General features: G+C 38.5%; 1 protein-coding gene and 1 pseudogene across 1 annotated transcript; both read left to right on the forward strand.

Moving 5' to 3' along the window:
* The first annotated feature begins 11,953 nt into the window (after window positions 1-11,953).
* Window positions 11,954-59,881, forward strand: LOC144336905 (uncharacterized). The gene is made up of 6 exons (XM_077978615.1): window positions 11,954-12,097; window positions 30,629-30,755; window positions 31,645-31,740; window positions 57,508-58,697; window positions 59,034-59,484; window positions 59,880-59,881. Coding segments are annotated over exons 1-6 (1,869 nt in total). The 5' UTR covers window positions 11,954-12,094.
* Window positions 46,860-49,301, forward strand: LOC144336767 (NADH-ubiquinone oxidoreductase chain 4 pseudogene; annotated as a pseudogene).
* Window positions 59,882-72,089: the final 12,208 nt, after the last annotated feature.

Here is a 72,089-nt window from a genome sequence, read left to right on the forward strand (position 1 = left end):
AAAGTATAAACAGGAAGAGTATTTGAACAGACACACAAAATTACTATTTTGTAGAGGAATGCATAAAAATTACAATGAAAGACAAAATAACTTCACACCCATTAGAATAGCCACTAACGATTTTTTAAGAAAACCAAATCTGTTGATGATGCTATGAAAATGAAACCTATGTTAATTGTTGGCGGAAAAGAAAGATGCAGGCATTATTTTAAAATGTTACAAATGTTCCTCAGATAATTAAACATAAAATTATAACCAATTATAGCAATCTTATTTATAAATTTATTTCCAAAGTATGCAACACAGAACCTGGAAGAGATATTTAAATGTTTATGCTTATTGTACCAGAATTCACAAAAGTCAAAAGGCTGAAACAACTTAGATGTCCCTTGATTTATAAATACATCAAAAAAAAATTTAACATATACAGACATGGAATATTATTCAGGCTTTTTTTTTTTTTTTTTTTTTGAGACGGAGTCTTGCTCTGTCTCCCAGGCTGGAGTGCAGTGGCCGGATCTCAGCTCACTGTAAGCTCTGCCTCCCGGGTTTACGCCATTCTCCTGCTTCAGCCTCCCCAGTAGCTGGGACTACAGGCGCCTGCCACCTCACCCGGCTAGTTTTTTCTATTTTTTAGTAGAGACGGGGTTTCACGGTGTTAGCCAGGATGGTCTCGATCTCCTGACCTCGTGATCCACCCGTCTCGGCTTCCCAAAGTGCTGGGATTACAGGCTTGAGCCACCGCGCCCGGCCTATTCAGGCTTAAAAAAGAAAATCTTGTCACATTTTAAGGTAAATTTTGAAAATATTATGTAACGTGAAATAAACCAGTAACAAATTGATAGATACTACATGATTCCATTTACATGAGACAAGTTAAATAGTCAGACTCATAAAAACAGAAAGTGGAAAGGTGTTTGCCAAGGGCTGGAGAGATGGTAAAATGGGCAGTTGTTACTTAGTGGGTATTGAGTTTTAGTTTTAAAAGATGTAGAACCTCTAGAAGCCTTTCGCATAACCAGGTGAATATACTTTAACATGCCTGAAATCCACAGCTTTTTTTTGACAGAGGGTCTCACTCTGTCACCCAAGCTGGTGTGCAGTGGCAAAATTATGGCTCACTTCAGCCTCAAACTCCCAGGATAAAGTGCTCCTTGTCCCTTGATCTCCCAGGTTGCTGGAACCACAGGTGCACACCATCATGGCTTGTTATTTTAAAGATTTTTGTGTAGAGCAGGTCTTTACATGTTTCCTCAGCTTGTCTCAAATGTTTGGGCTCAAGTGATCCAGCTGTTTTGACCTCTGAAGTTTCTGGGATTACAGAGGTGAGCCACTACCATGCCTGGCCATAAAATGTACACTTAAATAGATTTTTAAATAATCAATTTTATGTTATCTGTTTTTAAAAAAATTATTTTAGAAGGAAAACTAAATGTAGAATTATAAATATTTTCTAAAATTACCTTCAAATCACAAAAGTGTTTCACACAAAGGAAATATATATTCATTATTAAACACAGGGTGAAAATAAGATTATTTTCACAACTGCTCAGACAAGGTAAAACCACCACTGAAAATCAACTAAGAAAGAATATATACGAGATAAGCCATAATCATAATTGGGGTCATATTTATAGATAAAAACAGAAACATATAATTTTTTTTTTTTTTTTTTTTTTTTTGAGACGGAGTCTTGCTCTGTCGCCCAGGCTGGAGTGTAGTGGCCGGATCTCAGCTCACCGCAAGCTCCGCCTCCCAGGTTTACCCCATTCTCCTGCCTCAGCCTCCCGAGTAGCTAGGACTACAGGCACCTGCCACCTCGCCCGCCTAGTTTTTTGTATTTTTAGTAGAGATGGGGTTTCACCATGTTAGCCAGGATGGTCTCGATCTCCTGACCTTGTGATCCGCCCGTCTCGGCCTCCCAAAGTGCTGGGATTACAGGCTTGAGCCACCGCGCCCGGCCTCAGAAACATATAATCTGATGGTGATAGACATATGGCTTATTTATTTATTTATTTATTTATTTATTTTTTTGAGACGGAGTCTTGCTCTGTCCCCCAGGCTGGAGTGCAGTGGCCGGATCTCAGCTCACTGCAAGCTCCTCCTCTCGGGTTCACACCATTCTCCTGCCTCAGCCTCCCGAGTAGCTGGGACTACAGGCACCCGCCACTTCGCCCGGCTAGTTTTTTGTATTTTTTAGTAGAGACGGGGTTTCACCGTGTTAGCCAGAATGGTCTCGATCTCCTGACCTCATGATCTGCCCGTCTCGGCCTCCCAAAGTACTGGGATTACAAGCTTGAACCACCGCGCCCGGCCTAATTTATTTCTTAACTAAACCCTACATTGACTTAAAGTGCACAAACAGAATTGCAAATTGTCTAGAATTACAATATGTAAGTAAAACAAAAAAACACAATATACTGATATTAAGAAACTGACACTAAAAAGCACACCTATAGAACTGCAAAATAATAATAAAAGTAATGTTTACTCATAAGATCTGGTATACAACATTGATGTACCATTAAAAAAACTGTCTAGATAACTACAATATTTGACTGTATCTGTGTACTCATGGAAGGCAGGTATTTTGAATCATCGACATGCACTGCATGGCAGTAAAATTTAAGAGAAATTGCAATATAATCATAAATAGAAGATTCTAATGATAAGCTTTTAATAAATAAGCATTAAAGAAAACTAGAGGTAAATTTCATAAATGTCATGTTTATATATGCTATTCTTACACAATATATGCTACATATATTCTTAAAGAATCTATGCTATTCTTACACAAAATGAAACTGCTGTAATTTAACTTTAGAAGCAAAGAATAGTCTTACCGGGGCTGGGCGCGGTGGCTCAAGCCTATAATCCCAGCACTTTGGGAGTCCAAGACGGGTGGACCACGAGGTCAGGAGATTGAGACCATCCTGGCTAACACAGTGAAACCCCGTCTCTACTAAAAAGTACGAAAAACTAGCCCGGCGAAGTGGTGGGCGCCTGTAGTCCCAGCTACTTGGAAGGCTGAGCCAGGAGAATGGCGTAAACCCGGGAGGTGGAGCTTGCAGTGAGCTGAGATCCCGCCAGTGCACTCCAGCCTGGCAACAGAGCCAGACTCCGTGTCAAAAAAAAAAAAAAAAAAAAAAAAGAATAGTCTTACCTTGCTAAATAAATTAAAAAAAAATCTTGCAGAATGTAATTAAAGCCTCTGATATATAAAACAAATATCTGGGAAGAACTTACTTTATTATTTAAATATAAGCTGAAGAAAGTGAATGGAAATCATATAATTCCTTTCTGTCTGCAGCAAACTTAAATGTATAACTAAATATTTTAGTAAATATGGAATGCCTACTAATTATCTAATTTACTTCAGGTATAACACGTAAATTCTAACATGTCCTAAATGTCTGAATCTAAAATAACAGAGAAATTTGAAATAGAAAATAGAAAGTAAAAATGTATAGGGAGAGCAACATCAGTAAAATAATAATAATAATAATAGAAAAGGTGACCTATTTTCTTTTTTTATTTCTGAGATGGAGTCTCTCTCTGTCGCCCAGGCTGGAGTGCAGTGGCGCAATCTTGGCTCACTATAACCTCCGCCTCCTGGGTTCAAGGAATTCTTCTGCCTCAGCCTCCCGAGTAGCTGGGATTACAGGTGTCCACCACCATGTCCAGCTAATTTTTGTATTTTTAGCAGAGACGGGGTTTCACCATGTTGGCCAGGATGGTCTCGATCTCCTGGCCTTGTGATCCACCCACCTTGGCCTCCCAAAGTGCTGGGATTATAGGCATGAGCCACCATGCCCGGCCAGGTGACCTATTTTTTTATCCCCTGATAGCAAAAAACTTGTGAGCCATCCCTGACAAAAATGTCTTTATGAAAGATCCAGGCAACCTGGCTCATACCTGTAATGATAGCTACATAATACATTGAGGTTGAAGAATTTCTTCAGGCCAGAATTTCAAGACCAGCCTGTATTATGTAAAAAGACTTCATCTCTCAAACAAGTACCTTCAAAAGAGCTTTGAGATCCAGGGATGGAGTTGTGAAACCCTCCTAAAGCCCAAGATTGAGGAACGTTCTTTTTAGGAGACAGGCTTCTATTAAGGTGGCAAACTACGGAACCTCTGTTCTTGGCTATAGACCAAAAAATAACCAACCCAACTTGCTCCCACTGAGAATTCTGAACTTACCCTATAACCATTCCAAACTCCTCCCAGTCAAAACCTGGGAGAGCTTCTGCTCTTCCAGAGGCCTGGAGGAAAACACCCATTTGTAGCCATACAGTTTAACATTTTACTTCTAGCTCCAAGCCACAGTTCATGGCCAATTTTGCTGAAGTAGAATCCCACACAGTGACCTGGGAAGATGCTCTCTGGTACTCAGTGAAGGGCATCCTCATCCACATCGTGACGTAAGGCCCACCATATGCAGACCTGACTGCAACAACTTCCCCTAGTGTCTGCTCTGCAGATGAATGTCCTGAAGGATATTCAGTCTGTCCAATAATAAAATGGGAATTACAATTACCCAAGCCTTTTGTAACAAGCCAACTAAAGGTAAATCCTCTATAGACGCAGCAGCCTTGTGACCAATCTACCACCTCTGCCTATTACAAATGAAGAGGAGGTCACCCTATAAATATGGGATCTTTGCCTCTTGTTACCAGTTTATATAAACTTGAAGAGGTTTTCGTTCAATGAAATTTTCAAAAACCAATGCAAAGCAAAACTATATTGTGCCCATTGTCAATGTTTCCATTTTAACATAACCCTGGAAGTATGTAGCAGAAGAGTTAGGCAAAAATACATTGTTTAAAGCCATTGAAATTGAAGACAAGTAAGTAAAGAGTTGCTGTTTGCAGATCATATCATATTATATATTTTTAAAAAACCATAAACGGTAAATTTAAGGCCAGGCATGGTGGCTCATGTCCGTAATCCCAACACTTGGGGAGGCCAAGGCAGGCAGATCACTAGAGGTTAGGAATTCGGAACCAGCCTGGCCAATATGGTAAAACTTTGTTTCTACTGAAAACAGAAAAATTAGCCATGCATGGTGGCGGGCGCCTACAGTTCCAGCTACTCAAGAGTCTGAGGCAGGAGAATCACTTGAACCTGGGAGGCAGAGGTTGCAGGGAGGCAGAGGTTGCAGTGAGCCAAGATCATGCCACTGCACTCCAGCTTGGGCAACAGAGTAAGACTCCATCTCAAAGAAAAAGAATATATTTTAGCCTAAAATATTAACTCCATGCTTCAGAAAGATAAATTTTCTTGTTTCACCTAAGTTGTACCTTAAGAAATGCAATGAGATAGACAACAACATAAAAATAGTGGGGGACTTTTATACGTTACTTACAGCATTACACAGGTCATCATGAGAGAAAGTGAAACAAACAAACAAAAATCAATGGGCTTAAACTATAACTTAGAACAAATGGACTTAACAGATCTTTACAGAATATTCTACCCAGCAACTACAGAATATATATTTTTTTCATCAGCACATAAAACATTCTTCAAGATAGACCATACGATAGGTCACAAGACAAGTCTGAATTTTTTTTTTTTTTTTTTTTTGTAACAGCGTCTCACTCCGTCACTAAGGCTGGAGTGCAATGGTGCAATTTTAGCTCACAGCAACCTCTGCCTCCCAGGTTCAAGGGATTCTGCTGCCTCAGCCTTCCAAGTAGCTGGGATTACAGGCACATGCCGCCATGCGTGCCTGCTTTGTATTTTTAGTAGAGATGGGGTTTCACCATATTGGCCAGGCTGGTTTTGAACTTCTGACCTCAGGTTATCTGCCTGCCTTGGCCTCCCAAAGTACTGGGATTAAAGCGTGAACCACCATGCCCAGCCCCTGAATAAATTTAACAATATCAAAATTTTATCAAGTACTGTCTTAGACCGCAGTGGAATAAAATTAGAAATGAATTCCAATAGGAACACTCAAAACCATACAAATACATGAAAATTAAATAACCTGCTCCTGAATGACTGTTGCATCCACAATGAAATCAAGATGGAAATTAAATAACTCTTTAAACAGAATAATAGTGACACAACATATTAAAACCTCTGGGATACAGCAAAAGCGGTGCTAAGAGGAAAGTACATAGCATTAAATACACACATCAAAAAGTTCAAAACACCACAATAAACAACCTAAGATTACACCTCAAGGAACAAGAGAAACAAGAACAAACCAAACCCAGCAGAAAAAAAAAAAAAAAAAAAATCAGAGCAGAACTAAATAAAATTGAAACTTAAAAAATATAAAAGATAAATAAAACAATAAACTAGTTATTTGAAAAGATAAACCAAATTGATAGACTATTGGTGAGATTAACCCAGAAAAGCAGAAGGAAGATCCAAATATGCTCAATAAGAAATAAAAGATCATTCTGAGTTTTTGGCCAGGCGCGATGGCTCAAGCCTGTAATCCCAGCACTTTGGGAGGCCGAGACGGGCAGATAATGAGGTCAGAAGTTTGAGACCATCCTGGCTAACACGGTGAAATCCCATCTCTACTAAAATATACAAAAAACTAGCCAGGTGTGGTGGCCAGCGCCTCTAGTCCCAGCTACTCGGGAGGCTGAGGCAGGAGAATTTTGTAAACCCGGGAGGCGGAGCTTGCAGTGAGCCAAGATCCGGTCACTGCACTCCAGCCTGGGCGACAGAGTGAGACTCCATCTCAAAAAAAAAAAATAAAAAGAAAGAAAGAAAAGATCATTCAAAGCTACTATGAATACCTTTACATGCTCAAACTAGAAAATCTAGAGGAATTCCATAAATTCCTGGAAATATACAACCCTCCTAAATTAAACCAGGAAGAAATAAAAACTCTGAACAGACCAATAACAAGTAGCAAGATTAAACTAGTAATAAAAAATTGCCGCTGGGTGCAGTGGCTCATGCCTGTAATCCTAGCACTTTGGTAGGATGAGGCGGGTGGATCACTTGAAGTCAGTCTGCTAGGGATGCAGAGATGATTTAACATAGGTAAGTCAATACATGTTATCCACCAAATAAACAGAATTAAAACCAAAAATTATATGATTATCTCAAAATACACAGAAAAATCATTTGGCAAAATCCAGCATCCCTTTATGATTAAAATCCTCAGCAAAATTGGGATAGAGGGAACATATTGTAAGGTCATAAAAGCCATCTATGACAGGCCAGGTGTGGTGGCTCACACCTGTAATTCCAATACTTTGAGAGGCAGAGGTGGGCGGATCAACTGAGGTCAGGAGTTTGAGATCAGCCTGGCCAACATGGTGAAACCTCATCTGTACAAAAATACAAAAATTAGCCAGGAATGATGGCGGGTGCCTGTGGTCCCAGCTACTGGGGAGGCTGAGTCCCAGAGGTGGAAATTGCAGTGAGCGGAGATTGTGCCGTTGCACTCCAGCCTGGGCGACAGAGCAAGACTCCGTATGGAAAAAAAAAAAAAAAAAAAAAAAAAACTATCTATGATAAACAGCCAACATTACACTGAACGGGAAAAAGTTGGAAGGATTTTTTCTGAGAACACAGGACAATAATGCCCACTCTTACCACTTCTATTCAACATAGTAATGGAAGTCTTAGCCAGAGCAATCAGAGTAAAGCAAAAAATAAACAGCATCTAAATTGGTAAAGAGGAAGTCAAACTGTCACTGCTTATCAATGGTATAATTGTATAGCTGGGAAACCCTAAACACTCATCTAAAAAGCTTTTAGGGCTGGGTGCAGCGACTCAAGCCTGTAATCCCACCAATTGGGGAGGTGGAGGCAGGAGGATCACCTGAGGTCAGGAGTCCAAGACCAGCCTGGCCAACGTGGTAAAACCCCGTCTCTACCAATAATACAAAAATTAGCCAGGCGCGGTGGCAAGTGGGTGTAATCCCAGCTACTAGGGAGGCTGAGACAGGAGAATCACTTGAACCCAGGAGGTAGAGGTTGCAGTGAGCTGAGATCATGCTACTGCACTCCAGCCTGGGCGACAGAGTAAGACCTTGTCTCAAAAAGAAAAAAAAAAAAAAAAAGAAAAGAAAAAAAAGCTTTTTGATCTGATACGTAAATTCAGTAAAATTTCAGGATACAAAATCAATGTGCACAGATTAGTGGCACTGGTGTACACTAACAGTGACCAAACTAGGAATTAAATTAAGAACTCAACTCATTTAAAAATAGCTGCAAAAAAAATAATAATTAGGAATATGTCTAACCAAGGTGGTGAAAGATCTCTACAAGAAAAATTACAAAATGTTGCTAAAAGAAATCACAGACAATGGAAACAAATGGAAACATATTTCATGCTTATGGATGGGTAGCAATCCTATTGCAACAATGATAAACCAACCAAAAGCAATCTGCAAATTCAATGTAATTTCCATCAAAATAGCATTATTATTCTTCACAGAACTAAAAAAAATCCTAAAATTTATATAAAATAAAAAGAGAGCCTCCATAGTTAAAGCAAGAAAAAAAAAAAACCCAAAAAAACCAAAAACACACACACAAAAATCTGAAGGCATCACATTATCTGACTTCAAACTATACTACAAGGGTATAGTTACCAAAACAGCATTGTATGGGTATAAAAATAGACATTTAGACCAATGAAACAGAATAGCGAAACCAGAAATAAACCCAAATACTTACAGCCAACTGATCTTTGACAAAGTAAACAAAGATATAAAGTGGGGAAATAACACCCTATTCAATAAATGGTGCTGGCATAATTGGGAAGCCACATATTGAAGAATAAAACTGGGTCTTCGGCTGGGCACAGAGGGTCATACCTGTTATCCCAGCCTTTAGGGAGATTGAGGTGGGTGGATCACGAGGTCAGGAGTTCAAGACCAGCCTGGCCAAGATGGTGAAACCCCGTCTCTACTAAAAATACAAAACAAATTTAGCTGGGTATGGTGGCGGGTGCCTGTAATCCCAGCTACTCGGGAGGCTGAGGCAGAGAATTGCTTGAACCTGGGGGGCAGAGCTGAGATCACGCCACTGCACTCCAGCCTGGGCGACACAGCGAGACTCCGTCTCAAAAAAAAAAAAAAAAAAAAAATGGATCTGCATCTCTCACCTTATAAAAAAATTAACTCAAGATGGATCAAATACTTTAATCTAAGACCTGAAACTACCCGAATTCTAAAGCCTTGGAAAAACTCTTCTAGACATTGACTTGGGCAAAGAGTGCATGACCAAGAACCCCAAAGCAAATGCAACAAAAACAAAGACAGATGTGACTTAAACAATCCTCAAAAGAAAATATACAAATGGCCAACAACAACAAAAAATACTGAACATCACTGATGATTAATGATCAGGGAAATGCAAATCAAAACCACAATGTGATACCACCTTACTCTTGCAAGAATGATCATAATTGGCTGGTCATGGTGGCTGATGCCTGTAATCCCAGCACTTTGGGAGACCAAGACTGGTGGATCACCTGAGGTCAGGAGTTCCAGAGGAGCCTGGCCAACATGGTAAAACCCCGCCTCTACTAAAAACACAAAAATTAGCAGGGTGCGATGGCTTATGTCTGTAATCCCTGCTGCTCCGGAGGCTGAGGCTGGAGAATCGCTTGAACCCGGGAGGCGGAGGTTGCAGTGAGCCGAGATCGCACCACTGCACTCCAGTCTGGGCCAGAGAGCGAGACTCCATCTCAAAAACAAACAAACAAACATACAAACAGAAAAGACCATAATTAAAACATCAAAAAATGGACCAGGCACGGGTGGCTCATGCCTGTAATCACAGCAAACTCCCTCTCGGAAAAAAAAAAAAAAAAAAAAGAAGAAAAGAAAAGAAAAGAAGGGATAAAACCCCAAATGTTGTGTGCCCTCACTTATGAGTGGGAGCTAAGCTATGAAGATGCAAAGGCATAAAAATTATATAATGGGGCCAGGCGCGGTGGCTCACGCTTGTAATCCCAGCACTCTGGGAGGCTGAGGCAGGCAATCACCTGAGGTCGGGAGTTCAAGACCAGCCTGACCAACATGGAAAAACCCTGTCTCTACTAAAAATACAAAATTAGCCGGGCATGGTGGCGCATGCCTGTAATCCCAGCTACTCGGGAAGACTGAGGCAGGAGAATCGCTAGAACCTGGGAGGCGGAGGTTGCGGTGAGCCGAGATCGCGCCATTGTACTCTAGCCTGGGCAACAAGAGCGAAACTTCGTCTCAAAAAAAAAAAAAATTAAAAAATTAAAAATTAAAAAGAATTATATAATGGACTCTGGACATACAGCGGGAAGGGTGGGAGAGGGAGTGAGGGATGAGAGACTACATATTGGATACAGTGCACACTGCTTGGGCGATTGGTGCACCTAAATCTCAGAAATCACCACAAAAGAACTTATCCATGTAACCAAACACTACCTGTACCCCAAAACTACTGAAATATAACAATTTAAGACAAAAATAAAACCCCCCAAACCCCATAAGTTGAAGTTTATATGCTTTGGCTTTTTTTTCCAGAAATGGTCTCACTCTGTCACCCAGAATGGAGAGCAGTGGCTTGATCAGGGCTCACTGCAGCCACAACCTCCTGGGCTCAGGCAGTCCTCCTACTTCAGTCCCTGAATAACTTGTACTACAGGTTCAGGCCACCATGCTAAATTAGCTGGGCATGGTGGTGGGCGCTTGTAATCCCAGCTACTCGGGAGGCTGAGGCGGAAGAATCGCTCGAACCCAGGAAGGCGGAGGTTGCAGTGAGCTGAGATCAAGTCATTGCATTCTGGCCTGGCTGGCAGAGCAACATTTGTCTAAAAACAAAAAAAGATAAAAATAAAGATTGTTTCAAGTTAAAAAAAAAAAATCTAATAAAATAAAATAGAAAAAGTTAAATAACTATAAGAGATTATAAGGCCGGGCGCCATGGCTCATGCTTGTAATCCCAGCACTTTGGGAGGCTGAGGTGGGCGGATTGCCTGAGGTCAGGAGTTTGAGACCAGCCTGGCCTCAACATGGTGAAACCCTGTCTCTACTAAAAAAACAAAAATTAGCCAGGCGTGGTGTCAAGCGCCTGTAATCCCAGCTTCTGGGGAGGCTGGGGCAGGAGAATTACTTGCACCCGGGAGGTGGAGCTTTCGGTGAGCTGAGATCGCGCCACTGCACTCCAGCCTGGGCGGCAGAGGGAGACTGTCACAAACAAACAAACAAACAAACAAACAAAAAAGAGATTATGAAATTTATGTGAAAGTTAGAGTGTTCAAAAATGACAAATTTGATGGATTTATTTATAAGATTTTACTAAAATTAGGTTTAGGTTTTTTTTTTGTTTTATTTTTTGAGATGGCGTTTCACTCTTGTTGCCCAGGCTGGAGTGCAATGGCCCGATCTCAGCTCACTACAACCTCCACCTCCTGGGTTCAAATGATTCTCCTGCCTCAGACTCCTGAGTAGCTGGGATTACAGGCGCCCATCACCACACCTGACTAATTTTTGTATTTTTAGTGGAGAAGGGGTTTCACTACGCCGACCAGGCTGGTCTTGAACTTCTGACCTCAGGTGATCTACCCGCCTCGGCCACCCAAACTGATGCCATTAAAGGAGTAAGCCATCACGCCCGGTCTTCAGTATTGATAATACACTATTACTAAAGTAAAAATTGATTTACTGTTGAACAAAAATTTTATGTATTATTAACATGGCAGTAAACTATATTTGTTCACATTTTGAATACATTTAAAAAGAGAGTAAAGAAGAGAAAGAATTTTCCCATGCTCTGGGGTGGGCCCGGCTCAGCTCAGGGAGGAAGCCCTGCCTGGAAAGGCTGCAGCCTTTTGTTATCAGAAGCATCTGATAACATCTTCTGTCACTCAGGGCCTGAAGGGGCGGGGCCTTAAACATCATCCAATCAGGGACGCTGGGCTGGGACCGTCCAATCAGGCATGCAGCTGGAGCAGACAGGGCGACTTCCGGGATGTGGTCGGACCTTTGGCTCTCGCCGCAGCCGGAGGTCAAGGTGTGGTGCTTGCTGCTGTGTGTCTTCTCCTCCTAGAGGCCCAGCTTCTGTGGTCCTGTGACCTGCAGGTATTGGGAGATCCACAGCTAAGTCGCCAGGACCCCCTGGAAGCCTAGACATGGTGAGTGTGCCGGGTCCGACATCCGGAGAGAGTGGCCGGGGCTGGTTGGAACCGGCTGTGGCGGGACTCAGGCCTCCCCGCAGTGAGCTCCACAATCTGTGCCCGAAGTTCTCCTTGCCTAGCTCCACCTCAGTCCGCTTCAGCCATAAGATGGCGGCTGCGCTGACCCCCGGCCCCCGGGCGTCCTGTCTCTAACCTGCGCTATAACTGTGCCCTGGCCTGGAGACCTCTTGGGGCAGCTCTGCACCCGCAGCGCGGAGTGTCTCACATACGTGCAGGGACCATGGGAGGGTCGTCAGAGGAGAATCCTGACTCCGCGTGTGGGTTCATGAATGGGAAGAGGTTTGGTCCGTGAGGTTCCCAGCTCCTGTTTCCTCTTATTAAAAATTTACGGAAGTCAGCGCACAAATATAAAATAATTTATCCAAAGAGTGGTTCCAAAATTGTAGAGCACCCAGCTGTGGGTTGTAGTTTATGGTCTATTGAAGGGATTTGACGGAAGAGTTTTATAAGGCGCATAATGAAGAAAACCAAATTCAATAATTGGTTAGGTATAGTTAGGTAGTTTCTTAGTTTGTACTATCAAGATGGAAATTTCTTGATTATGTTGTCAGAGATTAATTGGCAGTTTATAGTTTCTTAAGCCTGAATTTTTTTCCCCAATATAGTAATTTACAAAAAGTGCATTTGAATTAGTTTGTTTTTTTGAGACAAAGTCTCACTCTGTCGCCCAGGCTGGAGCGCAGTGGCACCGTCTGGGCTCACTGCAATCTCCGCCTACCAGGTTCACGTGGTTCTCCTGATTTAGCCTCCCAAGTAGCTGGGATTACAGGCATGCGCCACCACGCCCCCTTAACTTTTTTTTTTTTTTTTTTTTTTTTTGAGAAGGAATCTGGCTCTGTGGCCCAGGCTGGAGTGCAGTGGCGCCATCTCGGCTCACTGCAAGCTACGCCTCCCGGGTTCACGCCAGTCTCCAGACTCAGCCTCCTGAGTAGCTGGGACTACAGGCACCCGGCATCACGCCCGGCTAATTTTTCTATTTTTAATAGAGACAGGGTTTCACTGTGTTAGCCAGGATGGTCTCGATCTCCTGACCTCGTGTTTCACCCGCCTCGGCCTCCCAAAGTGCTGGGATTACAGGTGTAAGCCACCGCGCCTGGCCGGATTAGGTTTTTTAAAAGTAGAATTTAGGAACTAGAACCTCTTCAGTCTAACTGCCTATTTGCACACCCCACAAGGAACTGCTGTTTCCTTGCATTTTTCACATGTGTCCCAAGCAGGGCCTCAAGTCTATCCCCCATCCCCTATTTCTCCAGCCTGACTCTGGCTTGCAGTAAAATACTTAATTTCCTCTTCCTTCTGACATTCCCAAATGCCAGTTTCCCCTCCCTTATTCATATTATCAACTATTTGTCCTTTAGTGTACTTTTTGATACCTGTTTTAATCATTTTTTTGACAAAGCATTTGATGGCACATTTAAAAAAAATTGTTTTCTGTTTGTAAATATTTTTTCTTCTGTTTTCCCTAGACACAGATATCAGAATGTTTTGGGGGTCAAGGTTTCCCTTTGGAAACTTTATAGGGAGATGTGTCCTCAGCTACCCTTCAATTTTTTTCTTGGACCTGAGATTCAGTACTGTCTGGGGAAAAACCAGGATACCCGCCATGGCTATGTCTGCGAGAGTGTCTAGTGAATATCAGTTCCTGGGTCATTTTCTCCCCTAAGACAACCTGAGGTATGGAGTGGAGCCTCTCAAGAGAGCAGGTGAATGCCCTTTGACTGAGAGGCATCTTCTGGTGCGCTGTTTTTTTGGAAAGCTACCCCCTTGAGATACTAATATTGTCTTTACCCAACCCAGCTTCCATTTCTTGGAGACGCGTTGCTGTTCAGACAATCAGATGCTGGTAGTGAAGGGGAAACCAAAATAATTTTTGCCCCTGGATTCTCTTAGGGGACAGAAAAATAGTGATAGAAAAATGGTAAAAAGTTTGTGAAATAAAATAGCACTCCAAAGACAAAGAAAAAAAACTGATCCCAGTGAGATGGTGCAAGAAGTTGCAAAGTGAAATATACCTGGGGCACTCACTGGGACAGAGTTTGTTCAGAGTCTCCTGAGAGAATGATTATTGAGCACTTAAGTGAACAGGATGGGGTGGGAGAATCTCTAAAGTAATTGGATGGCCTGACTTGACACACGAGTCAGACATATCTGTACCTTGAAATGATTAAGTGATTTCTTCACTTATTTTGACCAGGTTTTTGTGTGTGTGTGTGTGTGTGTGTGTGTGTGTTTTTTTTTTTTTTTTTTTTTTTGACAGTGTTTTCCTCTGTCGCCCAGGCTGTAGTGCAGTGGTGCAATCTCTGCAGTGCTACTTTTTGTATTTTTAGTAGAGATGGGGGTTTGCCATATTGGCCAGGCTGTTTGAGCTCAAAATTCTGACCTCAAGTAATCTGCCCACCTTGGCCTCCCAAAGTGCTGGGATTGCAGGTGTGAGCCACTGTGTCCGGCTGACCTCAGTTTTTTAACTGTAAATTGCATTTTATTAGTAGGGTTTGAAAGGTAAGAAAATATTTACAAAGGGCATAAAAAAGGTGAGTTTCAGAAAATAATACCTAATTATATATTTGTTGAAAATTCTCATTCACCTTTTTCTCAGAGTGAATTTAGAAGTTTTCTCAGGTTTGTTTTGTTTTGTTTTGTTTTGTTTTTTGTTGAGACAGAGTGTCACTCTGTCACCCAGGCTGGAGTGCAGTGGTGGGATCTCAGCTCACTGCAAACTCTGCCTCCCAGGTTCATGCCGTTCTCCTGCTTCACTCTCCCGAGTTGCTGGGACTACAGGTGCCCACCACCATGCCCAGCTAATTTTTTTGTATTTTTAGCAGACACGGGGTTTCACCTTGTTAGCCAGGGTGCTCTCGATCTCCTGACCTCATGATCCGCCTGCCTTGGCCCCCCAAAGTGCTGGGATTACAGGTGTAAGCCACTGTGCCCAGCCTTCTGGTGTGTTTTTTATGGCTGAATGATTTCAAACAGAATTCCATCTAGCTTTTAGAATGTTAGCTACTGAGAAAAAAAAAATAAGAAAAATTGTTCTTCCATTTCGGCTGTAGAGAATTAATATATTTCCACAAGCAAATGTGGTAGATAATTGGGGAGTTACATAGATTTGTGAAAACATCAGTTTCTTTTTTTGCAGGGTGAATTTGCTAAAGTAAATATCTTTGTTCTATATCCTGTTATTTCGATTTCTGAGTTTAATGCTAAATTTTATGTGATGAAACTTGGTACCTCGTAGAAGTGTTCCCATATAACTAATTGTTTACCACATGATTTTTAATACAAAAAGTAAAATAATACTTTATTGTCCAAAAGAAATAAATACCTTTCTTTCTCTTACTGAGGTACAAAATACTAGCACCTTAAAATTTTCTTATATGTTTTTGGATCATTTTGCTGGATTCTTTCAAACAGTTTCAAAAACTAAGTGAATGACTCTGACATGGTAATTAAAGCTTGAGCCCAATGACTGCAAACTGAGGTTAATTTTGAGCCAGCAAAAGGAGGTTATTAAAGACCCAGTTAGTTCCTTCTGGAAAGCCTTTCCTGCAGATGTCCCAGCCTGCTCACCCCAGCGGTGGAAAAAGCCTCCATAGTGAGAGAAGCTACAGAGCCCTGCAAAGCTGGGGCCCCACAGGCAGATGCAGTTAAGGTTAAGATAGAAAGGGTTGGGGAATGTCTTACTGAAGATAAAATTGTTACTGTTTTGAGGCAGTTTTGAGAGGTTTTAAACCAGTTACATGTATGTTAAAAAAAAAAAAATTGAATTCCAAAGGAGTATTGCAACAGGAGGAAGTACCAACTATAAGATCTTTAAGGATTGCAAAGATTAGGCAGAAAAGGGCTTTTTTTCCTAAGGATAAAAAAATAAGTTTAGAAAAAAGGTGAGGGGAATGTTTAAATGAAGGTTGAAATAATCAGGTTTTAGATCAGAGAATGTTTTACCCTGAAGTCAGTGTGTTCTTAGGAGGGATATAAAATGAGGTTGTGTGGTGGCTCAGACTGAGCATAGCTCAGAGTTCGGGAGCCTGTGGGAAGAAAATAAACTTAAGTGAATTTTGATTAAGAAGTATTTTATGTTGACCACTGAAGACAAATTCAGCTGCTTTTTTAATGAGAAAAAGAAGAAAATATGCGAGTGTTTTCCTGGCTGTGTATTGGGTAAGTAAAGAGAGAACCATCTAAGTCATAATGGGAAGGGTGTGTCTTTTCATAAAGTGTTCCTGGAGAACACAGAGGATAGAGAATTTTATTAATCACAGCTGTTTATTGTCTATGTGCTTCATCTTTTCCCACCTCTTTTCTTGGTTCTATACTTCCATTTGGCTTTTTGGGAGTTGTATATTATATTTGAAACCAGTAAATATAACTACAGTGTTCTGCTGAGTTCTGTGAGTAACTCTATCGGGTTACTGAATTTCAAAAAGGTTATGGGAGTCCCCAACTTTTAAACAGTAGGTCAGAAGCATAGATGAGCCCATGGAGTTTGTGACTGGCATCTGCAGTGAGGACAATGTTGTGGGACTGAGCCCTGAATCAGGGTCTATGCTGACTCTGGGTGGTGTCAGAATTCAAGTGTTAGACAATGAGTTGATGTTGGAGAGTTGTTGGTGTTCATCAAACTCTGCAGATTTGGTGCCAGAAGAAAAATAGCACAGACTTCTGGCCTGGAATGAAACTCTAGGTGTCTGGGAATGGGAGGCTCTGCTCTCCTCTACACAGGCTGTGACACTGCCCCTTGTTCTTTGATTTCAGATCTCCTCCCAGGGTGACAGAGGACTGAAAACTTAGAGATCTGATGACAAACCCCTTTTTGCGAAAGCTGCCAGCAGAGGATTTCCACCCACTCACAAACACTAGACATTGATGTGTCCACACCCCTCTCAGGACAAGGCACCACCCTCAGGAATTTTACCACAGCATTTTTGACCCTAGTGGTTTTTTTGGCCAAAAACCTACAAAAGTATCTACAAGTCTCCTGGCATATCTCTGTTTTCAGACACTGAATCTGCAGTAGCGACCTGTTTCTCCACCAGCCTAGGGTTGTCGACCACGTGTTCATAATCTTATCTCCCTGCACAGCCCCACCTGAGCCACTATCTATTGCGCAGACCAGTCTGTCCACCTGCATTGCACTCTCTCTAACCCAGGGACTTTTTTTTCTTTTAACTTTTATTTTTGGTTGGTTCAGGGGTACACATGCAGGTTTGTTTTACAGCTAAAATTGTGTCATGGAAGTTTGGTGTGCAGATTATTTTGTCACTGCAGTACTAATCATAGCACTAAAAAGGTACTTTTTCTGACCCTTTTAGTTCTGCCACCCTCCATCCTCAACTAGGCCTCAGTGTCTTTTTTTCTCCTCTGTGTTCATTTGTTCTTGTTATTAAGCTCTTACTTATAAATAATAGCATGCATTTGGTTTTCTGTTTCTGCATCAGTTTTCTAAGAATAGTGATCTCCAGCTTCATTCCATGTTGCTGCAAAGGACATAATCTTTTTGTTTTGTTTTGTTTTTTTGTTTTGTTTTATGGCCACACAGGATTTCATGATTTCATGATGTTTATGTACCATTATTTGTTTGTTTGTTTTGAGATGGAGTCTCGCTATGTCACTCATGCTGGAGTACAGTGGCATGATCTCAGTTCACTGCAACCTCCACCTCCCAGGTTCAAGCAGTTCTTCTGCCACTGCCTCCCGAGTAACAAGGATTACAGGTGTGTGCCACAACACCCAGCTAATTTTTGTATTTTTAGTATAGATGGGGTTTTACCATGTAGGCCAGGCTGATCTCAAACTCCTGACTTCCGATGATCCGTCGCCTTGGCCTCCCAAAGTGTTGGGATTACAAGTGTGAGCCATTGCACCTGGCCCATATTTTGTTTTTATTAAGTTTTTTGTGTTTTGTTATATTTGGAGACAGGGTCTCACTCTTTTTCTCAGGCTGGAGTGCAGTGGTGTGGTCTTGGCTCACTAAAACCTCAACTTCTCAGGCTCAAGCTATCCGCTTCTACCTAAGCTTCCCAAGTAGCTAAGAATAAAGGCTTGTGCCACCATGCCTAGCTAATTTTTCTTTTTGTATTTTTTTTTTTTTTTTTTTTTATAGATGGGATTTTGCCATGTTGTCCATGCCGGTCTCAAACTCCTGAGCTCAGGCAATCCACCTGGCTCGGCCCCCAAAGTGCTGGATTACAGGCATGTGCCATCATATAACCATACCATATTTTGTTTATCCAGTCTACCAGTGATAGGCATTTAGGCTGATTCCATGTCTTTGCTATTGTGAATAGTGCTGCAATGAACGTGATTGTGCATGTGTCTTTGTGATAGAATCATCTGTATATTTTTAGGTATATACCCAATTGTGAGGTTACTGGGTCAAATGGTAATTTTGTTTTTAGTTTAGTGAGGAATCACCACACTGCTTTTCACAATGGTTGAATTATGATAATGGCCATTCTCACTGGTTTGAGATGATTTCTTGTTGTGGTTTTCTTTTGCATTTCTGTAATGATTAGTGATGAGCATTTTTTTATATGCTTGTTAGCCACATGTTTGTCTTCTTTTGAAGACAAGCATCTTCTTAATGTTTTTATCTTTTAAGTGAGGTTTTTTTTTTTCTTGTAAACTTGTTTTAGTTCCTAATGAATTCTGGATAGCAGACCTTTGTCAGAAGCATAGTTTGCAAGTATTTTCTATTATTCTGTAGGTTGTCACTTTACTGTGTTGATCCTTTCCTTCGCTGTGAAAAAGATCATTAGTTTAATTAGGTCCCATTTGTCAATTTTTGCTTTTGTTGCAATTACTTTTGATATCTTCATTATCTTTGCCAGTTTCTATGTCTAGAATGGCACTTCTTACCTTCCAGGGTTTCTTTTTTTATATACATAATTTTTCAGATTAACATTTAAGTCTTTCATTTACCTTGAGTTGATTTTTTTATGTGGTGTTATAAAAGGATCCAATTTCAATCTGCTACATAGTGGTAGCTGGTTGTTCCAGTACCATTTATTAAATAGGAAGTTCTTCCCCCATTCCTGTTGTCACCTTTGTTGAAGATCAGATGGTTTTAGGTGTGTGGCATTATTTCTGGGCTCCCTATTCTGTTGCATTGGTCTATGAGTTTGTTTTTGTACCAGTACCATGTTGCTTGGTTTACTGTAGCCCTGTTGTATAGTTTGAAGTCAGGTAATGTAATGCCTCCAACTTTGTTGTTTTTGCTTACGATTGCCTTGGCTATTCAGGCTCTTTTTTGGTTCCGTGTGAATTTTAAAATTGTTTTTTTAGTTCTGTTAAAAAATATTTTGGTGGTTTGATTAAATTAGCATTACATCTGTAAATGTATTTCAGCAGTATGACCGTTTTATGATAGTGATCTTTTTTATTCATGAGCATAAAGTGGTTTTCCATTTGTTTGTATCATCTCTGGCTTCTTTAAGCATTGTTTTGTAATTCTTGTCATAGAGATCTTTTCCCTTTCTGGTTATCTGTATTTCTAGATATGTTATTCTTTTCTGTGGCAGTTGTGAATGGGGTTGTGTTTTCCATTCAGATTTGGCCTAGATGTTTTTGATATATAGGGTTGCTACTAATTTTTGTACATTTCTTTTGTATCCTGAGACTTTATTCAAGTTGTCAGTTTAAAGAGCTTTTCTGCTTAGAGTATATGGGTTTCCAGATGTAGAATCATGTTGTTTGCAAATAGGGATAGTTTGACTTTCTCTCTTTTTGTTTGGATGCCTTTTATTTTTATCTTTTGCCTGATTGCTGTGGGTAAGACTTCCAATTTTATGTTGAATAGGAGTGTTGAGAGAAGACGTCCTTGTCTTGTGCCAGTTATCAAGAAGGAATGCTTCCAGGTTTTGTCCATTCAGTATGTTGGCTGTGAGTTTGTCATAGATAACTTACTATTTTGACGTATGTACCTTCAATGCCTAGTTTGTTGAGGGTTTTTAACGTGAAAAATGTTAAATTTTATTGAAAGCCTTTTGTGCATCTATTGAGATAGTCTTGTGGTTTCTCTCTTTAATTCTGTTTATGTGATGAATCACATTTATTGATTTGTGTATGTTGAACAAACCTTGAATCCCCAAAATAAACCGTAGTTTATCACAGCGGGTTAGCTTTTTGATAAGCTGCTGGATTTGGTTTGCCAGTAGTTTGTTGACGATTTCTTTTTTTTTTTCTTTTTTTGAGATGGAGTCTTGCTGTGTCACCCAGGCTGGAGTGCAGTGGTGTGATCTTGGCTCATTGCAACTTCTGCCTCCCAGGTTCAAGTGATTCCCCTGTCTCAGCCTCTTGAGTAGCTGGGCTTACAGTCGTGTGGTACCATACCCGGCTAATTTTTTTGTGTTTTTAGAAGTGATGGGGTTTAATCGTGTTGGCCAGGCTGGTCTTGAACTATTGACCTCAGATAATCAGCCCATCTTGGGCTCCCAAAGTGCTGGGATTACAGGTGTGAGCCACCAGGCCCAGCCGTTTGTTGAAGATTTTGGCATCAATGTTCATCAAGGATATTGGCCTGAAGTTGCCTTTTTTTTTGTTTTTGTTTTTTCTGTTAGGTTTTGGTATCAGAATGATGCTGTTCTTACACAATGAGTTGGAGAGGAGTTTCTTCTTTTTAATTTTTTGATTTTGTTTTAGTAGAAATAATTTAATCTTTTGAAATTGTTTTAGTAGAAATAATATCAGCTTCTATTTGTACATCTGGTAGAATTCAGCTGTGAATATGTCTGGTCCTGAGCTTCATTTCATCGGTAGGTTATTTATTACTCTTTCAGTTTTTTGAGCTTATCTATCTATTTAGGGCTTTGATGTTTTTGTGTGTATTCAGTCTTGGGAGGATGTATTTGTTCCAGAATTTTTTCATTTCTTCTAGAGTTTTGTTTTGTTTTTTTATGTGCATAGTATGTTCATACAGACTTCAGTATATATATATATTTTTTTTATTTTATATTTGCTTATGTGCATAGTATATTCATAGACTTCAGTATATTTTTGTGGGGTCAGTGGTAATGTATCTTTTTCTCATTTCTAATTGTGTTTATTTGTATCTTCATTAATATAGCTAGTAGTTTATTTACCTTTTAAAAAAAAAATAGATTGAATGCCTGGATTTCTTGATATTTTGTAGTTTTTCATGTCTAAATCTCCTTCAGTTCAGATCTGATTTTGGTTATTTCTTGTCTTTTGCTAGCTTAGCGGCTGATTTGCTTTTGTTGCTCTCAGTCTTTTTTTTATGTTGTCAGGTTGTTAAACTGAGATCTAACTTTTTGGTGTGAGGATTTAATGCTATAAATTTTTCTTGTAATACTGCCTTAGCTGTATTGCAGGGATTCTGGTATGTTGTATTTTTGTTCTTATTTGTTTCAAAAGACTTCTTGGTTTCTGCTTTAATTTCATTATTTACCAAAAGGTTATTCAAGTGTAGGCCATTTAATTTTTATTTAATTGTATGGTTTCCAGTTGTTTTATTGGTATTGAATTATATTTTTCTTAAGCTATAGTCTGTGTGTGTGGTTTGCATCATTTTGGGATTTTTGAATTTGCTGAGAATGGTTTTATTTCTGATTGTGTGGTCAATTTTAGAGTATGTGGCACGTGGTAATGAGAAGAATGTGTATTATGGTATTTTTAGATGAAGAGTTCTGTAGATGTCTATTAGGACTATTTGGTCAAGTGTTGAGTTCAGGTCCTAATATTGTTGTTAATTTTTTTCTACAGTGATCTGTCCGTTAGTGCCTGTGAGATGTAGTCTCTGATTATTACTGTGTCAGATTCTAAGTCTCTTCATAGGTCTCTAAGAACTTGCTTTATTCATGTGGACCCATGGATTTTTTTATAACACCTTTCTCTCTTCTGCTTTCCCCCCCATAAACGTCCTTTCAAGTGCACACAGTGTGCAAAATTCAGATGTCCAAGAGTTCAAGAACTTGTCCAGAGACCTGGCTGTTTTAAGAGAAAATATAAATTTGCAACAAGAGGCTTTATTCTCATATGTGAAAATAAGGGAGGATAACTTGCTGATTTTTAAAAAAAGGTTTAGATTATGTGTATATATTTCTTCTGCTTTTTGAAATATATGTAAATCATATTAACAATGAAACAAACCTTTTGTCATTCTTTTTGACTCAGAATTGTCTTTATTTGGGACCTGAGATTCATTGCTTTCTTTTTGTCTTGGCAAAAGATTATTTTTTTTTTATCTTTAGTCTTTAAACTAGACACAGATTTGTTCAGAGTAAACTTCATTTCAAGAGCATTAAAAAGTTGAGCATGAAGATCAGAATAAATTTAGCAATACAGAATAATATAGACTAAAAGATACTGAGTAAGTTCTTTGGCAGAAACCTGATTATCCAAGATGATTATTTGCAGGCTGACATACTTACACTGCAAAAGCCAGAAGAGTTCAGTGTATAAACTGAACAGTGGAGTCTGTTGTACTTGGGTTACTTCAGTACAGTTAGTGCAGTTATGTGTAGTGTTTGTAGACAACTTGCATTCATGTAAATTAAACAGTATTTTCTACGATAGTATGAATATAAGGCCACAATGTTTACTTTGAATTCCTTAGTTATTTTAATATTGTTATTCATACTTTTGAAATACAGTGTTTTAACTGAATTATAGTTCAGATAATTTTTTAAAATCTTACATACCTTATGACAAGTACATAAAATTAGTCATATATGTATATCTGATATCCAAAGAAATTTACCATTAAATTGTTACAGTAGATATTAGTCTGACATGCTTATTAATTTATCCAATAGTAATAATTATAGGTAAGCATAATTTTAGTGTCATATTTTACCGAATTAGTATGCTGCTATTACGGAACAAATAAACACAGGTGATATGGCTACCCAAAAACCATAATAGCTCTCCAGTTAGCTATGTTGCAAGCTCTAATATATTCTACTATATTAACACAGATTTCAATGTTTTCTAAAATAGTGCTGGTGGAAGCTGTCAGATATATTCCAATATAGATCTCACATTCAATGGTTAGGAAATAAGAGAGCAGCAGAGATGGAAGATAAATCTTTTAAAATTCTGCTGAGAACTGGGCATGGTGGCTCATGCCTCTAATCCCAGGACTTTGGGAGGCCAAGGTGGGTGAATCACCTGAGGTCAGGAGTTTGAGACCAGCCTGGACAACATAGTGAAAACTTGTCTCTACCAAAAATACAAAATTAGCTGGGTGTGGTGGCACATGCCTGTAGTCCCAGCTATTTGTGAGGCTCAGACAGGAGAATCACTTGAACCCAGGAGGCAAAGTTTGAGGTGAGCCAAGATCACACCATTACACTCCAACCTGGGCAACAAGAATGAAACTCCATCTCAAAAAAAAAAAAAAAAAAAAAAAAATTCTGCTGAGAATATGCCCCCTTTATTCAATAATGCTCATGTTTCTCTTGCTGAGAGTAGCTATGCACTTCGGGTGTTTGGAGAGAAATTCTTCTTAGGGAGGTATTTTCTGGCTGACTTGATCAATTTTATATCCAATCTCAGTTTTTTCTTAAGACATTTTAACTTTTTTCTCTCAATATAATTTTTCTCAGAACAAGAGCTGTTTTTCTCTCGAACGCATTGCGTGTCTGTTTCAGAAACCCTATTAGTATCCAATGGTATCTGTGAAAGATGTGGGCTGTCACAGTGAGAACTCTGAGAGCTATCTCTATCTGGAGTCATGGTAAAACCCAGCAGTATTTTTTCATGTCACCATTATAAATAAAAACTCAGGCTGAAACACTGCTCCTTTTTCTATTATTGTGAAGGTGCAATTCTACCCAGGAGGTCTGCAGACTCTCCTCCTGCTGCTCAGGCTTCACTCTCTGATGTGGCACCGGAGTGCTGCTGTGGCAATTGGGATTCAACTAAGATGTGAGTTTCCAACTGTGAGCCCTGTGCTGTGGGCCGTGCCTCAGTGGCAGATGGTAGGGGTCAAGAGAATACACTAGCCACCAGGAGAGGGAAACAGGAGTGCTCAAGCCCAATGCTCGGGAAGTAGAGAGCTATTACTTTAAAATTTAAATAGCCAAAAAGATAGCACCCGAATCAACAATTTTTGTAGAAGAGTCAAAGCCTACCTTCACCAGACACTGGGGTTCAAGTTGCACAACTACTTCCAGTCATGAAGATGTGAAAAGTTTATTTTTTCATTGATTATAACCATTTAGCATACATGGATGGCCTTCCCAACTACCAGGTGAATTTAGGATGAACTATGTGTGACATGGTGCTGTAAATTCTACTTGTAGATGAATTATGGTGATTGTCTTTCTGTCTTTGCAATCTCTTGAGCAAATTGACTGTAATGCATGTCACATTCACATGTAATCGTATCATAAAACAGTTTTCTTTCTGTTCTGTTATTGTGGAGTTCCTTTGGGGCTAAAGAAAATTTTGCTTTTAATTATATTTTCCAAACCCAGTCTAGAATTACCAGACATAATGTAAACACATAAGGTACCAACTAAGCTTTACTCTAGATGGGCCTTTTTGGCTTCCAGTCAATTCACAATTGTGCAGTGAAGTGCATGCTGTCCCCTAAATATGCAGGTGGAATTGTGTCTCTGCCTACTTGGTATCTATCATCCTCTACAGTCACTTTTAGAGAGGCTAGACCAGATGTCTACAAACTTCGTAGGTCAGATATTAACCATTTTACCTCTTCTGATGACTTGTGTCTTCAGACTTGAAACTGATTCAGTGACCATCTGTCACCGAAACCCAATCAGTAAAATATGTGCATTGAGTAGACCTGTAGACATGAGAATCTCCATTTCTCCCTCCTTCCTCATGCTAAAATGCCCACAAATGTTCAGGTAACATTTACCTTGAATATTGCTGCTACTTTACCCATGGAGGGCCTGAATTTGCAGCTCCAAATTCTAAATCTAGGTCTTGAGAATTGAGACGGAAAAAACAAGTTTTTATCTGAGGAATGCAAGTCCTTTTAGGTATCAAACTCAGAGAGACATTAAAATGAGAGCACAGTCATGTTTCTCTCCCTTTGTTTTCAGCTATATATCTCTTGAAACTGTTCACTGTTGCCACAAGTAGCTATAAATTAAACTAATTCCACACTGGACACTACATTCCATATCCTTAACCTTGATGTATATCCAATCAATTATTAAAGTTATTTCTTTACAGAAATAAGAATTTCTCACAACCAATTTTGCATCAGTGAGCACTCACTGTTCCTTTTTTTTTTTTTTTTTTTTTTTGCCTTTACAAATCCACTTGTAAGTGCTGCTAATCAAAGTGTAGGTTCCAGGCAACTTGAATATTTTGTCTCAAGTTAAAATCCTTAAGCTTGACCCAAATAAACTGTCTGCTTTTGTTCATGTCGTGTCAGCTTTTTAAAGGTTAACTATTATTTAGAATGTTCTAGAGCAGCCTCTATGAGGGAATCTCTCCTTTGATTTCACTTTACTTGCTGTAACACCCAAAAATGCAGAGTGAGGTTGATTTCACCTAGAATTTGCAAATAAGGTCTGGCTGACCTCTGCCTGGGATTTACAAGGCAGGGCCGGACTTTGGATTTAGAATTTATAGAAAACCAACAGGAGGCATTTTCTGCATTGTGAGATATCAACATAGACATTTTTAATTCCTCTTTTGAGAGTGTGGCTTTTTGACCTTTTCACATCTTTTTCATTAACTTGCCATAGTTATGTGAGAGGCTCCAGGGGTAAATAGAATCTGATGGCAGAATCTGTAAGTGTAAACAAGCATCTTAAGGCCACAAAGTATCCAGAGCCACGACCACAACTATACCTACCTGTAAAATGTGATACTGGAGTAAAGTATTCTTGTCCTTCTACTTACCCAACAGCTAGCAAATCAGGACAGCTAGCAAATCAGGATGGATGACCCAGGTTGTGGAGTTCAACCAAGGCAGTTCCATTTTTTATTTAGAATCATCCTAAGTCTTCTCTGCCTGGCTTATCAGTGGACCATCAGCCCCAGGTCACTGGGAACCCTCTCACAATCACCTGTGAATCTTTGAGACATTTGAGAATGTCCAGAACAGAATTGTGTCAGGCTGACAAGAGTGATTAATTCTGCTTCTGTGTGAGAGAAATGAGTTATCCTGTGTTTGTTTTGCCCCTTACACAAGAAGTATCTTTGATTGGTACCCAGATGAGAGTTTTTCCAGTTCCTTGGTACTTGGGTAAAAAATCAGGAGGTCTGGAGGCTCAAATAGATAAACTAATTGCTTTCATTTCATATAGTCATTAAAAAAAATAGATGAAGCAGGCCAGGTGCAGTGGCTCATACCTGTAACCCCAGCACTTTGGGAAGCCAAGATGGGTGGATCATCTGAGATCAGGAGTTTGAGACTAGCCTGGCCAACATGGTGAAATCCTATCTCTACTAAAAAAACCAAAAGTAGCTGGGTGTGGTGGCTTATGCCTGTAGGCTTGGCTACTTGCAAGGCTGAGGCAGGAGAATCTCTTGAACCTGGGAAGTGGAGGCTGCAGTAAGCCGAGATCCCATCTTTGCACTCCAGCCTGGGCAACAAAGTGAGACTTCATCTCAAAAAACAGAAAAAGAAAAGAAAAATAGATGAAGCAGTCATAGTTCCTACCATCCTGGCAGTTTTAGCCTAGACTAGCAACTGGAAATATGGTTGAAATATACATCAGATGGTGGGTACAGCAAATAGACGTGTGCAAAAAATTGGGGCTTTATTTGGGCCACTTTCTTTATACTGTGGCTTCTGATGTCTACACCTGAACTTAGAAGAGTCGTCATTATTATTTGTATTTATTTTAGCCTGCTAAGAATACTTTTCTTTTTTTTTATTTGAGACAGAGTCTCGCTCTGTCGCCCAGGCTGGAGTCCAGTGGCGCGATCTTGGCTCACGGCAAACTCCTCCTCCCGAGTTCATGCTATTCTCCTGCCTCAGGTTTCTGAGTCGCTGGGACCACAGGCGCCTGCCACCACGCCCAGCTAATTTTTTTTTTTTTTTTTTTTTTTGTATTTTTAGTAGAGACAGGTTTCACCGTGTTAGTCAGGATGGTCTCGATTTCCTGACCTTGTGATCCACCCACCTCAGCCTCCCAAAGTGCTGGGATTCTAGGCGTGAGCCACCGCACCTGGCCAGAATACTTACTTTTCTTCTAAAAAAGTTATTCTAGATAACCTTAAGGGATTTTTAAAAATTGCTTATTAGCATATAATATAAAATTTGCAGGGCAGTGGCAAAAAAGATTAAAATTATACAAACTCAGACTTAGGTTTACTTAAGTAAGCTTTAAAAAAATGAACTGACAATACCCCCCAGTGGCACAGAGAACTTAATTGTACATCGGCTGTACACTCTGCCCCAGCCCTGTGCATATTCACCCTTTTTAGAGTCCTTATTTATGTTTGGCTCTACCCTGGCGTCTTGCCTCACAGAACTGATTAGAAGAGATCAGAGTTTTGGGTCATGAATCCTGTTGCCTTTTTAGAGCTGCTGCTCAACATTTTCTGCAACCCAACAGATAAATGGGAAATATAAAGTATGTATTATAGGATCTTACTTTTCAAATTTTTTATTAAACCCAGTGCTTGCAGAAACATTATTTAGCAACTTGTTTTCTGTTCCTGCAGATCTAGTAGTTGATTCACAAGTCCCAAGAAAGTAAGTATAAACACAATAAAAATTTATCTAAATTGCATTAAACTCTTTCCATCTGTATCTCTTTCATCTGTCTATATTTACCTTTTATTCTTTGCATTTTTTGAAAAAATCAATGACAGATCAACAGAAATAGAAATAAAAATGCTGGGTCCTTTAAAGCCTTGGAATTATTGAACACGTAGTATCGACTCACAGGGTGTTATTAGGATTAAACCACATAATGTGCTATCACAGTGCTCTGTAACATCCTATTGAGCACATAGTACCTGCTTAATAAACATTGCATTAGTACATGTGCACATGTTGTTTTCCAAATGCAGACTTACTCAGAAATTGCTACCTTCTGTTTTCTCTGTAAACTTTAGAGTCAGCAAAGAGTATAATACTTTAGAATGAAGAATGATTGTCTTCATTTGTACCAGAAGTATTTGTGTTGTGACAAGAGTGCTGGGTTATCAGCCCAGGCTTCTAATGAGTGTCACCTGGCCATTTTGCAGAACTCTCTTTACTTGTGCCCTGTCCATGGATTCTGTTTATTGTTCTGGTGGAAGCCACCATGTTGTTTTAATTAAGTGGTTCATGTGACTCTAAGGTGAGGTCAGAATCAAGTATGAGGAATTCAAAATACATTCATGAGAGTTAAGTTCCATCTTTGCATTAAAGGGTGGTTCAAGAACCCGTTCTGTTTGGATTTGGTAGGGACAGGACAGCGTGGCCCATATTTCCAGTACTGTAGTGGAAATTGCTGGTGCCTGTGTCAGGGGATGGCTCCTGAGGACAAAATAAAAGTGCATTTTTATCTCTGTGGAGCTACTCATTGTTTCTCAATCTCTTCTCCTATAAAGGACAGAAATGGGTGGAGTTTCTCTGTCTTGGTTCTTCTGCCTGTGGATGTGGTGACAGCAGGTAGACCTGTGGTGCTGACACTTTTAAAGGCATGTTCTCAAGATGCAGGTATAATTTGCCCAGAGAATTTTATCTGAGAAATAATCCTAGAGAAGGAGGAGAAAGAGGAAAAAATGGCCTTTTTTTTTTTTTTTTTTTTCAGCTAAATATGTCTCAGATCAAGATCTGTGTCCACTCTGCTTCCTCCAGGAAACAAGTTTGGTACTTGCAAACCTGTACTTCTCTACTTGTGTTTTTCCTCCCTAATGAGTTTGTCTTAACTACTTTAAAAAATTCTTACAATAATCAAAGTCTCTGAAAAATATATTTTTCTATATACCAGAGCCTTCTCTACATTATGGCTTCTTATATGCCATGCAGAAATCTCACTATGAATTTATAATCTGCAATATTAAAAATGTCCCTTTGTGGCTGTTGAACATGGGAAGGTGTAGATACTCCAAATTCCTGTTGGGGAAAACCTGGGGTTTTTAGTGAAGACAGAGAACATGTAATGTTGAGGTTTCATCTGTGTTCTTTATTATGTCTATGCAGTACAGGATTAAGAAAATACCCATTGAAGCAGTATGGTATTTATTACCCAGAAAATTATAAAAAATTTGATAGGCGATAACTGCTCTTTACAGTGCTAAAGAAAGACTATTTAAAATCACTATTAAAAATTACAGAACATGGGAGATACCTGTATCTTGAACTTTCCATAAAACTAATGTTTCCTTATGGTTAAATTCAGACTATAATTTACCTTTCAGGGGGCAGTATCTCAGCAGTAATGCTGTGTCCTTCTGGGTGCATCAGGACATTATAAAAGTTTGTTCTAGTGTAGTTGATGTTAATAAATCACTTAGTTGATAAGCTCTCTGATACATGTTTTACTATAGAATTAATTATTTTTCTCTTCATTGTTAAGTATCTTTATGCAGCTGATGGGAACAAACCACCACATTTAATCTGGCAGCTGCCCTTCTTTCTTAGGTTTCCTTTGCATTTGTCTGTTTTTGGAAAATGAAGGCTCTCATCTTTATTTACAAACCAGAAAAACACAGGGTCATTCAATTACTGGATATTTGACAAAATAGTCTTTTTGGGCCAAAAACATTGGCATACTGATGAGCTTGTTAAAAATTCAGCAACTCAGACTTTATCCCTGATCTTCTGAAAAAAAAAAAAAAAAATCTGCATTAACAGGATCTCCAGCTTATTGTACACATTAAAATTTGAGTGATAGCTTCTAACTCAACATGTCTATTCCATCTGAATAATATACAAAAGTATGTCCATCTGAAAAATACACACAATTAATTCTTTTTTTTTTTTTTTTTTGAGATAGAGTTTCACTCTTGTTGTCCAGGCTGGGGGGCAATGGTGCGATCTCAGCTCACCGCAACCTCCGCCTCCTGGATTCAAACGATTTTCCTGCCTCAGCCTCCCAAGTAGCTAGAATTACAAGCACAAAGCACCATGCCCAGCTAATTTTGTGTTTTTAGTAGGGACGGGGTTTCTCCATGTTGGTCAGACTGGTCTCAAACTCCCGACCTCAGGTGATCTGCCCGCCTCTGCCTCCCAAAGTGCTGGGATTACAGGCATGAGCTACCATGCCCGGCACACGATTAATTCTGTATGATGTAAATGTAGCACTCAAAATTGTACATGTTAGTGTTTATGCCCTCAATTTTATACTTTATTATCCAGAAAAATACTATATATACACTGGTGTTATGGATCTTATAACACTTTGTTTTCTCAGAGTTAGAGAATACATTAGAGAATATTTCTAGTTGAAAACTATTTTATTGAATTATTTCAGTCACTCTTAGAAGTCAGAACCAGCTCTGTTTACTCTCTCCATTTTACGTTGAGTCAAAGTAAAAATTATGCCCATGACCACTTGGTAAATAAATGTGTTTGTGTGTGTTTTCCAGGGATCATTGACATTTCGGGATGTGGCCATAGAATTCTCTGTGGAGGAGTGGCAATGCCTGGACACTGCACAGCGGAATTTATATAGGAATGTGATGTTAGAGAACTACAGAAACCTGGTCTTCCTGGGTGAGAATAACTTTAATACGCAATTCCTAGTATACGCTATAGGTTTCATTTTGCTGCGGACTTTATTGGCCTGAACAAAGGAGGTTGAATGCAGGAATAAAGACAAAGACGGCACCAGGGGACTCCTTGCTTCTAGTGAACAAGGGCCGTGAACTTCTATAGCTCTTCATATTTATTGAGTAAAGGAGATAGGGAGAAGGGGGAGGTTGTGGTCAGCTGCTTGACTTAGTGACTGTATTCTTTGAACAGTACTCTCCAGATGTTCCAGTAGTTAACCTCAAGGAGCATGGCACCAGGGAGTGACTGTCCTCAGTGTACCTTCTGGCTGCATGAGCAGAAGCAAGTTTGCCCACATTCTGCATTCATGATAAACAATTTGCCGTTTGATTCATTCAAGTCCAGTGGAATGCTGAGTTGGTCACAGCCCTCAGGCTTTCGACTCCCAACAGCATTGCTCTTTTGTATAATTTCTTTTTGGTAATTTATGCTTCAGATTTCTGTTTTCAAGAAAATCACAGGGAGTTTTCCATAGAGAAAAAAATTTCAAGATGTTTCATCTTGACCTGAACTCACCACATTCTTGAGCTCCTCTCTGTCCTTCACTTTAGATTAATGGTAATTTCAAAATTTTACTGGCATAAAATATTATTGCTCACACTTTAAAATCTAATTACCACCACCAATTTTTAATTCAGTAGTACCAGGTGATAAAAGTAAGAACCCACAAAATTAGAGTATTTTCTAAATATTTAGAAATTTCTGTTGTAATTTAGTATTTTGGGATAAATGTATTAGAACATTGTGTTAAATCCTCTTTACTGAGCACATTATTAAGTTGTTAATTGGAGAATATGAGCAAGAGGCATGTTACTTATTTTTAATAAAACAGGTATTGCTGTCCCTAAGCCAGACCTGATCATTTTTCTGGAGCAAGGAAAAGAGCCCTGGAATATGAAGAGACATGAGATGGCGGAAGAACCCCCAGGTAGGTGAGAGTGAATACAACAGACAACGTGGATGACAGGTCCAAAGTCAAGAAGAAAGCAAGTCCCTAAAGTGATATGGGAAGCAGTGTTCCAAAAGAAATAGTTTCTGGAAAGCCTAATTTTTATTTTTATTTTTAAATTTTCTCTCACACAGGGGCATCTTCTCTCTTTTGCTTTTAAAATATCAAAGAATTCTTCTTTCCCTTCAGTAATCTTCCTTCAAGTTTACAGTGACAGCCAAAGTACTGTTCATGGCATACAAGAGAGTGTGCAATCTGAGTGTTTTCGTTTTTGTTTTTGTGGACACACAGATGTTTGCATAATTTTAAGACACTCCACGTTAGACTATCTTTTAAGTTCTCTTTTTCCATCATCTCTGAAATGTGTGAGAGTAGTGATTTCTGTATTATTGGGTGTTTTTTGTTCATTTTTCTGCACATTTCATCCGGTTTTTATTATAGTCTTGAAATATAGTTTGAAATTATAAAGTATGGTGTCCTTCTGCTTTTTTCTTTTTCTTCAAGATTGCTTTAGCTATTCACAGTTTCTTGTAGTTTCATGTAAATTTTATGATTGTATTTTTCATTACTGTGAAAAAAAAACACTGGAATATTGATAGAAAGTGTATTGAATCTAGAGATCACTTTGGATAATATAGTGTTTTAGCGTTTATTCTTTGAATCGATAGAGAAAATGTATTTAAATTTATTTGTGTTTTCTTATTTTTCATTGATAAATCTTTCACTTGAAAAGTTTTTCAGTTCCTCGGTTAAATTTGTCCTCAGATATTTATTATTTTAGTGCTATTTTAAATAAGATTGTTTTCTTCCTCTATTTTATCAGATAGTTTAAGTGTATGGAATCATAACTTGTATGTTAATTTTATATTTTGCTAATTTACTGAGTGTATTTGTTAGTTTTAAAAGGTTTTAATGTACTATTTATGGTTTTATTATAGAGAGCATTGCATGATCTACAAGCAGCAATGTTTTACTTGTCTTCAATTTCAATGACTTTAAAAATTTTTTGACTAATTTTTCTTCCACATACATCAAGTGCTGTGTTAAAATAGAAGCTTTGACGATGGGCACAATATACTTTTGCTTGGTGTCTCAATTTGAAGGAGCAAACACCTCAAAGTTTTGATAAACTGGTTTCAGAGGGTAAAAATCTTCCTTTCTTGGGCCCCCAGGGTGATAGAATGCCCTCTGGGTTTGTAGTAGAGCGGGGTTGTAGCTTGGTCACAAAGCTGCTGGCTCTGCACTAGGGTCAGCTTATCATAAAGGACTTGGGTAGTTGTAATTCCCATTTTACTTTTGGACACAGTAAATATCCTTCAGGACTTTGCTCAGTAGGATAGATGCTAGGGCAGGTTTCTGCAGTCAGGTCTGCATATGGTGGGCTTTATATTAGGATGTGGATTAGTATGGCTTGTACTGAGTACCAGAGAGGATTTCTGAGGTCACTGTGGGTTTCTACATAGGCAGAACTGGCGATGAACTGTGGCTTAGGAAGCTGGAACTGAGTCATGGAACTGTTATTGGGACCAAGGTCTGCAGGCCTGCCAGCTTGGCTCTAAATGGGTATCTCTCCAGGCTTCTGGAAGACCAAGACCTCTCACAGACTGTGGCTGGGAGAAGTTTGGGATGCTTACAGAGTAAGTACAAAATTCTCAGTGGGATGGAGTTGGGTGGGACATTTTCTGGTCTGTAGTCAAGAGCAGGGGTCCTGTAGTTTGCCACCTAAATGAAAGCTTGCCTTCTGAAAAGGGTGCTCCTCAATCTTGGGCTCAGCAAAGTTTCACAATTCCCTCCCTGGATCTCAAAGCTCTCTTAAAGGCACTTATTTCCGAGATGGGGTCTCACTGCATAACCCAGGTTGGTCGTAATATTTTGGCCTGAAGCAATTCTCCAACCTTACTGTACCATGTAGCTGTCATTACAGATACTAACCATGATGCCTGATTCTCTCATTAACACATTTTTGTCATGGATGACTGACAAACTTACTTGCTGTTGGGGGTTAAGCAAATAGGGCACCTTTTTCTTTTTATCTGCTTCTAAGAGTGTAAATGCTTTCTATCTATCTCTTACAATCTTTGTCTTTTTGTGGCTGACATTTCATTTTGCATAACGTTATCAAGATTTATCTTTATAATTGGTAGACTGTTTTCTGCTTTTTGAAAACTGAGTGATATTCCAGTATTTTTATATTTCAAATTGTATTTACTGAATGATTTGGTGACGGAAATTTGCATTGCCTTTACCTGTTAGCTTACAGTAATAATTATTGCTATGTAAATGACTCCTCATATGACCATACATGTTAAAGTATATATATATGGGTTGCATTCTATTTCATTAGTTTAATTTTCATCCTTATACCAGATTGTTTTAATTCTGTAGCTTTGTAATGTCTTTTGAAATCAGGAACTTTAATGCCTGCAGCATTCCTTTATTATTATTATTATTATTTTAAGATTGATGGGAACTCTTTTGCCTTTGGGGTTCGATATACTTTTGGGGTTGCTGTTTCTGTTTCTTCAAAAATACAATGAGAAATTTGAAAAACATTTCATTAAATTTGTAGATTACATTGACCAGGATTGACCAGGATGAACATCTTTACAATATTAACTATTACAACCTTTACATAAGAGCGTGCTCGAGTGTTTTGTTAAATTCCTATGTGTGTGTATATATATATATGGTTTTTTTTTTTTTTTTTGAGACGGAGTCTTGCTCTATCTCCAGGCTGGAGTGCAGTGGCACGATCTCGGCTCACTGCAACCTCTGCCTCCTGGGTTCAACCGATTCCTTTGCCTCAGCCTCCTGAGTAGCTGGGACTACAGATGTGTGCCACCAAGCCTGGCTAGTTTTTCACATTTTAGTAGAGACAGGGTTTCACTGTGTTGGTCAGAATGGTCTTGATCTCCTGACCTCGTGATCCACCTGCCTCGGCCTCCCAAAGTGCTGGGATAACAGACGTGAGCCACCATGCCTCACGTTTTTTTTTTTTTTTCCAGTTTCTGTCTATTATTGTTGTATACTTGCATTTGAGTTTAGTCATATAAAATAATTCATAAAATTTGTTTTAAAAAATTTGGTAAGACTTCTTTTTTGGCCTAAGAGGTGGTCTATCAAGAAATATGTTGTATGAGCTATTGAGAAGGGTGTGTATCCTGATGTTGAGGAGTGCTCTCTATACCTCTGTCAGAAATATTTGTTTTATACCACCTTTAAGTAGTCTGTTTCCTTATTAATATTCTGTTTTGATTTTTTTTAAATTATACTTTAAATTCTGGGGTACATGTGCAGAGCGTACAGGTTTGTTACATAGGTATGCACGTGCTCTGGTGGTTTGCTGTACCTATCAACCTGTTATCTACATTAGGTATTTTTCCTAATGTTATTCATCCACTAGCCTCCCACTCCACCACAGGCCCCGGTGTGTGATGTTCCCCTTCCTGTGTCCCTGTGTTGTCGTTGTTCAACTCCCACTTATGAGTGAGAACATGCTGTGTTTGGTTTTCTGTTCTTGTGTTAGTTTGCTGAGAATGATGGTTTCCAGCTTTATCCATGTCTCTGCAAAGGACATGAACTCATCCTTTTTTATGGCTGCATACTGTTACGTGGTGTGTATGTGCCACATTTTCTTTATCCAGTCTATTACTAATGGGCATTTGGGTGGGTTCCAAATCTTTGCTATTGTGAATAGTGCTGCAATAAATGTATGTGTGCATGTGTCTTTATAGTAGAATGATTTATAATTTTTTGGGTACCCAGTAATAGAATTGCTAAGTCAAATGGTATTTCTAGTTCTGGATCCTTGAGGAATTGCCACATTGTCTTCCACAATCGCCGAACTAATTTACACTCCAACCAACAGTGTAAAAGCATTCGTACTTCTCCACATCTTCTCGAGCATCTGTTATTTCCTGACATTTTAGTGATCACCATTCTAACTGGGATGAAATGGTATCTCATTGTGGTTTTCATTTGCATTTCTCTAATGACCCGTGATGATGAGCTTTTTTTCATGTTTGTTGGCCACATAAATATCTTTTTTTGAGAAGTATCTGTTCATATCCTTTGCCCACTTTTTGATTTTTTTTTTTTCTTGTAAATTTGTTTAAGTTCTTTATAGATCCTGGATATTAGCCCTTTGTCAGATGGATATATTGGAAAATTTTTCTCCCATTCTGTAGGTTGCCTGTTCAATCTGATAGTTTCTTTTGCTGTGCAGAAGCTCTTTAGTTTAATTAGGTCCCATTTGTCAATTTGGCTTTTGTTGCCATTGCTTTTGGTGTTTTAGTTATGAAGTCTTTGCCCATGCCTGTGTCCTGAATGGCGTTGTCTAGGTTTTCTTTTAGGGTTTTTATGGTTTGAGGTGTTACATTTAAGTCTGTAATCCATCTTGAGTTAATTTTTCTATAAGGTATAAGGAAGGGGTCCAGTTTCAGGTTTCTGAATATGGCTAGCCAGTTTTTTCAACACGATTTATTAAATAGGGAATTCTTTCCCCATTGCTTGTTTTTTTCAGGTTTGTCAAAGATCAGATGGTTGTAGATGTGTGATGTTATTTCTGAGGCCTCTGTTCTGTTGCATTGATCTGTATATCTGTTTTGATACCAGTACCATACTGTTTTGGTTACTGTAGCCTTGTAATATAGTTTGAAGTCAGGTAGCATGATGCCTCCAGCTTTGTTCTTTTTGCTTAGGATTGTCTTGGCTATATGAGCTTTTTTTCTGGTTCCATATTAAATTCAGTTTTTTCAAAATCTGTGAAGAAAGTTAGTGGTAGCTTGATGGGGATAGCATTGAATCTAGAAATCACTTTGGGCAGTATGGCCATTTTCACGACATCAGTTCTTCCTATCCATGAGCATGGAATGGTCTTCCATTTGTTTGTGTCCTCTCTTACTTTCTTGAGCAGTGGTTTGTAGTTGTCCCTGAAGAGGTCCTTCACATCCCTTGGTAGTTGTATTTCTAGGTATTTTATTCTCTTTGTAGCAATTGTGAATGGGAGCTCAGTCATGATTTGTCTCTCTCTCTATTATTGGTGTATAGGAATGCTTGTGATTTTTGCACATTGATTTTATATCCTGAGAGTTTGCTGAAGTTGCTTATCAGCTTAAAGAGATTTTGGGCTGAGACAATGGGGTTTTCTAAATATACAATCATGTCATTTGCAAACAGAGAGAATTTGGCTTCCTCTTTTCCTATTTGAATACCCATTATTTCTTTTTCTTGCCTGATTGCCCTCATGAGAACTTCTAATACTATGCTGAATGGGAGTGGTGAGATTTAATTTAACATCCAAGTTAAATTAATCCTCCTCACCACGGATACCCCCCTCACTTAGGTGTCCCTTGTTCACCATCCTCCATGAAATCAATATCCCGCACAAGAGTGCTACTCTCCTCGCTCCGGGCCCATAAATCGTGGGGGTAGCTATAATGAACTGTATCCGGCATCTGGTTCTTTTTTTTTTTTTTTTTTTTTTTTTGAGACGGAGTCTCACGCTGTTGCCCAGGCTGGAGTGCAGTGGCGCGATCTCGGCTCACTGCAAGCTCCGCCTCCCGGGTTCCCGCCATTCTCCTGCCTCAGCCTCCTGAGTAGCTGGGACTACAGGCGCCCGCCACCGCGCCCGGCTAATTTTTTGTATTTTTAGTAGAGACGGGGTTTCACTTTGGTCTCGATCTCCTGACCTTGTGATCCGCCCGCCTCGGCCTCCCAAAGTGCTGGGATTACAGGCTTGAGCCACCGCGCCCGGCCGGCATCTGGTTCTTTACCTCAGGGCCATATAACTAAGATCGCCCACACGTTCCCCTTAAATAAGACATCTCGATGGATCACGGGTCTATCACCCTATTAACCAGTCACGGGAGCTCTCCATGCATTTGGTATCTTTTATCTCTGGTCTGCACGCGACCCCATCGCAGAAAGCTGGTCCCGCCACAACACGTCCTGCAGAACCTGTCTTTGATTCCTAGTCCATGCCATTATTAATCGCACCTACGTTCAATATCCTAGCCCCACATAAGTTTTACAAGGTGTTATTTAATTCATGCTTGTAGGACATACCAATAATTACCATGTAATCCATTTTCAATCACACTGCAAATAACGCAGGAAACTATCAACAACCCCCCCCCACCCCCATCTCTGACTTCTTCTCCAAAAATTTACTCTTGCCAAACCCCAAAAACAAAAGCTTTCACACACCTAGCCAGAGATCGCGTTTTCATCTTTTAGGTGTGCACAACTTCAACTGCCATTTCCTCAACTAACACAAAATTACTTCACTTTACCCCTCTTAACTTCATCCCACTCCTTCTCTTTCCTACTTCCTTGCTCTCATGCACTTGTTCACTACTAAATATGGGCCCTCATTGTCACAACCCGAAAGACAGCACCTCACAACTATACTTCTCTCCGTGCTTATGTAGCTTAATTCACCTAAAGCAAGACACTGAAAATGTCTAGACGGACTTGCACACCCCATGAGCAAATAGGTTTGGTCCTGGCGTTTCTATTAGCTCTTAGCAAGATTACACATGCAAGCATCCCTGCCCCAGTGAAGACACCCGAGAAATCACTACGATCATATGGAGTAAGTATCAAGCACGCACAATGCAGCTCAAGACACTTTGCTCAGCCACACCCCCACGGGAGACAGCAGTGACAAACCTTTAGCAATAAATGAAAGTTTAACTAAGCTATGCTACAATCTAGGGTTGGTCAATTTCGTGCCAGCCACCGCGGCCATACGATTAACCCAAGCTAATAAAAACCGGCATAAAGGGTGTTTTAGATCTAGTCAAATAAAGCTAAACTCCATCTAAATTGTAAAACCTTAGCTGATGTAAAATAAACTACAAAAGTGGCTTTAAAATTTCTGAACACACAATAGCTAAGACTCAAACTGGGATTAGAGACCCCACTATGCTTAGCCCTAAACTTCAATAGTTAGAACAACAAAAGATTTATGGGTAGAGGTGACAAGCCTACCAAGCCTGGTGATAGCTGGTTATCCAAGATAGAATTTTAGTTCAACCTTAAGTTTACCTGTAGAACTACCCAATCCCCCTGTAAACTTAATTGTTAGTCTAAAGAGGGACAGCTCTTCAGACATCAGGAAAAAACCTTGTATAGAGAGTAAAAAATCTGACCTCCATAGTTGGCCCAAAAGCAGCCATCAATTAAGAAAGCGTTCAAGCTCCACATCAATTATATAAAAATTCCAAACACACCACTAAACTCCTTATTCCACATTGGATTAATCTATCATTTCATAGAAGCAACAATGCTAATATAAGTAACATGAACATTTTCTCCACCGCATAAGCCTAAATCAGACCGAAAAACTTCACCGATGCTTAACAGCCTAACACTAACAAACAGAAACAAGTCAGTATTACTCACACTGTTAACCCGACACAGGCATGCTTTAAGGAAAGGTTAAAAAAAGTAAAAGGAACTCAGCAAACTTAACCCCGCCTGTTTACCAAAAACATCACCTCTAGCATTACCAGTATTAGAGGCACTGCCTGCCCGGTGACACATACTCAACGGCCGTGGTACCCTGACCGTGCAAAGGTAGCATAATCACTTGTTCCTTAAATGGGGACTCACATGAATGGCATCACGAGGGTTCAACTGTCTCTTACTTTCAACCAGTGAAATTGACCTATCCGTGAAGAGGCGGACATGAAACAATAAGACGAGAAGACCCTATGGAGCTTTAATTTATTAATGCAATCAAAACTATACAAATCCACGGACCCTTACACCACCACACCTGCATTAAAAATTTTGGTTGGGGTGACCTCGGAGCATAACTAAACCTCCGAACAGCCTACGCTAAGACTACACAAGCCAAAGCGAACCAGCACCTGTAATTGACCCAATGACTTGACCAACGGAACAAGTTACCCTAGGGATAACAGCACAATCCTATTCCAGAGTCCATATCGACAATAGGGTTTACGACCTCGATGTTGGATCAGGACATCCTAATGGTACAGCAGCTATCAAGGGTTCGTTTGTTCAACGATTAAAGTCCTACGTGATCTGAGTTCAGACCGGAGTAATCCAGGTTGGTTTCTATCTATTCTATATTTCTCCCTGTATTAAAGGACAAGAGAAATAAGGCCCACTTCATAAAGTGCCCTCATTCCATAGATGACCTAATCTCAATCTAACAAAATAACACCAACCCAACCCAAAAACAGGGTTTGTTAAGATGGCAGAGCCCGGCAATTGCATAAAACTTAAAACTTTACAATCAGAGGTTCAACTCCTCTTCTTAACACCATGTCAACAACAAATCTCCTACTCCTTATTATATCCGTAATGGCCGCCATAGCATTCCTCACACTCATTGAACGAAAATTACTGGGCCACATACAACTACGCAAAGGACCAAACACCATTGGCCCCTACGGGTTGCTACAACCTTTCGCTGACGCCATAAAACTATTCACGGAAGAACCCTTAAAACCCTTAAAACGGTAACATTCTCTACATTACCGCACCAGCCTTGGCCTTTTCCATTGCTCTTCTCCTATGAACTCCCCTTCCCATACCCCATCCACTAATTAACTTCAATCTAGGACTTTTATTTATTCTAGCCACATCTAGTCTAACTGTCTACTCCATTTTATGATCAGGATGGGCATCAAACTCAAACTATGCACTAATCGGAGCACTATGAGCTGTCGCCCAAACAATCTCATATGAAGTCACTCTTGATATTATTCTCTTATCAGTCTTACTAATAAGCGGCTCATTTAATCTTCTCATACTTATCACAACACAAGAACACCTCTGACTCCTCCTACCATCATGACCCCTAGCCATAAAATGATTCACCTCCACATTAGCTGAAACAAACCGAGCTCCTTTCGACCTCATAGAAGGCAAATCGGAACTAGTCTCAGGCTTTAACATTGAATATGCCGCAGGCCCATTCACCCTGTTCTTCATGGCTGAGTACATAAATATCATTATAATAAATGCCCTAATAACCACAATCTTCGTAGGCACATTATACTCTATTAATTCCCCAGAACTATTTACAACGTGCTTTACCACCAAAACACTTCTTCTAACCTCATTATTTTTATGAATCCGAACGGCATATCCTCGATTCCGCCATGATCAACTTACACACTTACTATGAAAAAATTTCCTCCCACTTACACTCGCTCTTCTCATATGCTATATCTCAACACCTGTTGCAATCTCCAGTATTCCTCCGCAAACCTAGAAATATGTCTGACAAAAGAGTTACTTTGATAAAGTAAATGATAGAGGCCCTAATCCTCTTATTTCTAGGATTATAGGTATCAAACCTACCCCTGAGAACCCAAATTTCTCCATGCTACCTACCACACTCCATCCTAAGTAAGGTCAGCTAAATAAGCTATTGGGCCCATACCCCGAAAATGTTGGTTATACCCTTCCCGTACTAATTAACCCACTAGCCCAACTTATTGTCTACCTCACCATAATCACAGGCACTCTCATTACAACGCTAAGCTCACACTGATTCCTCGCCTGAGCAGGCCTAGAAATAAATATACTAGCTTTCATCCCAATTCTAATCAAAAAAACAAACCCCCGTTCTACAGAAGCCGCTATTAAATATTTCCTAATACAATCCACCGCATCTATAATCCTCATAATAGCAATTATCTCCAACAACCTACTCTCCAGATGCTGAACCACAACAGACAACATCAACCAACTTTCATCTCTAGCCATCACAACAGCCCTAGCCATAAAATTAGGAATAGCCCCCTTCCACTTTTGAATCCCAGAAGTCACCCAAGGGACATCTTTAATTTCTGGCCTGCTCCTCCTCACATGACAAAAACTAGCTCCCATCTCAATTATATACCAAATACATTCTTCAACCAATACAGATATTCTCCTGACCCTCTCTACTCTATCTGTTATAATAGGCAGCTGAGGAGGCCTTAACCAAACACAACTACGCAAAATCATGGCATATTCTTCAATTACTCACACAGGCTGAATAATAACACTAACCTACAACCCAAATATCACAATCTATTACCTAACCATATACACTATTATGACAACTACGGCATTCCTAACTCTCAACCTAAACTCAAATACCACAACTCTTATACTATCCTGCACTTGAAACAAACTAACCTGACTAATACCATTAATATCAACCACCCTCCTATCCATGGGAGGCTTACCCCCACTAATCTGTTTCCTACCCAAATGAATTACCATTCAAGAACTTACAAAAAGCAATAACTTCATCATCCCCTCCATTATAATTACCATAACCCTACTCAACTTATACTTTTATATACGCCTAATTTATACCACCTGCATAACAATATTCCCTACATCCAACAATACAAAAATAAAATGACAATTCGAAAATACAAAACCCATACTCCTCATCCCCCCACTCATTATCCTCACCACCCTCCTCTTAACAATTTCTCCACTAACCCTAGTCATCCTCTAGAAATTTAGGTGAAGTAAGACCAAGGACCTTCAAAGCCCTCAGTAAGTTAAACCACGCTTAATTTCTGAAATATATAAGGACTGCAGATTCTATTCCACATCAAATGAATGCAAATCAATTACTTTAATTAAGCTAAGCCCTTACTGGATTAATGGGACTCAAACCCATAAAATTTTAGTTAACAGCTAAATACTCTAACCACTGGCTTTAATCTACTTCTCCCGCCGCAGGGAAAAAAGGCGGGAGAAGCCCCGGCAGAAATTAACTGCTCCCTTGAATTTGCAATTCAACATGAAAATCACCTCGGAGCTGGTAAAAAGAGAACTTTAATCTCTGTCTTTAGGTTTACAGCCTAATGCTTACTCAGCCATTCTACCCCCCTCCCCCACCTATGTTCGCCTACCGTTGGCTGTTCTCAACAAACCACAAAGATATTGGAATCCTTTACCTACTGTTCGGCACATGGGCCGGGATCATAGGCACAGCTCGAAGCCTTCTTGTTCGAGCTGAACTGGGTCAACCAGGCAGCCTATTAGGCAACGACCATATCTACAATGTTATCGTTACAGCCCATGCGTTTGTCATAATTTTCTTTATAGTTATACCCATCATAATCGGAGGTTTCGGAAACTGATTAGTACCACTAATAATTGGTGCCCCCGACATGGCTTTCCCCCGCCTAAACAATATGAGTTTTTGACTTCTCCCCCCTTCCTTTCTACTGTTACTGGCATCTGCGGCAGTAGAAGCCAGTGCTGGGACAGGTTGAAGAGTTTATCCTCCTTTAGCAGGAAATTTCTCCCACCCAGGAGCTTCCGTACATCTAACTATCTTCTCACTTCACCTAGCAGGCATCTCCTCCATCCTAGGGGCTATAAACTTCATTACCACTATTATCAACATAAAACCCCCTGCAATATCTCAATATCAAACCCCCTTATTCATCTGGTCAGTGTTAATCACAGCCATCCTTTTACTCCTCTCTCTACCAGTACTAGCTGCCGGCATTACTATATTACTAACAGACCGTAATCTAAATACCACTTTCTTTGATCCTGCCGGAGGGGGGGGATCCTATCTTGTATCAACATCTATTCTGATTTTTCGGCCACCCCGAAGTCTATATCCTCATTCTACCTGGATTTGGGATAATCTCTCATATTGTGACATATTACTCCAGAAACAAAGAGCCATTTGGCTACATAAGTATAGTTTGAGCTATAATGTCAATCGGGTTTTTAGGCTTTATTGTATGAGCCCATCATATATTTGCAGTAGGAATAGGTAGACACACGAGCCTACTTCACTTCCGCCACTATAATTATTGCAATTCCCACTGGCATTAAAGTCTTCAGCTGACTTGCCACGCTTCACGGAGGCAATATCAAATGATCTCCCGCAATACTTTGAGCTCTAGGCTTTATTTTTCTCTTTACCATAGGGGGCTTAACCGGTATCGTGTTAGCAAACTCATCATTAGACATTGTACTACACGATACGTACTATGTTGTTGCACACTTTCACTATGTACTATCGATAGGAGCTGTATTTGCTATCATAGGAGGCTTCATTCATTGATTCCCCTTATTTTCAGGCTATACTCTAGACAAAACTTATGCCAAAGCCCACTTCACCATCCTATTTGTAGGTGTAAATTTAACCTTCTTCCCACAACATTTCCTCGCCTTATCCGGAATACCCCGACGCTACTCTGACTACCCCGATGCCTATACCAGATGAAATATCTCATCCATAGGCTCCTTCATTTCCCTAGTAGCAGTAATACTAATAATCTACATAACCTGAGAAGCCTTCGCCTCAAAACGTAAAGTCTCATTAATTGAAGAGCCCTCTACCAACCTAGAGTGACTGCATGGTTGCCCTCCACCCTACCATACATTTGAAGAACCAACCTACATTAAACTAAACGAAAAAGGAAAGAATTGAACCTCCTAAAACTGGTTTCAAGCCAGCCCTGTGACCTCCACAACTTTTTCAATAAGATATTAGAAAAACTATTTCATAGCTTTGTCAAAGCTAAATCATAGGTTAAACCCTATATATCTTTTTTTTTTTTTTTTTTTTTGAGACGGAGTCTTGCTCTGTCACCCAGGCTGGAGTGCAGTGGCCGGATCTCAGCTCACTGCAAGCTCCTCCTCTCGGGTTCACGCCATTCTCCTGCCTCAGCCTCCCAAGTAGCTGGGACTACAGGCACCTGCCACTTCGCCCGGCTAGTTTTTTGTATTTTTTAGTAGAGACGGGGTTTCACTGTATTAGCCAGGATGGTCTCGATCTCCTGACCTCGTGATCCGCCCATCTCGGCCTCCCAAAGTGCTGGGATTACAGGCTTGAGCCATCGTGCCCGGCCAAACCCTATATATCTTATATGGCTCACTCAGTTCAACTAGGCCTACAAGTTGCTATATCCCCTATCATAGAAGAATTAATTGCTTTTCATGACCACACTTTTATAATTGTATCCTTAATTAGCTTTCTAGTCCTATATGCCCTGTCTTCAGCTCTCAGAACAAAACTAACCAACACCAATATCACGGACGCCCAAAAAATAGAAACCATTTGAACCATCTTACCCACAATCATTTTAATCTTAATTGCTCTTCCATCCCTGCAAATCCTATATCTAACAGACGAGATCAACAACCCCTCTTTTACTATTAAATCAATTGGACACCAATGATACTGAACCTACGAATACACAGATTACGGAGGATTAATCTTTAACTCTTATATACTCCCCCCATTGTTCTTAAACCCAAGAGACCTTCGACTTCTAGAAGTTGACAACCGAGTAGTTCTCCCAATTGAAGCCCCTGTCCGAATAATAATTACATCTCAAGACGTCCTACACTCATGAACAATTCCTACTCTAGGCCTAAAAACAGATGCAGTTCCTGGACGCCTGAATCAAACCACATTCACCGCTACACGACCAGGTGTATACTACGGACAATGCTCAGAAATCTGCGGTGCTAACCACAGCTTCATACCCATTGTCACAGAATTGATTCCACTAAAAATTTTTGAGATAGGGCCTATATTTACCCTATAGACCCCCCCCCCACATCTCACTCCATAACTCTCTGCAAAATATTCTTATAATACACTGTACAGCTATCCTAGCATTAACCTTTTAAGTTAAAGATCGAGAGAAATACCCTGTCTGCAGTGAAATTCCTCAACTAGATACATCCGTATGGTTTACTATCATCATAACTATACTCCCCACACTATTTCTTATTATACAATTAAAACTACTAAACACAAACTACTACCCACCTCCCCTACAAAAGAATCCCAATACACAAACCTACAATAACCCCTGACAATTGAAATGAACGAAAATCTATTTGCCCCATTTACCTCTCCAACAATCCTAGGCCAACTTGCTGCAGTACTCATCATTTTACTCCCCGCGCTACTATTTCCAACCTCCAAACACCTTATTAATAATCGACTAATTGCCATCCAACAAAACCTAATCCAACTAACCCTAAAACAAATAATAATATCCCATAATACCAAAGGACAAACCTGGTCCCTAATACTAACATCTTTAATTATTTTTATCTCAATAACCAATCTTCTCGGACTTCTACCCTACTCATTTACACTCACCACCCAACTATCTATAAACCTAGCCATAGCAATTCCCCTATGAGCAGGGACAGTAATCATAGGCCTTCACTTCAAAACTAAAAGCTCTCTGGCCCACTTCCTACCACAAGGCACACCCACTCCCCTTATTCCTATACTAGTAATTATTGAAACAATCAGTCTATTTATGCAACCAGTTGCCCTAGCCGTACGCTTAACCGCCAGTATCACAGCTGGCCATCTACTATTGCACCTAATAGGAAGTGCTGCACTAACATTATCAACCATCAACCTCCCTATCACCTCACTAATCTATGCACTTCTAGTACTATTGACCATTCTAGAAATCGCAGTGGCCCTAATCCAAGCCTATGTCTTCACACTATTAATCATCCTTTATCTATGTGATAACACTTAATGACCCACCAATCTCATGCCTATCACATAGTTAAACCTAGCCCCTGACCACTAACAGGGGCTCTCTCAGCCCTGTTAACAACATCAGGCTTAATTATATGATTTCACTTTTACTCCACCACTCTACCAATGCTAGGCCTACTAACCAGCGTGTTAACCATATACCAATGATGGCATGACATTATTCGAGAAAGCACCTACCAAGGCCACCACACAATACCTGTCCAAAAAAGCCTTCATTATGGAATAGTCCTTTTTATCATCTCAGAAATCCTCTTCTTCACCGGTTTCTTCTGAGCATTCTACCACTCGAGCCTTGCTCCCACCCCACACCTAGGAGGACACTGACCACCAACAGGAATTACTACCCTAAATCCCCTAGAAATGCCCCTTTTAAACACCTCCGTACTACTTGCATCAGGAGTTACAATCACCTGGGCCCACCACAGCCTAATAGAAAGTAATGGAAAACAAACAATCCAAGCTTTACTCATTACAATCCTACTAGGCATCTACTTCACCCTACTACAAATTTCAGAGTACTTTGAAGCGCCCTTCACTGTTTCCGATGGTATCTATGGCTCAGCATTCTTTATCACCACAGGCTTCCATGGACTTCACGTCATCATCGGATCTACATTCCTTATTACCTGCCTTATCTGTCAACTATTATACCACTTCACATCAAACCACCATTTTGGATTCGAAGCCGCTGCTTGATATTGACACTTTGTAGATGTGGTCTGATTATTCCTTTATATCTCTATCTACTGATGAGGATCCTACTCTTTTAGTATAATTAGTACAGTTGACTTCCAATCAACTAGTTTCGATACTATTCGAAAAAGAGTAATTAACCTAGCATTAGCACTGACAATTAATACCCTACTGACCCTCCTGCTAATATTTATCATATTCTGACTACCCCAGCTGAACTCTTATGCAGTAAAAACCGATCCTTACGAATGTGGCTTTGACCTTCTAAACCCTGCCCGCATTCCCTTCTCCATAAAATTTTTCTTAGTCGCCATTACCTTCCTACTATTTGACCTAGAAATTGCCCTACTACTACCCCTACCATGAGCTCTCCAAACAACAGATCTTCCAACCATGCTTAAATCATCAGTTACACTAATTATTGTCCTAACCCTAAGCCTAGCCTACGAATGAACTCAAAAAGGACTGGATTGAACTGAATTGGTAAGTAGTTTAAACAAAACAAATGATTTCGACTCATTAGATTGTGATAACCATACTAACCAAATGCCTTTCATCTATATAAGTGTTACACTAGCATTTATAATCTCACTCCTAGGTATGTTAACCTATCGCTCACATCTAATATCCTCCCTATTATGCCTAGAAGGAATATTATCATCACTGTTTATTATAAGTACTCTTATAGCTTTAAACATGCACTCCTTACTAGCTAACATTATACCCATCGCCTTACTAGTATTTGCTGCTTGCGAAGCAGCAGTCGGTCTTGCCCTACTAATCTCAATCTCTAACACATATGGTCTAGACTATATCCACAACCTAAATTTACTTCATTGTTAAAAATAGTTATCCCCACAATTACACTACTACCAACAACGTGATTTTCCAAAAATAGCATAATCTGAATTAACCTTAGCGTACATAGCCTAACCATCAGTATTATCCCCTTATTATTTTTCAACCAAACCAGCAACAATCTCCTCAACTACTCAATCCATTTATCTTCCGACCCTCTAACGACACCTCTCCTAATATTAACTGCCTGACTCCTGCCCCTTATAATTACAGCAAGCCAATATCACTTACATAATGAATCCCCCTCACGAAAAAATTCTCTCTCTCCATGTTAATATTCCTACAAATCTCTCTAATTTTAACATTCATAGCCACAGAACTATTCATATTTTATATTCCATTCGAAACCAGTCTCATTCCTACCCTAATCATCATCATCCGATGAGGCAGCCAAGCAGAACGCCTTAACGCAGGCACATATTTCCTATTCTATACACTAACTGGCTCTCTCCCCCTACTCATTATGTTAATCTATACCTATAATAGTTTGGGTTCACTAAACATCATGCTACTCACGCTCATGCCTCAAAAACTAACAACCACTTGATCCCACAATCTTACCTGACTAGCATGCATAATAGCCTTCATAGTAAAAATACCCCTGTACGGCTTACACTTATGACTCCCGAAAGCCCATGTTGAAGCCCCCATTGGTGGATTAATAGTCCTTGCCGCAGTACTCCTAAAACTAGGTGGCTACAGCATGATACGACTCACCTCTATCCTTAACCCTACAACAGAACATATAACCTACCCCTTCCTTATACTATCCCTATGGAGCATAATCATAACAAGCTCTACCTGTCTTCGACAGACAGACCTAAAATCACTCATCGCATACTCCTCCATAAGCCACATAGCCCTAGTAATCATAGCCTCCCTCATTGAAACCCCCTGAAGCTTCATTGGTGCAACTGTTCTTGTAATCACCCACGGACTCACCTCATCCATATTATTTTGCCTAGCAAACTCAAACTATGAACGAACCCACAGCCGCATTATACTACTTTCCCGAGGACTCCAAATACTATTTCCATTAATAACCTTTTGATGATTTGCAGCAAACCTTACCAACATCGCCCTACCCCCTGCTATTAACCTAGTAGGAGAACTCCTTGTAATAATAACCTCATTCTCCTGATCATACATCACCATTACGCTTACAGGACTTAATATGCTAATTACAGCCCTCTACTCCCTCTATATATTTATCACAACACAACGAGGAATACTTACATATCACACTACTAATATAAAACCTTCCTTTACACGAGAAAACATACTAATATTCATACACCTTTCCCCTATTATACTCCTGTCCCTTAACCCTAATGTTATTCTAGTTTTCACCTCCTGTAAATATAGTTTAGCCAAAACATTAGATTGTGGATCTAACCATAGAGGCCTGCCACTTCTTATTTACCGAGAAAGCTAGCAAGGGCTGCTAACCCATGTCTCCGTTTTTAATAAATACGGCTTTCCCAACTTTTGAAGGATTACAGTTATCCATTGGCCTTAGGAACCAAAAACATCGGTGCAACTCCAAATAAAAGTAACAACCATGTACACCTCCATTACCATAACAATCCTAACCACTCTAATTCTACCAATTGCTATTACCTTTATTAATCCCAACAAAAAGCACCTATACCCATACTACGTAAAAACAACTATGATATATTCTTTCACCATTAGCCATCTCCCCATAATCTTGTATATTCTCCTGGACCAAGAAGCAATTATCTCAAACTGACATTGAATAACAATCCAAACATTAGAATTAACACTAAGCTTCAAATTTGATTACTTCTCCATAATATTTATCCCAATTGCACTATTCATTACTTGATCTATTATAGAATTCTCACTATGATATATAAGTTCAGACCCAAACATTAATCAATTCTTTAAGTACCTTCTCACATTTCTCATCACCATACTAATTTTAATCACTGCCAACAACCTCTTTCAACTTTTCATTGGCTGAGAAGGCATAGGAATTATATCCTTCTTATTAATTAGCTGATGGTACACTCGAATAGAAGCCAACACAGCAGCCACTCAGGCAATCTTATACAACCGTATTGGCGATATCGGCTTTATCCTAAGCATAACATGGTTCATCCTACATTACAACTCATGAGACTTTCAACAAATGTTTATCCTAAACCCCAACCCAAGTCTTCTCCCACTAATAGGTATTCTCCTGGCAGCAACAGGAAAATCAGCCCAATTTGGTCTTCACTCTTGACTACCTTCCACCATAGAAGGCCCAACACCAGTCTCAGCTCTACTCCACTCCAGCACGATAGTTGTCGCCGGAGTATTCCTGCTCATCCGTTCCACCCTCTAATAGAAAATAATACATTAATCCAAAGCCTTACATTGTGCCTAGGAGCCATTACCACCACATTCATAGCAGTTTGCGCCCTAACACAAAACGATATTAAAAAAATCGTAGCCTTTTCCACCTCAAGCCAACTGGGCCTCATAATAGTTACTATCGGCATCAACCAACCATACCTAGCGTTTCTACATATCTGCACCCATGCCTTCTTCAAAGCTATATTATTCATCTGCTCTGGATCCATTATTCATAGCCTAAACAACGAACAAGACATTCGAAAAATAGGAGGGTTATTTAAAACAATACCCCTTACTTCAACCTCCCTATTTATTGGCAACTTAGCACTTGCAGGCATACCCTACCTCACAGGCTTCTACTCCAAAGACCTCATCATCAAAACCGCAAACATGTCGTATACCAACGACTGAGCCCTATCTATCACTCTCATTGCCACATCCCTAACTAGTGCTTCCAGCACCCGAACTATCTTTATAACCCTAACAGGACAACCCGGCTTCCCAACCTCAATCTATATTAACGAGAACGACCCCACCTTATTAAAACCAATCAAACGCCTCACTATCGGCAATATACTAGCAGGATTTCTTATGACCAACAATATCTCCCCTACTTCACTCCCCCAACCAACAATACCTCACCATCTAAAACTCTCAGCCCTATATCTAACCACCCTGGGCTTTCTAGTAGCCCTAGACCTTGCCCTTATAACCAACAAACTTAAAATAAACATGCCATCACACACATTTAAATTCTCCAACATATTAGGATATTACCCTATCACAATTCACCATATAACCTCCTACCAAAATCTATTTATAAGCCAAAACCTATCCTTCCTCTTACTAGACTTAACCTGACTGGAAAAATCTATAACCAAAACAATTTCACATATCCACACTACCATCTCCACCATCACAACCACCCAAAAAGGCATAATCAAACTTTACTCCCTCTCCTTTCTTATTCCCCTCATTCTAACTTTATTCCTAATAACATAATCTATTACCCGAGTAATCTCAATAATAATGTACACACCAACAAACAACGTTCAACCAGTAACCACTACCAATCAACGTCCATAGTCATACAAAGCACCTGCACCAATAGAATCCCCTCGAACTAACCCCGACCCCTCACCCTCAAAAATCACCCAATCCCCCATACTATTAAAGTTAACCACCACCACTAAATCATCAAAATCTGTAACTCATAAAATTAAACCCACCTCCATCGCTAATCGTACCAGAAAACTCACAAAAACCTCAAGCCCCGATCCCCATGTTTCAGGATACTCCTTAATAGCCATCGCCATAGTATACCCAAAAACAACTATCACACCCCCCAAATAAACTAAAAACATCATTAAACCCATATACGCTCCCCCACAATTCAAAATAATCACACAACCAACTATACCACTAACAATTAATGCCAACCCTCCATAAATAGGAGAGGGTTTAGAAGAAAACCCCACAAACCCCATAACTAATGATACGTTTAACAAAAATAAAATATATGTCATTGTTCTCACGTGGACTCCAACCATGACCAATGATATGAAAAACCATCGTTGTACTTCAACTACAAAAACATTAATGACCCCAATACGCAAATCCCACCCAATCCTAAAAATAATTAACCACACCTTCATTGACCTACCCACCCCACCTAACATTTCTATATGATGAAACTTCGGCTCACTTCTTGCAACCTGCCTAATTCTACAAATTATTACAGGACTATTCCTGGCAATACACTACTCACCAGACACTTCCTCCGCCTTCTCCTCAATCGCACACATCGTCCGAGAGGTAAATAACGGCTGAATCCTTCGCTACCTCCACGCCAACTGTGCCTCCATACTCTTCATCTGCCTTTTTCTACATGTAGGCCGAGGCCTCTACTACGGCTCCTTTCTTCTCACAGAAACTTGAAACACTGGCATCACACTTCTACTCATAACCATAGCAACAGCCTTCGTGGGCTATGTACTCCCATGAGGCCAAATATCATTCTGAGGCACCACCGTAATTACAAACCTACTATCAGCAATCCCATACATCGGAACCAATCTCGTCCAATGAGTTTGAGGTGGATATTCTATTGAAAACCCCACCCTCACACGATTCTTTACCCTTCACTTTATCCTACCTTTCATTATCACAGCCTTGACTACTCTACACCTATTATTTCTACACGAAACAGGATCAAATAATCCCTGCGGAATTTCCTCTCACTCCGATAAAATCGACTTCCACCCCTACTACACAATTAAGGACATCCTAGGCCTAGCCCTCTTTTTCACAACCTTAATAACATTAGTATTATTCACGCCTGACCTTCTAAGCGATCCAAACAACTACATCCCAGCCAACCCCCTAAGCACGCCTCCACACATTAAACCAGAATGATACTTCTTATTCGCATATGCAATTCTACGATCCATTCCTAATAAACTAGGAGGGGTGTTAGCACTCCTCCTATCAATCCTTATCTTATTATTCATACCCACTCTCCACAAATCCAAACAACAAAGTATGGCATTCCGCCCACTCAGCCAGTTCCTATTTTGACTCCTAATCACAATTCTACTAACTCTTACCTGAATCGGAAGTCAACCAATAAGCCAACCCTTTATGACTACTGGACAAGTAGCATCCGTAATACATTTCACCACAATTCTAGTTTTAATACCACTTGCCTCCCTAATTGAAAACAACCTGCTCAAATGAACCTGCCCCCGTAGTATAAATAAATACACCAGTCTTGTAAACTGAAAATGGAAAACTTCTCCCTAGGGCAACTCAGAAAGAAAGTACTTAACTTCACCACCAACACCCAAAACTCGCATTCTAACTTGAACTACTTTCTGTCTTTTATGGTATGCAAGCTTTAAATGCAACTTAAGTGTTAAACATTTCAATAAACTTTTATGTAAATCGTGCATTACTGTTAGCCAACATGAATACTATATAGTACTATATATGTTTAACTGTACATAGCACATATTCTTACATACTTACTAAACACAGTCCCACAACATGCTTACAAGCAAGCACTCTAATAGATCAATCAACTGTAACACATAACAACAAGACTCAAAGCTCAAGCATCACAACCCGAATATCAACTAACCTATTGTTCATTTACAGTACATAGTACAATAAATCGTTCACCGGACATAGCACTTCCAAGTTAAATTAATCCTCCTCACCTCCTTGTCTTGTGCAGGTTTTCAAAGGGAATGCTTCTGGTTTTTGCCCATTCAGTATGATATTGTCTGTGGGTTTGTCATAAATAGCCCTTATTATTTTGAGATACGTTCCATCAATACCTAGTTTATTGAGTTTTTAGGACGAATGGGGTGTTGAAATTTATCGAAGGCCTTTTCTGCATCTATTGAGATAATCATGTGGTTTTTGTCATTGGTTCTGTTTATGTGATGGATTATGTTTATTGATTTGCCTATGTTGAACCACCCTTGCATCTCAGGGATGAAGCCAACTTGATCATGGTAGATAAGCTTTTTGATGTGCTGCTGTATTCAGTTTGCCAGTATTTTATTGAGGATTTTTACATCCATGTTCATCAGGGATATTGGCTTGAAATTTTTTTGCTGTTGTTGTGTCTCTGCCAGGTTTTTGTATTGGGATGATGCTGGCCTCATAAAATGAGTTAGGGAGGCTTCCCTCTTTTTCTATTGTTTGGAATAGTTTCAGAAAGAATAGGTCAGCTCGTCTTTGTACCTCTGGCAGAGTTCAGCTGTGAATCCATCAGGTTCTGGACATTTTCTATTGGTAGGCTAATAATTACTGCCTCAGTTTCAGAACTTGTTATTGGCCTCTTCAGGATTTATTTTATTTTTATTTTTTGGGTTTTTTTTTTTTTTTTTTTTTTTTTTTTTTTTTTTGTCGCTCTCTCCTTCTGTTCTGCTCTTAGTTATTTGTTATGTTCTGCTAGGGTTTGAATTTGTTTGTTCTTGCTTCTCTAGTTCTTTTAATTGTGATTTTAGCATGTCTATTTTAGATCTTTCTTGCTTTCTCCTGTGGGCATTTAGTGCTGTAAATTTTCCTCTAGACATTGCTTTGTCATAGTCCCAGAGATTCTGGTATTTTGTGTCTTTGTTCTCATTGGTTTCAAAGAACTTTTTAAGTTCTACTTTCATTTAATTATTGACCCTGTAGTCATTCAGGAGCAGGTTGTTCAGTTTCCATGTAGTTGTGCGATTTTTAGTGAGTTTCTTAATCCTGAGTTCTAATTTGATTGCAGTGGTCTGAGAGACTGTTATGATTTCCATTCTTTTACATTTGCTGAGGAATGTTTTGCTTCCAATTATGTGGTCAGTTTTAGAATAAGTGCGATGTGGTGCTGAGAAGAATGTGTATTCTGTTGATTTGTGGCAAAGAGTTCTGTAGATGTCTATTAGGTCTGCTTGGTCCAGAGTTGAGTTCACATCCTGAATATCCTTGTTAGTTTTCTGTCTCATTGATCAGGCTAATATTGACAGTGGGATGTTAAAGTCTCCCACTGTTATAGTGTGGGAATCTATGTCTCTTTGTAGGTCCCTAAGAACTTGCTTTATGATTCTAGGTGCTCCTGTATTGGGTGCATATATATTTAGGATAGTTATCTCTTGTTGTTGCATTGACCCCTTTACCATTATGTAATGCCCATCTTTGTCTCTTTTGATCTTTATTGGTTTAACGTCTGTTTTATCAGAGACTGGGATTGCAACCCCGGATTTTTTCTTTTTTTTCTTTCCATTTGCTTGGTAAATATTCCTCCATCCATTTATTTTGAGTCTATATGTGTCTTTGCACATATAGACTGAAATACAGCACTTAGATGGATCTTGACTCTTTATTCAATTTGCCAGTCTGTGTCTTTTAATTGGAGCATTTAGCCCTTGTATTTAAGGTTAATATTGTTATGTCATTATGATGCTAGCTGGTTATTTTGCCCATTAGCTGATGCAGTTTCTTCATAGTGTCGATGGTCTTTACAATTTGGTATGTTTTTGCAGGGGCTGGTACCAGTTGTTCCTTTGTGTGTTTAGTGCTTCCTTCAGGAGTTGTTGTAAGGCAGGCCTGGTGGTGACAAAGTCTCTCAGCATTTGCTTGTCTGTAAAGGATTTTATTTCTCCTTCACTTATGAAACTTAGTTTGACTGGATATGAAATTCTGGGTTGAAAATTCCTTTCTTTAAGAATGCTGAATATTGGCTCCCCACTCTCTTCTGGCTTGTAGGGTTTCTACAGAGAGATCCACTGTTAGTCTGATGGGCTTCCATTTGTGGATAACCCGACCTTTCTCTCTGGCTGCCCTCAACATTTTTTTCATTTCAACCTTGGTGAATCTGGCAATTATGTGCCTTGGGGTTGCTCTTCTCAAGGAGTATCTTTGTGGTGTTCTCTGTATTTCCTGAATTTGAATGTTGGCCTGTCTTGCTAGGTTGGGGACATTCTCCTGGATGATATTTTGAAGAGTGTTTTCCAACTTGATTCCATTCTCCCTGTCACTTTCAGGTACCCTAATCAAACGTAGATTTGGTCTTTTCACATAGTCCCATATTTCTTGGAGGCTTTGTTCATTTCTTTTTATTCTTTTTTCTCTAATCTTGTCTTCTTGCTTTATTTCATTCAGTTGATCTTCAATCTCTGATCTCCTTTCTTCTGCTTTATCGATTCAGCTATTGATACTTGTGCATGCTTCACGAAGTTCTCATGCTGTGTTTTTCATCTCCATCAGGTCATTTATGTTCTTCTCTAAACTGGTTTCTCCTGTTAGCAATTCGTCTAATCATGTCATAAGACTGTTTGCAAATCACTTTTATCTTGCAGCTCCCAAAATTCTCTTTTTGTCTGTAACTATTGAAATTGTGATTATAAGGCCAGGCGCGGTGGCTCAAGCCTGTAATCCCAGCACTTTGGGAGGCCGAGACGGGCGGATCACAAGGTCAGGAGATCGAGACCATCCTGGCTAACCCGGTGAAACCCCGTCTCTACTAAAAAATACAAAAAAAAAAAACTAGCCGGGCGAGGTGGCGGGCGCCTGTAGTCCCAGCTACTCGGGAGGCTGAAGCAGGAGAATGGCGTGAACCCGGGAGGCGGAGCTTGCAGTGAGCTGAAATCCGGCCACTGCACTCCAGCCTGGGTGACAGAGCGAGACTCCGTCTCAAAAAAAAAAAAAAAAAAAAAATTGTGATTATAAATATGTTTTTGTTATAAATGTATTTGTGTGTATCATAATTTGCTTTTTGAGCTTTTTTATTTTTACATAGTTTTTCTTAATTTTAGAATCTTTCAATTATTTATTTTTGTATTTTTATCACCACAATTTAGATATTTTTGTTCTTATCCTCATTTTTCTAACTTTTTATAGTCTTTTGTGTTCCTGTTTCATGCATTGTTATTCCATTTTTAAAATTAGTATATAAATTTTTAGTGGTTTCTTTCTGAAATTTTAATAATATTTTTGGTGGGATTATGTTGCCCTATTTTGTATAGATTGTATGTAATCTTTGAGATTTGGACATTTAAAAAGGTTACCTGTCACAAAATTTATTAATGTAGCTTTGTCCTGGCATAGTCAGAAAGCAATGGTCTTGACTAGAGATTGTGTGGGTCTGTCAAACATGTTCTTCAGATTTGTGTTGTCTGAAATTTTGTGCTTACTTTTAGTTTAAAGAGATTATGTTTCTCCTGAAAAGTAATTACCTGGTACACCTGTTCTCTCTCTGCAGCACTGCAGTGCTCTGCTGCAGTGTATTTACCTTTGGTCTCAGCAGACTCAAAATGAAAGTATACCATCATTTATTTCAGCAATTTATGTCATGGGAGACAGAAACCAGTGTGTGGAAAGGCCAGTAGAAGACAGAAATTAAATTGTACATTCCAATATTTTACTTTCCTTTAAAAAAAAGCCAGAAGTTACAATTTACTTCTGAAGGGACTAGGTAATACTGAGGAGCAGAAAGAGTTGTAATGGGTAAATGTAACAAACTTTTCTTTTTTTCTATGTGGTTCTTTGCATTGGGATTAATTCAGACACTGCACACACTTAACTCATGTATAAATTATCCACATATGCATTTTGGTCTGTATGTTTTCATTACATTTATATGTCTGTGAAGAATTAGGGCCTGTGTCATATTGCAATGTAATCTTACTTATGTAGTTTGAATAATTTTATAGGTTAGATTTGGAAACTGTATTTATCTATTTATGTATTTAGTCTAATAAGTGGACTAATTTGTTATTTTTATTTCTTTTCAGTTATATGTTCTCATTTTGCTCAACACCTTTGTCCAGAGCAGGGCATAGAAGATTCTCTCCGAAAAGTGATATTGAGAAGATGTGAAAAATGTGGACCTGAGAATTTACAGTTAAAAATTGGTTGTACCAATGTGGATGAGTGTAAGGTGCACAAAAAAGGTTATAATAAGCTTAACCAGAGTTTGACAACTACACAGAGCAAAGTATTTCAATGTGGCAAATATGTAAACGTCTTTCATAAATGTTCAAATTCAAAAAGACATAAGATAAGGCATACTAGAAAGAAGCTTTTGAAATGTAAGGAATATGTCAGATCATTTTGCATGCATTCACACCTATGTCAACATAAAAGAATTTATACCAGAGAGAATTCCTACAAATGTGAAGAAGATGGCAAAGCCTTTAACTGGTCCTCAACCCTTACTTATTATAAGAGAATTCATACTGGAGAGAAACCTTACAAATGTGAAGAATGTGGCAAAGCCTTTAGTAGGGCCTCAACCCTTACCAGGCATAAGGTAATTCATGCTGCAGAGAAACCCTACAAATGTGAAGAATGTGGCAAAGCTTTCAACCAGTCCTCACACCTTGTGGAACATAAGAGAATTCATACTGGAGAGAAACCCTACAAATGTGAAGAATGTGGCAAAGCTTTCAACCGGTCCTCAAGTCTTACGGAACATAAGAGAATTCATACTGGAGAGAAACCCTACAAATGTGAAGAATGTGGCAAAGCTTTCCAGCGGTCCGCAAACCTTACAGTACATAAGAGAATTCATACTGGAGAGAAACCCTACAAATGTGAAGAATGTGGCAAAGCCTATGATAGCTTCTCAACCCTTACTAAACATAAGGTAATTCATACTGGAGAGAAACCCTACAAATGTGAAGAATGTGGAAAAGCCTTCAGCTGGCCCTCAAGCCTTATTGAACATAAGAGAAGTCATGCTGGAGAGAAACCCTACAAATGTGAAGAATGTGACAAAGCTTTCAACTGGTCCTCAAAACTTAGTGAACATAAGAGAATTCATACTGGAGAGAAACCCTACAAATGTGAAGAATGTGGCAAAGCTTTCTACCGGTCCTCAAACCTTACGGAACATAAGAGAATTCATACTAGAGAGAAACCCTACAAATGTGAAGAATGTGGCAAAGCCTATGGTAACTTCTCAACCCTTACTAAACATAAGGTAATTCATACTGGAGAGAAACCTTACAAATGTGAAGAATGTGGAAAAGCCTTCAGCTGTCCCTCAAGCCTTATTGAACATAAGAGAATTCATGCTGGAGAGAAACCGTACAAATTTGAAGAATGTTGCAAAGCCTTCATCTGGTCCTGAAGACTTAGTGAACATAAGAGAATTCATACTGGAGAGAAACCCGACAAATGTGAAGAATGTGGCACAGCCTATGTTAACTTCTCAGCCCTTACTAAACATAAGATAATTCATACTGGAGAGAAACCCTACAAATGGGAAGAATGTGGCAAAGCCTTTAGTAAGGCCTCAACCCTTACTGCACACAAGACAATTCATACTGGAGAGAAACCCTACAAATGTGAAGAATGTGGCAAAGCTTTCAACCGGTCCTCAACCCTTACGGAACATAAGAGAATTCATACTGGAGAGAAACCCTACAAATGTGAAGAATGTGGCAAAGCTTTCTACCAGTCCTCAAACCTTACAGAACATAAGAGAATTCATACTGGAGAGAAACCCTACAAATGTGAAGAATGTGGCAAAGCCTATGGTAACTTCTCAACCCTTACTAAACATAAGGTAATTCATACTGGAGAGAAACCCTACAAATGTGAAGAATGTGGAAAAGCCTTCAGCTGGCCCTCAAGCCTTAGTGAACACAAGAGAATTCATGCTGGAGAGAAACCCTACAAATGTGAAGAATGTGGCAAAGCCTTTAGCTGGGTCTCAGTCTTCAATAAACATAAGAAAATTCATACTGGAAAGAAATTCTATAAATGTGAAGAATGTGGTAAAGAGTTCAACCAATCCTCACACCTTACTACTCATAAGAGAATTCATACGGGAGGAAAAACCCTACAAATGTGAAAAATGTGGCAAAGCTTTCAATTAGTTCTCAACCCTTACTGAACATAAGGCAATTTATACAGAAGGGAAACCCTACAAATGTGAAGAACGTGGCAGATTTTTTAACTCTTCCTCAATCCTTACTAAACATAAGGTAATTCATACTGGAGGGAATTCCTACAGTTGTGTGGAATGTGGCAAAGCCTTTAACCAGTCCTTAAGGCTTACCACATATAAGACAACTCATACTGGACAGAAACCATACACATGTGGGAAAGCCTCTAACAGATCCTCAATTCTTAACAGACACAGGCTAATTCATACTAGAGAGAAACTACAAACCTGAAAGATGTGACAATGCTTTTGGCAACACCTGAAACTTTTCTGAGTATAAAAGTAATCATACTGGTGAGAAATCCTAGAAATGTGAAGAATGTGACAAAGCCTTTAAATGGCTGTCACACTTGATTGTAGGTAAGATAACTCATATTGGAGAAAACTAGTGTGAACAATGTGGCAAAACATTTAACCAATGCTCATGCCTTTTTGCAAAGGAAAGCATTTATACTAGCCTGGGCAACAGAGGGAAACTCTGTCTGGAAAAAAAAAATTAATATCTTCTCACATCTTAGTCAATATCAGAGAGTTCATACTAAATAAAAGCGTTAAAAGTGCAATTGGTGTCAATAGATCTTTCAGAAAATATAAGCCCTTAAATTACAGAAGAATATTTATTTTGAGGAAACACATTACAAATATAAAGAGGATTGTAGTACCTTTACTTGTATCACAGGTTTTATTGTACACATTTTGTACTACAGGAAAACCCTGAGGTAGTTGTTCCAACTTTGCTCAACATCAGGGAATTTATATTGAAGAATAACCCTGCAAATTTAATGAATTTGGGAAAACATTTTTTAAAAAACTACAGATTATAAAACACAAAAGTTTATACTAAAATATATTTTTGCAGATACAGTAAATATTTTAAAAATTTAATCCAAAATTAAGTAAAGAGAATCCACAGTAGAAATACCTGTCTCTCAAACTTCAGACATTACACTTACTCAGATTGCTGAGTATAGGAAAAAATTCAAAACTAAAGTTGATAAAAAGAAAAATTATTTGTAAGTAGCTTTAAAAGAAGTAGATCTTTGAAGAGTTATAATTTCATTTAAAGTATACTTTTGTCCTGAAAATATAGATTTTTTTTTGCCAGACACAGTGGCTTACACCTGTAAGGCCAACACTTTGGGATGCTGAGGTGGGCAGATCACCTGAGTTGAAGACCAGCCTGGCCAACATGGTGAAATCCCATGTCTACTAAAAAGAAATACAAATATTAGCGAAGCATGGTAGTGCACACCTGTAGTCCCAGCTACTTGGGAGGCTGAGGCATGAGAATCACTTGAACCTGGGAGCCAGAAGTTGCAGTGAGCTGAGATGTTGCCACTGCATTGCAGCCTGGGTGACAGAGCGAGACTCTGTCTCAAAAGACAAAAAAAAAAACCCCAAAACAAAAACAGCTTATTTGGAAACTGAATACTGATGGAATTCAACTCTTTAATTACTTCATGCTATTTCTTCGTTTCTGTTGTTTTCACATGTAAAAGCCTGTGATCAATTCTTTCTGCATCAAAGATTTGGGAGACTTTTATTAGGTGGTCATTATTTATTACCTTTCTTATGGATGACTGAGGACATTAAAATGTAAGATGCATGATGAAAATCTAAGCAGAAAAGCTATTTGTGGTTAACTTATAGAATTGAGTGATGTATGAGGTAGGCGTTCAGAGTAATATTCTTTTTTTTTTTTTTTTTTTTTTTTTTTTGAGAGGGAATCTTGTTCTGTTGCCCAGGCTGGAGTGCAGTGGCATAATCTCGGCTCATTATAAGCTCCTCCTCCCAGGTTCAAGCTATGCTCCTGTCTCTGCCTCCCAAGTAGCTGAGATTACAGGTACCCATGACCACATCCAACTAATTTTTGTGTTTTAGTAAAGGAAGGTTTCACCATGTTGACCAGGCTGATCTTGAACTTTTGACCTCAAGTGATCTGCCTGCTTTGGCTTCCCAAAGGGCTGTGATTATAGGTGTTAGCCACTGCACCCAGCCCTAAGTAATATTCTAATACATTATTATGAGAGAAAATCGTTCTTATAGTTTTTTTTTTTTTTTTTTTTTTTGAGACGGAGTCTCACTCTGTGGCCCAGGCTGGAGTGCAGTGGCCGGATCTCAGCTCACTGCAAGCTCCGCCTCCCGGGTTTACGCCATTCTCCTGCCTCAGCCTCCCGAGTAGCTGAGACTACAGGCGCCCGCCACCTCGCCTGGCTATTTTTTTGTATTTTTTAGTAGAGACGGGGTTTCACCGTGTTAGCCAGGATGGTCTCGATCTCCTGACCTCGTGATCTGCCCGTCTCGGCCTCCCAAAGTGCTGGGATTACAGGCTTGAGCCACCGCACCCGACCATTACTTATAGTTAAAATTAAATCAAAATAATTAGTATGTCATTTTACTAATTGTACTTTTATGTGATAAAACTACAGTTTTAAAGTTTTAAATTGTGTGTTAATTTTTTAATTGAACATTGATGACATGTTAAACACTGTTATACATTCAGCAAAGTGTTATTATGCCACTAATTTTAACCTATTCCACCTTACTCAAGGGTGTATTTAAAAGATGGTAACAATACACTATTTGGTAACATAATAGACTAACATTTCTAGTATTCTTCTTTTTCAGTGGCTTTAAACTGCAAATAAGTGAAAGAATATGGTTCCTGTGGGTTAATTTTTTTTATAGTTAAATTTATTTTTCTTAGTTTTTGTGTGTACATAATATGTGTATATATTTATGTCATATATGGTATATTTTTGTACAGTCATACAATGTATAATAATCACATTGTGATAAGGTACCTATAACCTCTGGCCTTTATGTTTTGTATTACAAACAATTCAATTCTACAGTCTTAGTTACTCTAAATTGTACAGTTAAATTGTTATTGACTACATGGTTATTTTTATGGTATCATAAAAATTATATATAAACATAAATAAAATCAATATATTCCTGAGTCCTGAATAATTTTTGAAACTTTATTATGTATTTTTTGAACATGTGGCCTCTGCCTGAGAGCACATAATGGAGTTTTAGTTTTGACTTACATACAGTTAAATATACACATCTATTAGTCTAAAGATATAACTTAGGTTTAAGGAGCAAGGGTGTTTGAGTATAAGTTTGTAACTGTTTTCAGAAGAAAAGGGCAATATTGAAACAAAGCAAAGCATTTTAACAAGATGTCTAATTTACTAGAAAACAAAAATCCTCAAAAATGCTAAAAGCAAATGTATACTCTGCTTTGTATTCAGTTTATTACACTATCTTATAGCTTATGATTTAGAATCTTTCCATGCAAATTTTCTGTTTTTACTTGCATGATACTCATTCTAGACCCATAATCTTTTTTTTTTTTTTTTTCTGAGACCAAGTTTCCTTCTTGTTGCCCAGGCTCGAGTGCAATAGCATGGTCTTGGGTCACTGCAACCTCCGCCTCCTGGGCTCAAATGATTCTCCTGCCTCAGCCTCCCGAGTAACTTGGATTACAGGCATGTGCCACCACGCCTGGCTAATTTTTGCATTTTGCGTAGAGATGGGGTTTCACCATGTTGGCCAGGTTTGTCTCGAACTCCTGACCTCAGGTGATCCAGCCATCTCAGCCTCCCAAAGTGCTGGGATTACAGGTGTGAGCCACCATGCCCGGCCTAGACCCATAATCTTTTTGTTTCCTGTTTTTTTTTTTTTATAGTTTATGAAGTATTTATTATCTGAGCTCATTTGTAGTCATAAGAATAATTTTTATAAAATTTCGTCGTGCACACAAAATTATTTTTAGAAGTAATTCCACAATTTGTGTATTATTACATTTTATTTAGTTAAAACATTCCATTAGCTTCTAGAACCCTATATAAGCTTACTTTTCTTTAATTATTCCCTTAACTTTTTATAAGTGACATAAGTAAATTTTATTTATTGAGTCAATTTGTTTCAGTAAGTACTAGGGAAGCTTCATAAGTCATGTGGATGCTTTTATATATAAATGTAGCAAACAAACATGATGGTGTTCAGTGTATAACAGATGCTCCATAATTAGTCATAAATATTCGTGCTAAAGTTAGTTTGTAACTTCAAGTCAGAGATGGAAAATACCAATTGCAAAGAAATAACATTTATTCTTCATGTGAGAACATTTTTTCCAGGCTGCAAAGCTGAATCTTGCTGAATTTAAAGAGAAATGCTTCATTCATGTCCTAATTATCTAAGTTTTATCCTTTTATGTGCATTCAAACCATATATGCATCACAGACCTTCTTTTTCTGTGTTACGACTACAGTTTTCTCACTGTTGTTTTCCTGCCATGTGGTTTCACACGGTATGTTGTAGGTTTTAAGGAGGACATTGGTATTTTTTAATGTACTGAAAAACTGGTTTTGACTGGAAAGTTTGCTTATAAATATAACTTTAAGATTGGCTAATTAACATAAAAGACATACGTTGTCTATCGAAGAGGGGATTAAATCATCATGGTGTTTCTTTGTAAAAGAAAAATGTTAGGCTTTTATACAAAGTGTGGCAAATATGTAATTTGCTAGAACATACATATAAAAATTAAATTTTTAAGAGAATTAATAGTGAGCAATTTTAAATTTAGTTATTTAGGATGTACTTACAGAACAACTTACATTTCCATGCAAAATCCTCTATTTAAAGTGTGAATGTTAAAGACTGCAAAACAATAAAATAACTGCTATAAATTTGGAATAATACTTATTTTCTATATTGATACTACAATTTGGAGAAATTTATCACTCATTTTTTAAAGAAATGTTTTAGTGGTTGAAGTTTAGTCTACAGTTTATATTCTTAGTCACCTAACTGTAGTGATCTCCTAGATGTTTTTCTCTGAAAACGTTTGGAGATAATGGCAGCTTTTGGATTAAAACATTTCCTGTTAGTTTGCATGCAAACCAGTTTACTGTGATCACACAGTGGCCAATCATGTGAGCATAAGCAAGCCTGCCCTTTTCGTGTCTTTCATACTATTCCCATAAGCACCAATAACTTCAGGTGCCCCAAGCTTAAAATAAAAGTCCTAAAGTCTTTGACTTCTCCCATGCACTGTGCTGGGTTCAGAACATACTGTTAAACATCAAAGTTCCTGTGGTTATGACTGACAAATGAGAAAACAGCAAAGAGACAGACAGTATTTGAAACATTGTTATTCTTAACTTGACAAATAAAATGTGTATTTCATTAAACAACATTTTGAAGTATATATATACATTGTCAAATGCTTAGAACTAGGTAATTAATACTTTATCTTATATTGTTAACATTTTTATGGTTAGACAACATGAAATTTTAAACATTTTTCAAAAATACAAATACATTATGAACTATAGTCATCATGCTGTACAATAAGTCTCTTGAAATTATTTCTTTTATCCAAGTATAATTATGTATTATTTGACAGGCATCTTTCAATCCCCCCATTTCTTCTAAATACCTTGGCATTTGGTGGTCACCAGTTTACTCTACATCGATGAGATTAACTTTTTTAGAATCCATGTGTAAGTGAAATCATGAGACATTAATCTTTCTGTGCTTCCCTTATTTCAACTAATATAATGTCCTCCAGGGTAATCCATGTGATTGAAAATAATAGAATTTTTGTTGTTTAAAGATGAATATTATTCCATTGTGTATATCTACCACATTGCCTTTATTTACTCATTAGATGTTGAACTGTTAATTTTATATATTTTACACGTGAAGAGTGCTGCAAACAACCTAGAAGTGCAAATGTTTCTTCATTCTAATTTCATTTGTTTTGGATATACAGTGGTGCAACTGTTATATGGTAGTTTGATTTTTAAGTTTTTTAAGAAAACTATTTTGTTTTTCATAATGGCTGTCCTCACTTACATTCAAACAAATAGTGTGCAAGCATTTTCTTCTCTTCAGAATTCTACCAACACTTTTTCTTCTTAGATTCCTTCTAACAGAAGTGAGTTGGTATCTCATAGTTCTTTTTTTTGCTTGCCTTTCCCTGATAATAATTGACGTTGAGCATGTTTTTAATATATCTGTTGGCCGTGTGTATGTCTTTTTCTGAAAAATATTTAAGCCTTTTTCTCATTTTTAATAGTTATTTGCTTTTTGTTGTATAGTCATTTGATTTTGTTATATAGTTTTGATATTAATCCCTTATCACATTTATGATTTGCAAACATTTTCTTCCATTTTTTGGTTTCCTCATCCTGTTGATTGTATTATATTCCATGCAGCAGTTTTTAAATTTAAAATAATCTGATTAATCTATGTTTTCAATTTGCTCCTTGGGATTTGAAGTCAAATTTTAAAAGTCACTGCCCAACCAGTGTTACAGGGCTTTCAATCTATGTTGTTTATAGTAGTTTTGGAGTTTTAGATCTTATATTTAAGTATCTAATTTATTTTGTGTTTTTATTTTAAGTATCTAATTTATTTTGTGTTTTTATTTTATTTAAGTATCTAATTCATTTATATATGGTATTAGTTGAGGGTCTTATTATATTCTTGTATATGTGGATATAAAGTTTCTCAACACCATTTATTGAAGATGCTGCCTCTTCCCTAAGAAATTGCCACCATTATTTAAAAATCAGATGGCTGTAAATACATCAATATATTTCTGGTTTCCTTTTTCTTCTCTACTCGCTTGTGTGTTTTAACTCAGGTACCACACTTTTTTTTTTTTTTTTTTTTACTATAGCTTTTTAGTATATCTCAAAGTCAGATACCTTCACTTTTTCTATTGCTTGATTACTTTGGCTATTCAGGGCCTTTTGTGGTACCCTATAAATTTTAGATGTATTTTTTAAAATTTGTTAATTATGTCACTGGTATTTCGGTAGAGGTTGCATTATAGCCGTACATCATTTTGTATAATACAGATGTTTAACAATATTAGTAACACCAATTTATGATTAATATTTTTCCAATTGAGTTTAATTTTTTAAATTTCATTTAATGATAGTTGTCAATGTATAGAAATTCTACTGACACTTGTATGTTGCTTTTGTATTCTGCAAGTTTAATACATTTATTAGTCCTACTAATTTTTAGTAATGTCTTAGGCTTTCATTTACTTAAAATTATGTATAGAAATAAAAATTACACCGGAATAATTTAACATTTTTTCTAATCTCAGTGTTTTGATTTTTATTTTCTAATTTTTCTTTCTTGGATAGTTAGTACTATGTTTAATAAGACTGAAGAAAGTGGGCATTTTTGTCTGCTCTTAGAGTGAAAGCTTACAAGATTTCCCTGTTTAGTATGTTATTAGCTGTGCTTTTTGTGTGTATGTGTGTGTTATATGTGGCAATTATTGGCTTGAGGTTCATTTATCCTATACCTACTTTTTTCAGAAATTTATGAAGAAATGTCGAATTTTGTTAAACTCTTATTCGGCATTTATTTAAATGTTAGAGATGAGAAATCACATCTGATTATACATAGATTTAAAAATATCTTCAGAGACTTCTGTGAACATGCATGCAAAGTAGAAAATTTAGAGAAAATAGATAAACTCCTGGATACACAAAACTTCCCAATATTGACAGAAAATAACAGAAGCCTTTAACAGAGCAAATATGTAAAATGTGTAATGACATTGAATAAGTAATAATAAAACTACTAACCATAAAAAGCCCTGGATCATATGAAACCACAGCCATATTTGAGGTCATATTCTTATTTCTATTGACAAATTACCTTCATTTACAATATTCTTGTTTCAGAAATATTCTTTTTTCTGCTCTATATTTGCTAGCTTTTGGTAAAATCTTATCTGAACTCAATAGAAATAAAATAAATCCATTCTACCACAAGCATTTTATTATTGCTGCATATGCTTATTTTGCTTAAAATACGTTAGCTTTTGTTGAAAGATTTATAGTTTTGTTTCCGAGTGTTGTTTATTTCTAAGAAGTTGCTTTCATGATAGAAAACTGCTATTCTCAGCTCAAATCACCTTGACTAATAGCAAGTGAAAGTGATGTGTGGATGAGAAGAAAATGTGTCTTCTCTGCATCTCTTTTTTAATCAATTGGCTGAAGAAAGAGAATGCAGATAGAAGGTGAACGAAAATATAATCCCTGAAAGACCATGAAAAAGTCTTCTTAATCAGAAAAAAAAAAAGGAAATGGTGATTTGAGCAGAATATATATTATTTTGCAAAGCCTCTGAAATTTCAGTATACAACCTTCATTGCTTTAATAAATATGTTATTCTTTCAATTGTAATTCTTCAGGAAATAATTCAATTCCCTGGTGATTTAAAAAAGAGAAGAATAACTTATTTGTTAAGGTAAGAGATGTAGGAAAGACTCATAACTTTTGACCAACATCTCCTCCACCTCCAGCTTCAGGCAATCATCATTCTACTCTTTGCTTTTATGAGTTTGAGTTTTTTTTATTTTCCAATTTAAAACGTTTAGTTAAGAAGTAGACTTTAATGTCGAAAATACAAACTTGGGGAGGGCAGAAAGACCACACACAAGGCTGCCACTTCACACCTGGAGTGAGTTTGAATTTTTTAATACTCTACATAGAAATGAGATAATTTTTTATTATTTTGTGTGTGTGCTGGCTTATTTCACTTAACCTAATGTCTTCCAGGTTCATCAATGTTGTTGAAAATAAAAAGACTTTTTAAAAAAATTTTTCTTCTTTGAAATATATTTTTAAAATGACCAAATAAAGTCTAAGTGAATTAAGTATAGCTCCTAGCATAACTCACAGTTAATTTTAATTGACTGTCGTCTCTGTAGAAATATTTTTTATCAGCATTTTTTAACATACAACTAGAACTCAACTAACAGTCATTATGTGTCACAAAAATGAATCAGTTTAGAAGCTATGTTAATAATGAGACAATTGACTTCTGGTACCCAATTCAGAACAACTACAAAAGGAGTGGAGAACAGATTTCAACTGTGATGCACAATCTTATTCATTGGCTTGGTAGCTGAGTGCAGTGTTAAGGATTGTAAAGTCACTATTAAGTGGAAGTAGATCATCATAAAAGTCTTCATTCTCATCATCATCTCACTGAGTAAGGTTGCTTTCTTTTCTGCAATTGTGTTTAAAACTGTCCAAAGAGACTTTCCAAATGCTTGGTTTCTGTCTGGAAGTTTCAAATGAGGCTTTTGGGTGTGCATCTTTTTCTAGTTTTGCACAGCTACAGAGGCTTCAGGAAACTTCCCATCGTGGTGGAAGGCAAAGGGGAAGCAAAGACTTTCTGGTTGTGGCTGGAGAAAGAGCTGCAATATGCTAACTGGTCTCACTCGGAATGTTCCTCACTTTCAGGATAGGTGGGGTGACCCAGCAATCATATGGACACTATCCTTTGCAGTGTCCCTCAAACTTTGGTTGCATCAGAATATCTGCAAGGCTTGCTAAGGCACAGACTGCTGAGCCCACCTCCAAGACTTCTTTCTTTTTAAGAAATGAATAGCATTCCCTTGTGTAAATATATCACTTTTTAAAATTCATTCACCTGTTGATGGACACTTAGGTTGATTTCATACCTTAGCTATTGTGAGTAATCCACTTTTTTTCTTTTCTTATTTATTTATATATCTCTTTTTTTATTTCTAGAAACATTTTAATTTTATACTATATAAGTTTTTAAAAATTTTTTTGGATCAAGGCCATTACTTTGTTATTAACATAATTTGAGACAAAATAACAATAAAAATCAACATTGATTAGTGAAAACAATTTTCTAGCCCTTAGTAATCATTTTCTCTCCCAGCTGACATAAAAGTTGAATCTTTGTGTCATTTCTCACAGTTGTAACAAAGTATCTTCTGATTAAATTGGTCTGCATATAATTTTGTAAAATTTTACTTTTTTAATCTAAAAATTAAACTTCTCTATTACCAGAAAAGTTATTTTTAATAGGTATTATTTCACTCTATTATATTTACATATGTGTACTTGTGCCATGTTGGTGTGCTGCACCCATTAACTCATCATTTACATTAGGTATGTCTCCTAATGCTATCCCTCCCCCCTCTCCCCACCCCACGACAGGCCCTGGTGTGTGATGTTCCCCTTCCTGTGTCCAAGTGTTCTCATTGTTCAATTCCCATCTATGAGTGAGAACATGCAGTGTTTGGTTTTCTGTTCTTGTGATAGTTTGCTGAGAATGATGGTTTCCAACTGCATCCATGTCTCTACAAAGGAATGAACTCATTCTTTTTTATGGCTACATAGTATTCCATAGTGTATATGTGCCACATTTTCTTAATCCAGTCTGTCATTGGTGGACATTTGTGTTGGTTCCAAGTCTTGCCATTGTGAATAGTGCTGCAATAAACATACGTGTGCACGTGTCTTTATAGCAGCATGATTTATAATCCTTTGTGTATATACCCAGTAATGGGATGGCTGGGTCAAATGGTATTTCTAGTTCTAGATCCTTGAGGAATCACCACACTGTCTTCCCCAATGGTTGAACTAGTTTACAGTCCCACCGACAGTGTAAAAGTGTTCCTATTTCTCCACATCCTCTCCAGCACCTATTGTTTCCTGACTTTTTAATGATTGTCATTCTAACTGGTGTGAGATGGTATCTCTTTGTGATTTTGATTTCCTTTTCTCTGATGGCTAGGGATGATGAGCATTTTTTCATGTGTCTGTTGGCTGCATAAATGTCTTCTTTTGAGAAGCGTCTGCTCATATCCTTTGCCCACTTTTTTATGGGGTTGTTTGTTTTTTTCTTGTAAATTTGTTTGAATTCTTTGTAGGTTCTGGATATTATCCCTTTGTCAGATGAGTAGATTGCAAAATTTTTCTCCTATTCTGTAGGTTGCCTGTTCACTCTGATGGTAGTTTTTTTTTTGTTTTTTTGTTTTTCTGTTTGTTTGTTTTTTTTTTTTGCTGTGCAGAAGCTCTTTAATTAGATCCCATTTGTCAATTGTGGCTTTTGTTGCCATTGCTTTTGGTGTTTTAGACATGAAGTCCTTGCCCATGCCTATGTCCTGAATGGTATTACCTAGGTTTTCTTCTAGGCTTTTTATGGTTTTAGGTCTAACATTTAAGTCTCCAGTCCATCTTGAATTAATTTTTGTATAAGGCATAAGGAAGGGATCCAGTATCAGCTTTCTACTTATGGCTAGCCAGTTTTCCCAGCACCATTTATTAAATAGGGAATCCTTTCCCCATTTCTTGTTTCTGTCAGGTTTGTCAAAGATCACATGGTTGTAGATGTGTGGTATTATTTCTGAGGGTTCTGTTCTGTTCCACTGTTCTATGTCTCTGTTTTGGTACCAGCACCATGCTGTTTTGGTTACTGTAGCCTTGTAGTATAGTTTGAAGTCAGGTATTGTGATGCTTCCAGCTTTGTTCTTTTGGCTTAGGATTGTCTTGGCAATACGGGCTCTTTTTTGGTTCCATATGAACTTTAAAGTAGTTTTTTCCAATTCTGTGAAGAAAATCATTTGTACCTTAATGGGGATGGCATTGAATCTATAAATTACCTTGGGCAGTATGGCCATTTTCATGATATTGATACATGAGCATGGAATATTCTTCCATTTGTTTGTGTCTTCTTTTATTTCATTGAGCAGTGGTTTGTAGTTCTCCTTGAAGAGGTCCTTCACATCCCTTGTAAATTGGATTCCTAGGTGTTTTATTCTATTTGAAGCAATTGTGAATGGGAGTTCAGTCATGACTTGGCTCTGTTTCTCTGATACTAGTCTGTAAGAAAGCTTGCAATTTTTGCACATTGATTTTGTATCCTGATACTCTGCTGAAGTTGCTTATCAGCTTAAGGAGATTTTGGGCTGAGACGATGGGGTTTTCTAAATATACAATCATGTCATTAGCAACCAGGGACAATTTGACTTCCTCTTTTCCTAATTGAATACTCCTTTTTTTTTTCTCCTGGCTGATTGCCCTGGCCAGAACTTCCAACACTATGTTAGGAGTGCTGAGAAGGCATCCCTGTCTTGTGCCAGTTTTCAAAGGGAATGCTTCCAGTTTTTGCCCTTTGAGTATGATATTGGCTGTAGGTTTGTCATAAATAGCTCTTATTATTTTGAAATACGTTACATCAATGTCAAATTTATTGAGAGTTTTTAGCATGAAGGGCTGTTGAATTTTGTCAAAGGCCTTTTCTGCATCTATTGAGATAATCATGTGGTTTTTGTCTTTGGTTCTGTTTATATGCTGGATTACGTTTACTGATTTGCATATATTGAACCAGCCTTACATTTCAGGAATGGATGAAGCCCACTTGATCATGGTGGATAAGACTTTTGATGTGCTGCTGGGTTTGGTTTGCCAGTATTTTATTGAGGATTTTTGTATCGATGTTCATCAGGGATATTGGTCTAAAATTCTCTTTTTTTGTTGTGCCTCTGCCAGGCTTTGGTATCAGGATGATTTTGGCCTCATAAAATGAGTTAGGGAGGATTCCCTCTTT

Source organism: Macaca mulatta, chromosome 19 (genome assembly GCF_049350105.2).
Source record: "Macaca mulatta isolate MMU2019108-1 chromosome 19, T2T-MMU8v2.0, whole genome shotgun sequence".
Lineage (NCBI taxonomy): Eukaryota > Metazoa > Chordata > Mammalia > Primates > Cercopithecidae > Macaca > Macaca mulatta.

Coding starts and splice junctions, on each gene's coding strand:
- LOC144336905 (XM_077978615.1), top strand. Junction 30,756..31,644: donor CAGAAACCTGGTCTTCCTGG/GTGAGAATAACT, acceptor TTAATAAAACAG/GTATTGCTGTCCCTAAGCCA. Junction 31,741..57,507: donor GATGGCGGAAGAACCCCCAG/GTAGGTGAGAGT, acceptor ATTTCTTTTCAG/TTATATGTTCTCATTTTGCT.